A 72,089-nucleotide genomic window follows, 5' to 3' on the forward strand; every position below is an offset into this window, starting at 1 on the left:
CCTCCAAAGTTTTCTTCTTTCATTTAAAAAAAAAAAAAAAAAAAAAAATTATGTAGGCTACATTTATAACACTATCCACACTTTGTATTATATTACTTTTGCATCAAATTACAAAAAATAGTTAACGCAGCTGTGAGGGTGATGGTAAATATCCTTCTGACTGCCGCGTTTTAAAACTCTCTCTATATTTCCCCTCTTTTTGAAAGTTGTGAAAACACTATTGTGGAATTTTTCCTTTGCTGTATGAGCAAATGGGACCACAAAAATATATATTTAATGTATCCTCTCATGCTATAAAAGTAGCCTACCCAACTATGATGACTTCTGTTTCCGAGAAACCTGGAAATCTGAAAAGGATCGATACAATATTCTCGTATTATAACAGCAAATTTAAGTTGACCGTTTTTGATTAAATATAATTAAATGAAAATAGATTGTAACTGATAGATTTTTTTTTTTTTTTTTTATCTAGTAGCCGACATGCATCGCGTCACGGCAAGCGCTGATTGGTCTGCGCAGCGCATTAATTGGACCAGCCGACTCCCCGTAGGCCTACTGGTTGCGAGGCATTGTCGTTCACGCCAGAGGTTTGCAATTCCCCCCCAAAATTTGATCTGGGTATGACGTGTCGTTTGCATGCACGGCCTTGAAATTATGTTGAACATGAAAGTTCAGATGTTAATGATAGCATTATTGATAAATTGGGAATTTGTAATAACAGTAGCCCATCTTAACAGAGACGATGCGAAAATTGATACAAATCGAGTCAATGAGTCGCTCCAAAAAGCACAGCAGTCTCCCGCAGACGTGGAGAGGTTGTACTTGAGAACTGCTGATGCACGTGAAGATGACTGTGAACTTTATCTAAAAAATTCAACGCCTTCAAGCGAATCGGCAGAAGACTCAATGACCGAATTCACTTTCAAATGCCATGCATGTTTGGCGGATCACAGTTGGGGGAATGCGGACTCAAACCGAAATGGACCAATTCCCACACAAAATGACGTGTTTAAAGAACTTCTCACGGGACCAGTGACCTGGCGATCCTTAAAAAGTAAGATGTTGAGCTAGTACTTAGCACTTAAGTTCGTGTGTCATTTTTTTTTAAAGGTATATTTTAATACTAACTAACTACTACGTATAAAACCCGCTTATTCTTTCATCAAGGTCATCAGTGGGATTTGGACGGAGTCGCGGTGTCTGACGTCAATCAACCAGTGTTTCATTGTGGCAGTGAAGTCCTCATGATCAAGTTTTCCATGACTCTGCACTCAAATCCACGCTTGGTTATCAGTAACGGTAAGTAGGCTACCTGGGAATATTCACTCTGAGCTATAAAGAGGCGAAAGGAAATCGAATCATGAATAAATTGTCACCACAGACACAAAGTGAATGTGTTTGTATTTATATTATTAACAAATAATAATAAAATGTATTAACATAAGCCCATCTTAACAGAGACAATGCAGAATTTAATACAAATAGAGCCAATTAGTCGCAGGCTTTACTGTGTATTTTTGTATTTTACTTTCTATTTTTAATGTTTTTGAAAGAAGTCTCTTTTGCTTATCAAGCCTACATTTATTTGATAAAAAAATACAGAAAAAAACATTAATATTTTGAAATATTATTACAATTTAAAATGGTTTTCTATTACTTTTAATATAATTAATTTATTTCTGTGATGGAAACTAGAATTTTCAGCATCATTAACTACTCCAGTCTGTTGAATATACAATCCTGTGAAAACAGCACCCCTACTTCCTGCGCCCCTGATATTTTGCTTTTATTTTTTTATAATTGTTAAAGTTTATGCTTTTAAATGAGGTCAAAAAGTGCAAAAACCGGAAGAAACTCGGTAATTCACTAGGCTACAATTAGTACTATATGGCTTCCTTCATTGTGACGTTTTAATTTTTCACTCTATTACTGAAACACAAAGTTCATGAATATTTAAAGAGGCAAATTCTGTTTAGTTTGCTGTTTGCTGCTGAACAACTGGTCAGTACATAAAATGAGCAATTTACAAAAAACATTCTATAAAAATGGTTATTGCAGTCTATTTAGATATGTAATTTAGTTTTGCATTAATTTGCAGTAACTATTGTGTGTGAATGTGCTTTAGTGTATTATCAACATCAAACATTTTTTGTAACCCATTTTCAACGTATCTTTTCAGAAACAAAATGGACTGATTCACCCTCACAAAAGCAGTGTCAGTGCATCAAAAGGAATCATGGGCCATCAATGCTACTGGGAATCCCTTTCAAAGAGTGCTTTGCTCAAAACTGGGTAAGATATTCTCTTAACAGTAGCCTAGATGTCATGCTACATATTTATCATTTGTCACCTTGACAGACTGGTTTATTCCCTTTTTTTTTTTTTTTTTTTTTTTTTTTTTTTTTAAAGGTCATTTCCATACAGGACATTTTAGTTCATTAAATTGTATATATCTATCCCTTTAAAGGAACACTCCGACTTTTTGGGACTTTAGCTTATTCACAGTATCCCCCAGAGTTAGATAAGCCCATACATACCTTTTTCATTTCTGTGCGTTCTGTAAGTGTTATTTGATGCACCCACTCTGCCCAAGTAGCTGTGCTCCTACGCCTAGTGAGAATATAGTTCCCAGTATTTATACGATTAAAAATGGTCTCTGTCTCATATAGCCTTGTTATTTGTACACGCTGTGACTATACAGATCACCACATGTAAATAGGAAAATGTTTGCATTATTTTGTCACTTATTGGGATTAGTATGCTACCTTATCCATTTACATCCAGTCTTTGTGCTAAGCTAGGCTAGCGGTGGGTGCGTCAAATAACACTTACAGAACGCACAGAAATGAAAAAGGTGTGGATGGACTTATCTAACTCTGGGGGATACTGTGAATAAGCTAAAGTCCCAAAAAGTCGGAGTGTTCCTTTAAGTTTCTGCATGTAGATATGGGTCCCTATTTTAACGATCTGAAAAGCAATTATCAAATGCGAAACGCAAGTAACTTTGTGGGCGGCTCTTGGGCGTTGTTGCTATAATACGGGCAATATAAATGACTCTTGCGCCCCGATGAAAATCTAAAATGGGTTGGTCTGAAGTAGCTTCATTATTCATAGGTGTGGTTTGGGCGTAATGTGAAATAAACCAATCAGAGCGTCACCTCGCAGGTGCGCTTGTTCCATGACGGATCGCTATTATAACGACGGATTTGCCAGGCGCAAGGCAGGAGCTGTTCACAGCCTAGGAGACCGTTCTTGTCAGGGCCGTAAAACAAGTGACATTGTATGGGGATGGAGAAACCCTCCCAAATAAGCTTCAGTTAAACAGGCGTATAATAATTTGGGTAAATGTGTAAGCTAGATTTATGCCTATTTTTTTCACATCTTCATGGACGCCACAATGATTTCCCTCGTGTGGAATATTTTTCCTTGTAATTATGTATGGTTTGCGTATGATATGTCTAGATGAGAAGCAAAGTGTATGCACGCTCTGTACATGAGCATTTTAAGCATGAGCCCTTAAAATAGCATCTGAACGCGCCACTGACTTTAGACTAGGTTTTTCCTGGTCTGCAAAATGGCATGCGTCCATAGTGCTGGAATTGCTCAAATATAACACATTTTAAAAAATCATTTAGCTTTATAGTATTTATCCACTAAAAAAAACTTTATGAACTAAAAACATACTCTAAGTAAAAAAAATACTTTTTTTTTTTATATTAGTCACATTTCAACATTAGTTACCCACCCTTACAACAAAGATAATCGTTGCATTGAATTGATGGTTGAGGTACTCCAATGATGATGGTAGTTTTCCTTTAAACAACGAAAATATTACGATTATGATTAAGGCCAAGAGGCTTTTTCCTGTTTGTTGAAAAACAGAATCTCTCCATAGTCTTCCAAACAGGGTTGTGTTAAAATGTTGCTGCTGATTTTCAACCAGCTTTGAGCTCACTGACTCTTCTGCACGCACTAGGGGTGAAACGAGTGAGAAATCTCATCACGTTTTAGTCTGGCGAGATCTCGTAGCAAAATAAAACTGCAATTGTGTCTGTGCGCTATAGTACTTTGCTTATGGTTGCACTTGCACTTATTGTTTGCACTTAAGATTAAAAGAACTGTTATTTTTGTTATTTATACAGTTTTTATTTCTATGTCCAATTTGTGGAAAGGAGTTCAATCAGGAGGTCACACACAGCCTTGATTAGAAGTTCTGAAAGCTCACAATTCATGTACAGTAAGATCTGAAGAGACTCATGTGAAATCATATAGGAGAAAAGCCAGTCAGTTGAATTTGTGGCAAAACCTTTTACAGTGCTTGTATATTGTTTTCTTTCATGCATTTGATCATTCATACTCATGCTCATAAACTAGGGCTGGGCCATGCGAAATCCGATTAGAAAGCATCATCTGCTTTCAGATGGAGCGGCATTTACTACACAGAGCCGTAGTTCACTGACAAGCTGAGCCATATCGCATTAATTATCGCAGGCGATACGTCCGTGATAATGCGATATGGCTCAGCTTGTCAGTTAACTACGGCTCTGTGTAGTAGATGCCGCTCCATCTGAAAGCAGGTGATGGCGATTTACTACTAAAGGAACCGGCTTTACTGACAAGATGCGCATAACAGTGTCATGTGATATATCGCCCAGCCCTAGTTAAAACAGTTCAAAATGCATGAACTGTCATTGAGGATTTCTATAAAATATTGTGCAAAAAGCTTGTCTCGTTCTTGTGAACCCAATCTCTTGTCTTGATCTCGTGAGATAAGTGTCTCGTCACACCCCTAGGACACTAGCAAATGATTTTTTTTTTTTTTTTATAACCAACAAAGTGTAAACGCAGTGTCAATAAGGTTGCGTTCAGACTGTCAGACCAAATCAGATTTTTGTGCACATCCAATTGAGATCACATTTAGCACATGTGAACGGCAAAAAAAAAAAATCACATAAAATGTGAATACGTTTCGAGCTACATTCATATGTGGTTTGAAATCCTGTTCAAATAGTATTTCTGGAAAGCCGTTTCAGTCTGATCGCTCTAATCGGATTTCGCATGGTTTGTGACTTTCTCGCGCCACAACTTAACGTCAGATGTTGTTATACAGTAGAAACATGAAGTCACTGCAGAAGCAAGGTTGTCAGATCAGATTCCAATCACATACACAAATAATCGGATTTGGACTGACTGTGTGAACATAGCCAAAGAGATTCATTGTGCAGTGTAGCCAGCTTCATTGATTTATAACAGAATTTGCAGAAGTGCATAACTCAGTGAGCTTGTGCTGAAGTGATTGACAGCTTCAGTGATTAAGATTTCTCCACAAAAGAGTCCGTTTGCAAGCAGCAGAAAGCCATCTTATGCGACACAGTAAACCTGTTGTTTAGAAGTTAACCTTTTAAGCATGCGCAATGTTTCAGATAGTATGGCAAGTGTAAATGCATAAATCGGATACAGCTGAAAGAACGTGTAAACAGACGGTCCAAAAAAAATCGGATAAAGGTAACAAATCAGAATTGGGCATCAAGACCTGCAGTGTATTCAAGGCCTCATTTTTTAGAATAACAATTTAACTTTTTTTTAATTATTAGGCTATAATTTTTATAATTTTTTTTATAATTTACCACTCTCCGCGTCTCCCCTGGCATGCTCTGGTACCCCCCTGGGGAGGCTCGCCCCACACTTTGAAAACCCCTGCTCTATACCACTCCCCAGTAAATTCATCTGGTCCTGGGGATTTATTAGACTTTAATTTAGTAATAGCCCCTTTTACTTCATTTGCTGTTATTTCTGCCAGCAGTGTTTGATTTTGCTCATCAGTAAGGGTGGGTAACTCCAACGTATCTAAAAAACAATCTATCTCCTGGTTTCTATCTTCGTGCATTTTAGAATATATATATATATTTTTTTAAATAAAACCTTTCAAAAACATCTTGAATGTTCTTGTTTGTATTGTATTGGTAATAGATCCCTGGTTTTGTTTAATCTGCTTGTTTTCTTAATTTCCATGCCAACATTTTCATAAATTGATGCATTTTCATAATATTTTTGCCTAGAAAACCATTCCATTTCTCCATTTCATGAGTATACAGCGTATTAATTTCGTTTCTCTTTTTAAATTTGTTGTAGTATTTTGTGGTTTTGCTTGATCTTTTTCTTTTTCTAATAACTTTAATTGATGCTGTAATTTTTAACTCCTGTTGTTGAATGTTCTTTAAGTTGTCACATTTATATAGCGCTTTTTACAATACAGATTGTTTCGAAGCAGCTTTACAGAGATAACAGGAAAATAATGCAAAAAGTTTCTTTCCAGAAGAAAGTAGCTTCAGTGTCCAGCTTAAGTTGAGTTTCATTTTTGTTTTCAATATAATATAATATAATATATTATAATATAATATAATATAATATAATATAATATAATATAATATAATATAATATAATATACACACACTGGTCAAAAGTTTTATATCGGTAAGGTTTTATGTTTTTAAAAGTCTCTTATGCTCACCAAGGCTGCATTTATTTGATAAAAACAATATAAAAAAACAGTAATATTGTGAAATTATGACAATTTAAAATTACTTTTCTATTTTAATATATTTTAAAATGTAATTTATTCCTCAGATGAAAGCTGAATTTTCGACATTACTCCAGTCTTCAGTGTCACGCGATCCTTCAGAAATCATTCTAATATGATGATTTTATGCTCAAAAAACATTCATTATTATTTTCAATGTTGAAAACAGTTGTGTACAATTTTCTTTCAAAATTCTTTGAATAGAAAGTTCAAAAGAACAGCATTTATTTAAAATAGAATATTTTCTAACATTATAAATGTCTTTACTGTAACTTGATCAGTTTAACTTATCCTCGATGAATAAAAGCATTGATTTATTTTATTTCTTTCCCCAAAAAATTTAATTAAAGGGGTCATGACATGGTTTTTGTTTTTGTTTTATGTTTCCTTTAGTGCAATTATAGTATTATTATAGTTTTTTTGGACAAAAAAAACGTTAAAACTGTAGTGATTTATGACCTTTTCCCACCCTGTTTCTCATCCTCTGATTCAAACAGTCTGTTTTGGTGGTGTTTCCCTTTTAAGAGTTCAGTGTTAACGCCCACTATTATGATTGGCTAACGTCATTGGCTAAAAGTAGTTTTAAGATCAAATACATTACTTACAGTTTGCGGCGTCGTTGGGACCCTGAACAGTCGGCACGGCCTGATCTTTAAGCAAAGGTTTTCTGGCAAAGCCAGCATCATACTGCAATTTGTTCTCAAAACAGTCATCCTTGAAATGTAGAGAACACACGCTTAAATTAACACTGCCGTGACTGGGACGTCCGCCAAAAATAAACTGCATCCATTTTTCCCTGACATCTGGATCGTTCGGCAGCGTATTCAAACATTTTGTTTGTCCACAGCCAGGAACAGCACATCTGCGTCATCGCGATCTTCTGTACACAGACACTCACTGCACGTCAACTGAACACCTGTGAGGTGACAACGATGCGATGATGCGAAATGAGGCGTAGTTGTCTTGCGCTGGAGGCGGTCATATGTAAAGGACTGGTACGTCACTTCGTACTGTGACGTCACTTCTTACCATGGATCCCCAACGAGCTGTAATCAGAGCTTGATTAAATAAATGCTTCGTTTATAATGGGGAGGATGTCTTAAGCTATGAAACTTGCAGGAAGTTTTAACGGTACGAAGACCTCATATACCAAAAGATCAAGGCAAATTTGGTGTCATGTCATGACCCCTTTAAAATTCTTACTGACCCCAAACTTTTGAAGGATAGTGTTTAATTTTACAAAAGCTTTCTATTTCAGAAATGCTGTTTTGAACTTTCTATTCATAGCATCATGAAATAAAAATGTAAAAAACTGTTTTCAACATTGATAATAATCCTAAATGTTTCTTGAGCATCAAATCATCATATTAGAATGATTTCTGAAGGATCATGTGACACTGAAGACTGGAGTAATGATGCTGAAAATTCAGCTTTGATCACAGGAAAAAAATACCCTTAACTATATATTCACATAGAAAACAGCTGTTTTAAATTGTAATATTTCACAATGACTTTTTGTTTGTATTTTTAATCAAATAAATAGTAAATACAGCCTTGGTGAGCAGAAGATACTACTTTTAAAAACATTAAAAATCTTACTGATCTAAAACTTTTGACCAGTAGTGTATTCATATTTATATTTATTATATAGCCGCTCTGGAGTAAACCGTGATGTCATTGTCCAGTTCAGTTCTTGTATAATAGTGTCAATGCAGGCAGATTAATATTATTGTTGAATATTGAATTAAATGTTAAATTTAATGTCCCCAACTAAGCAAGCCAAAGCGAATGGGAACAAAGGTGGAAAAACGCGACAGTGGCAAAGAACCAAAATTCCATCAGGTGGCAGAATGGAGAAAAAAACCTTGGGAGAACCCAGGCTCAGTCGCTCAGTTCTCCTCTGGTCAACGAACGGTGTTTGATTATGATTCAGGCAGCATTATAGGTCAGTCAGATTGGTTTAGAACAATCAGATGATTATCCAGTTCCATCAGGTTGGAGTCACGCCGACGCCGGTATGGAGACGAGTTTGAGGATCAGTGCCGATGGCTGTCGTGCCAATGAGGCCTTCACATGGGAGAGTCTAGTTTAGACTACGGTAGATCTCTGCTGACACTTCAGGGATGCATTGTGGTCATGTCTAGGTTCAGGTCATCCATCTGATCTGGATACGGCACGGATCCAGCTGATTACAGTAAACCTCGGAATAAGCAGAAAAACCAACATTAGCGTTGATGCCATTCTTCTGATGTAACGAGTACATCAGGTGTTATAGGAAGTGTTCCCGGTTCCAGCTAACCTAATTTATGCAGCCTAGTAATCAAGTGAGGCTAGTGCTATAATTTGACCTCTTAATACTACTTTTGCAGCATCCCACAACGTTGGGCATGTGACAACTTCATTATCATTAGTTTCTAAATAAGAATGAATATAAATTTAGAAGTTTTTAATTTATATTTTAAAAGAGGGATCACTAAGATTCAAGTAAAATTTCCACAAAGTATCCTTAGTAAAACTATATAATAAATCAGAGTAGATTGGGGCATGATCACTGATTTTCGTCGTTCCAATATCGCATTGTCACCCTGGTCCTATCTCTATTAAACATGAGGTGGTAATCTATCCTATTATTTAGATTATTTATGTGGGGGAGAAAAATGTGTATAATCCTTAGTATTTGGATATAGGTCTGTCCATACATCAATTAAGCAAATATCATTCATCAACGTGTTAATTTTCTGATGGATGGGTTTAGAAAAAGGGTTTTTTTTTTTGTTTTTTTTTTTTTTGAGTAGTCAAGCTTAGGCTATAAACATACATTTAAATCACCTTCACAAATCAATGCACCTTGTGTTTCAGAGGACATAATCTGAAAACATAAAAAAAAAAAAGGTAACATTACTACCAGGTGGGGCATGAATGTTAAAGTAACGTGTTCCATTCATCATTCCATGAACAAAAATATATCGACCCTTTTAATCAGCATATTTTTCAAAAATAACCTTATGGGATATCAAAATAACTCCTCTCCTATGCCCTATATGATATGAGTAATAGATCTGAGTGAATCCCATTCTTTGTTTTTCATGCTCAATGTTACTCGCATGTGTCTCTTGTAGATGTACAATATGAGCTTTTTCTTTTTTCATTTTGCTTCAGATTTCTTTCCTTTTAAATGGGTTAAGCAAACCATTCACATTGAAATAATTTACTTTTTACTTCATTATTTGTCATGTCTGTTCAATATAACTTTGAAATCTAAAGGAGAGGCACAGCCCCTGGAAAAACAATACACAAGTAAAGAAAATATAAAAAAACCTGACAAACATATTGTGCTTCCAAGATAGGAGTCTCGAACAAATGACCCTGTAACAAGTTGGTGGCATCTAGTATGGAGGGGAAACCTTCTCTTCCACAGTGGTGATCGGGGCGCTCCAGTTCACCGTCTTTACGTGAGATAAGAAAATATAACTCTCGTGTCTGTAGTGTCCTGTCATTCAGTAATACGAAGAGAGAAATTAAATCAAAGTATCTAATGGTTTAAGGTCCAAACATGAATAACCTCCAGGTTTTTTTTTTTTTTTTTTGGTAGAGGGCATATGCAGTCTCGCATTATCTTCTATATGCCTGTAGATCAGTGGGGATTTCTTTAAGACTGCAAGGGAAGCTCAGCTTATTATAGTATTGTCAAAAAATGTATGGTCACTATTGTGTTAACATTTTGACTAAAAATGCGTCCGAACATGTTCATCTCAAAGACAAGTTCGTTCAAAATTGGCTACATATAGCAGGTTTGCTGACTCGATTTCCTTCTCATACATTCCCGTAGCGTCACAGTGCATTTGCCTGTTGAAGCCTAGCGTCCATTGACTTCAATGGGGCTGCTTTGAACTTTTTTTTTTTTTTTTCAGTGCTTTGAAACTAGACGGTGATTGGATAAATGCTGCGATTTATGTCCCGCCCACGGACGCTCAGCGTCTCTGGGGGTGAATGGAGGAGTGGGCTGGCCTGGACTCCGGGCTACTGCGTGATGATTGGAGGGTCTGTCGAAAGACTGCATCTCCTTTTGATTCACAGCGATTTTGTACTATAAAAAGTCGCCAACGCTGAAGCTATTAGAGCTCAGAACCATCGCAGATTTTGCAAGTGTAGTCGAAAGACAAACTGCTGCAACCTATTTCTTGGTATTTGCTTGGCGAAATTACTAGTCAATTTTCATCATACATTTCACACCATTGTTCCTTGTTTCAGTTGAACCTAATTCCTACATTTCCTCAGAGTTTTTTTTTTTATCGTTTATTCATTCATTGCCTTTTCTTAAAGGAACGTGGGTCAGAATTTACGTATAAATGTGACATGTTTTTCCTCTTATGACGCGTTTTTTTTACTCTGAAGAGACACGATCACTTTATATGACGAACCGATTGAATTTAGGCTTTTATCCACATATAAACATTGATCAGAGAACATAAACGGAAGCTGAACCGTATTGCTTGATGTGAGAGAACAAACCTTATTGTTTCTTGCGTAAGCTTCAATGTACTGCGTAAAACACAAGAATGAACCTCATTGGTTTTTGCACCTCACGCAAGCATGCTTGAGCATCCGTTCACCATAACTGATGTGTGCATTGAATGTTTTTTTTTTTTTTTTTTTTTTTTTAAGGCTATATTAAATCTGTTTGTCATATAAAGCAAACTTGTCTCAAAAGCTTGATTCATATAATTAGTTTAGGGCTGAACGATTTTGTAAAATAATCTAATTGCGATTTAGTTTTACCAATATTGCGATTTAATATGAGATTACTTAAGCTCTTTATCTTTTCTATTATTCAACAAAAGCGAGCAATAAATCATTGTAAAATAGGGAAGGAAATCTTTAGGCACCTCATGAGCCGATTAGAGCCCGACCGATATGGATTTTTGGGCGCCGATACCGATAAAAAAAGCCAGATACCGATATATCGGCCGATATTATTTATGTGTATATTATAATACAGTAGCAATATTATTTATGTGTATTATAGTACAGTAAGTTTGGACACACTTTACAATTGGTGTGTACAAACTTTTGATGGGTACTAGAGCCCGACTGATAAAGGATTTTGATAAAGGCTGATACCGGTACAAATATTTGTTGGTTTTAAAATCCGATATTCCGATATATCGGACGATATATATATATTTTTTTTTTTTTCAGAAACGCGCAACAAAACATTAACAAATTTCCCTAACATTAGTTATTTGTAGTTATTTATGAGTTTTAACTAAACTAATATGATAATGCATTTTAAAAAGAAACTTGTTTCTTGTATTGTCACAACAGAACAGAGGAACATCAAAATATATTAAAGTTCTGATAAATAAAATGTATAAAAATACAAACTTAAGATTTTTTTTTAAGACTAAACGTTTAGTCCTTTGAACAAAAACAACAATTTCACATTCAAATTGACAACAAATTCAAATTGTCATAATTTACTCTCTCAAGTTGTTTTTTTCTTCTGTTGAAAATAAGTTATTTGGATGAATGTGGGTAACCAAACAGTTGATGTACCCCAATGACTTCCATAGTATATTTTTCTCCTTTGGAAGTCAATGGGGACCAGCTACTGTTTGGTTACCCACATTCTTCAAACTATTAATATTAGAAAAATATTAGAAGGAAATTAATACAGTTGGAACAACATTAGAGTGCCTGTAAATAATGAGATCATTTTTATTATTGGGTGAACTATCCCTTTAAGGACAAGCGGCAATGTGTTTACATTTGCTACTGTCTCTTTAAGAGCTGAGCACGACACGTCTAATGTACACGCATTTGACAAGCGGACAACCGACATTGTTTATGTAAATCTTGTGTGTATTTAACAGTATTAGCACAATAATACTCGAAAGATAACTTAGTCCAGTATCCAGGCGCTGGTACTAGAAAGGCTTTTAGTGCATGTGAGCTTCACATGTACGCGCTGAGAAACGCACACGTTAGAACAGCGCATCAGCATTTAAAATTAAATGTTTAACCGACAAAGCATTAAAGCACATGCACATTATGAACTTTTGTGAACTGCAGTGTTAACATTTTATGTGAATATAGCCTACGTCGCGTTGTTCCGCTTCACTCTCGGCTTATTTAACCGCAGCAAAACTGGACATGAGTCACGAATTTTGTCATCCTTATTTGAGTTAAGAGAACTGATAGGGATGTTCTTTTAATTGTTATTCAAGCAATGTATGTCTCGTGAGTCGTTACCAACTCACCATGAACACAATTCACTGCTGATCTCACTCGCGGTTCTCTCTGCCCGACTCTGGCTGGATCAGCAGGTTGCAGAATGTGTGGCACGTGTGGCACGAGTGTTGCCAACAGGGACGGTGTAGAGTGCCCTCTGGTGGACAAACTATACAACGGCAACCCTCATAACATGGTTGAAGGGTGTTTCGTCCGTTTTTATTTTATTTTTGAAATATTAATTTATCGGCCGTTATAAATGCCGATACCGATAGTTTTGAAAATGCCTAATATCGGCCTGCCGATATATCGGTCGGGCTCTAGAGCCGATCTAATTTTTTTCTTATTAATTGATCTTAATAAAACTTAAAATAATTACGTATGTAATTATAAGTAAGCCTGCTTTTATAAATAATTACACATTAAAAAACTAAATTATTACAATTACATGTAAATAAGTTTAACTAATATAGCTTCAAAACAAATAACAAAGAGAGAAAAACAATATTACAAGCAATAAACAAAGTGCTTTCAGTATTTAAGAGTAGGCTGTCGTTTTCATCTCTTTTGAAATTATAAGATGTGGTTTGTCCTGTCTGTTTGATAACTTAAGATATAACTGACTGTCACATTAATTTTGCGTCATGAAAGCATTTTGAGATGCAAGTACTTAACCACGTAGACGGAGTCGCTCACAGCCGCATGCTCGAGCGCTCTTCGCAAAAGCGTGCGTGAGTATTTGAAATTTAAAAGCAGCTTCTGTCTGTGATTTTCATATTTGTAAAAGACAAATTCATTCCAAAAGACACATGATGCCTTCGTAGAGCATTTGTAAGTAAAATACCGACGGGCGAGACCGCGCACTACAAAAGTAACATCAAGCAAAGCGCGCGTATCTCATATCTTGTGCAATGAAGCACGCAAATGTTCTTGTAATTCGCTTCAACTTTTCCGAACTTTATAAATGATTTTTTTTTTTTTTTTGGAAGGTTCGAGTGGTGTCGTGTGTGGGACAAAGGAATTAGAAGCAAGCAGAATACGGTTGTTTATAAAGCACACGTAGCGTCATCACGTATCTCTGTTTAAAACTAAGCTCAGACATAAATCTGAAATGATCTTAATCGATACAGAATCGTTGGAGAGAATCTATAACAGAATATCACATAAATTAAACAAACTGTTATTTCCTGTAGCCTATGCCAGGCCTATATGTGTAGCGTGCCAAGTTGATGCTTCATCTGTAAGACTGGTTTACACTTGCGTGTCACGTGACCAGAGTGTAATCGCAGCTTTGCACTTCATCAAACCGCGATATCGCAAATGCAATTAATCGTTCAGCCCTAGATTAGTTTACAATCTCTTTATGAACTTTTTCAAACGTCAAAGTGGTAGTTGCTTAGACTGTCAATGGAGGGATAGAAATCTTACAGATTTCGTTATAAATATATTAATTTGTGTTCTGAAGATGGACAAAAGGTTTGGAACAACATGATGGTGAGTAAATGACAGTTGAAATTTTGGGGTGAACTATCCCTTTAAACCAGAGATCTTCAACCCTGCTTCTGGGGACCCACTGTCCTGCAATGTTTATTTCCAACCTGCTTCCGCTCACCTACATGTGTATTTTCAAGTGATCCTGAAGTGCTTTATAAGGCAAGGCAAGGCAAGGCAAGTCAAGTTTATTTATATAGCACATTTCATAAACAATGGTAATTCAAAGTGCTTTACATACTATTAAAAATAATCAGAAGAAATAAGAATATACAGTTTAAAATAAAGAAACGAGAAAGAACTAAAAATAATTAAAACAGTTTAGAATAAAGACTAAAATAAGACACAGTATAAACAGTCGGACAAACAGTGACACAGTGCTCATTCATTAAATGCAAAGTTAAACAGATGTGTTTTGAGTCTGTATTTGAATGTGACTAATGTAGGAGCACATCTGATTTCCTCTGGAAGCTGGTTCCAGCTGCGGCTGGCATAATAGCTAAAAGCAGACTCTCCTTGCTTAGAGTGAACTCTTGGAACTTCTAGCTGATGTGATCCTAATGATCTGAGTGATCTGTTGGGTTTGTATTCCGTGAGCATATCTGCAATGTATTGAGGTCCTAGGCCATTAAATGATTTATATACTAGTAATAATACTTTAAAATCAATCCTATAAGTAACTGGCAGCCAGTGTAATGACCTGAGTACTGGTGTGATATGATCATATTTTCTGGTTCTGCTAAGAATCCTGGCTGCAGCGTTCTGTATGAGCTGCAAATGTCTTATGGTCTTTTTGGGAAGGCCAGTTAGGAGTCCATTACAATAATCCACCCTGCTGGTGATGAAAGCATGCACTAGTTTTTTTAAGTCTTGACTGGAAACAAAGCATCTAATTCTTGCAATATTTTTCAGATGATAGTATGCTGATTTAGTTATTGCTTTGACATGACTTGAAACTAAGGTCTGACTCTAAAGACACACCAAGATTCTTGACCTGATTTTTAGTTGTTTGACCTTTAGAGTGAATGTATGCGTTCACCTTGAACTTCATCTTTGTTTCCAAACACAATGACTTCAGTTTTGTCTTTGTTTAACTGTAGAAAGTTTTGACACATCCAGCTGTTGACTCCATCAATGCATTGGCACAGGGAGTCAATGGGGCTGTAATCATTAGGCGATAGGGCTAAGTAGATCTGTGTGTCGTCTGCATAGCTGTGGTAAGAGATTTGGTTCTTTCTCATTATTTGGCTCATTGGGAGCATGTACAGGTTGAACAGGAGTGGCGCAAGAATTGAGCCTTGAGGGACTCCGCATGTCATGGGCGTCCACTCAGATTTATGGTCACCTATACTCGCATAATAACCTCTCCCATCTAAGTATGACCTGAACCATTTTAGAACTGTCCCAGAAAACCCCACCCAGTTTTCCAGCCTGTCTACAAGTATTTTGTGATCGACAGTGTCAACTGCAGCACTGAGGTCGAGTAGAACCAGCACTGATAATTTGCCTGAATCCGTATTTAAGCGAATATCGTTTATTATCTTAATGAGCGCCGTCTCTGTGCTGTGATGCGATCGGAAGCCAGATTGAAAATTATCAAAGTATCCATTTGAGTTTAAGAATTTGTTCAGCTGGTTGAAGACAACTTTTTCAATGATTTTGCCTGTGAAAGGAAGATTTGAGATCGGTCTATAGTTGCTTAATATAGTCTTATCCAGATTGCTCTTTTTCAGGAGGGGTTTGACAACAGCAGTTTTAAGGGAGTTTGGAAAACTTCCATAGAAAAGTGAGGCATTTACCACTTCTAGGAGATCTGCTTCTAAACAGTCTAACACACTTTTAAAAAAAGATGTGGGAAGTGTGTCAAGGGCGCAGGTTGATGTTTTAAGGTGCTGAACGGTTTCTTTCAGAATTTTGCCATCAATTTCTTCAAAATCAGACATAGTAACTACTTTCTCAGGTTGTAGTCTGATCTGACTGACCCCAGCGCAACTCAAGGATGTGCTGATCACCTTTCTAATATTATTGATTTTCTCAGAGAAAAAGGTAGCAAACTCACTACACTTGCTTTCGGAGAGCATTTCACTGGGAATCTGGCTTGGGGGATTTGTTAGTCTGTCGACAGTAGCGAAGAGATTTCGAGTATTTAGGTTTCTGTTTATGATATTGGAGAAGAAAGTCTGTCTAACTTTGCCTAGTTCCATATTGAAAGCAGGAACGGTGTCTCTATAGATGTTATAGTGGATTACAAGTTTTGTCTTTCGCCACATGCGCTCTGATTTTCTGCATTGTCTTTTCATAATTTGCACTGCTGTTGAGTTTCTCCAAGGTGGAGGGGGGAGAGGGCGAGCTGCGCTCATAGACTTTGGTGGTAGTGATGTTTTTCTGGTTGATATCTGGGGGCTTCCAGCGAATTGGTTTCCAGCATACACTAGTTTTTCCATTTTCTCTGAGAAACACATGGGGATGTAGGAGATAGTGATAGCGGTGAGAGTGGCTGTGGTGTTAAAGGTCCCATGACATGAAATTTTCACTTTCTGAGGTTTTTTAACATTAATATGAGTTCCCCTAGCCTGTATATGGTCCCCAAGTTTCTAGAAATTTCAATCGGTGTAAATCGAGCTTTTGCTATCTTTCTCTGCCTTTGAGAAAATGGAAGCTCAATCGCGCTGATCTTGAATCTCCTCCTTGTGACGTTATAAGGAGGAATGTTACCTCCCCTGTCTCTGCTTTGCCCGCCCAGAGAATATTTCTCGCCCATGAGAAAATGAGCTAGGAAGGAAGTAGGAACGCGCGCGCGCGATTTTAGTTTGTCCACGAGAGATATCATGGCTTTTGAGCGAGCGAAGCATAACAATTGCTCAATAATTGGATGTACAAATGAACACGAAAGGGTCAATACAGAGCTGGGCTTGCTGAACGTCTGAAACTAAAGTCTGGATCACTCTCTTTGGCTCAGCTACACACCTCGGAACAGTAAGTCAACTAATGATATATAAGTGTGTTGCTTTACTGTTTATGTTTGCCTAGACTGTTACAAGTAGAATGTGGCTGTCACATTAGCTATGCAGCTATGCAGTTTATGTGTGAATACACACACTGTAACGCGAGTGTTGTACACTTCTTTGTTATTTGGATAACCGTTTTCCTGTTGGTTATACGGCGCGCGCGATATCCGCATTTCAAGATCGCAGAGCTTGATGATGTAATTGTAATAAGATAAATTACAGATGTTACAGATCTCTCATGAAAAGGCAACAGTAGGTTAGCGTTAGCTACATGATAATAACTGTAAACCATCCGAATAAAGTACCGTATCCCGACATAATATTTTAAACTAACCATTCGGAAATGTCCTGCTGGAGCCGCTGAGTTGCAACTTCTTCATCCGTTGCTTCTCCATCCGGATCAGATTCTGGGTCAAACTGAAATGCTTGAACGACTGCGTGTCTCCGTGCCATTGCAATATATCCAATGTAAACATGCATGGTCTACCGTTGCCGCAGATGGTCAAGGCCACACCCACCCTCCACCTTGCGCCGCCTTTCTCCTCCTCATTAACATTTAAAGCTACAGACACCGAAACGGCCTGTCTGAAGGAAGCTCATTCTGGGACTGGCTTATAGTGGCTATAATGCACTGAGACTGAATTTTTGAAAAGAGATTTCAGATACAGTACTAGGGACCACTAAGGCCTATATTAAAGCCTACAAAAAATAGCATGTCATGGGACCTTTAATGGAGGCTGTAATATGCTGTCTTGGCTTTCCTGGTCGTGTTTGGGTGCTGAATCTGTTGTTACTGGTGGCTGTAATGTACTGTCCTGGCTTCCCTGGTCATTCTTGGGTGCTGAATCTGTTGTTATTGGAGGCTGTAATATGCTGTCCTGGCTTCCCTGGTCATTCTTGGGTGCTGAATCTGTTGTTATTCGAGGCTGTAATATGCTGTCCTTGGGAGCTGAATCTTGTGACATTTCTAATATGTCACAGTCTGACTCTGGTGAGCTCAGTGGGCAGGGCTTAGCTGAAGTTGTGTCCGTGAGCAGAAGTTGTTTTGGCTGCATGGTGTTATCATTGTCTTTGTGAGATGTGTCAGCCGCATGTCCATTCAAGTCCTGAAGTGAAGTCCTGTGGTCATTCAAACTGTGTCCAGGTGAGTGTGTGCCATTCTGGTTGATTGGATTGACAGAAGGATGATGAAGGGAGAAAAGGATATTGTCCTTTAGCACTCTTGAACCCAGTTTGTTTGGAAGATGGCCATTTTGTTGAAACAGTGGCCTCTGATTCCAGAAAAGATTAAAGTTGTCTATGAAGTTCACTCCTTTTATATTACATGTTTTTTGCAGCCATGAATTAAGCCCAAGCAACCGTGAGAACCTGTTACTTCCTCTAGCTGGAAGTGGTCCACTGATGAATGTTTGTACTTTCAGTCTTTTGAGTGTTTCAAAAAGTTCATTGAAATCCTTCTTAAGCTGTTCTGACTGCTCTTTATGGATATCATTCTTCCCCACATGAATGATGAGTCGATTTGCTGTCTTATGTTTCATCAAAATGTTTTGAATTTCTCTGTTTACGTCAGAGGTTGTTGCTTGTGGAAGGCAGCATGTAGTTGTATCTTATAAGCTGGTTCAGGTGTGGTTGGTTAGGGTTGGAGCTAAACTCTGCAGGACAGTGGATCCCAGGAGCAGGGTTGAAGACCTCTGTATTAAACTATACACTTTTCTTTCTTTTTTTCTTTTTTCTCTTTTTTTTAACATGCTTTAACCCCCTGGGGTCAGCAATCATGCCAGAGACTCAAAATACTCGATTTTGATCTTACATGTGTTATACATCATTCGATCCTGTTAAGTGTCTATTTTTTGTGTATACTCACAATAAAAACAAAGTGTTGTGCTTTTTGCCAAATAAAGAAAAATAAACTATGCGAGTTCTGCCTTCTCTCTGTCAGTGAAGTCCATTCTGAAACGCGTCTGAAAATGAACTAACTCAGCAAATACTCAGTCACACAGGCACGAGAGATGTCTTTTATAAAGCTTGAATTCTCTTTTAAATGAAGTAATTTATATAAAAAAACAAATAATCTGTTTATGTAATCTGTATGAAAGGAGAGATGTGAGTCATTCTCAGTTCAGCTCATCTGCTAATGTGATTACGCCCACGGCGAGTGCATGCTATTCAAACGCAAATGATCTGAGGCAAACCTGTGAAAAGAGAAACGAAGAGACACATCAACTCGATAAAACTCATCAAGATTAATCAGATTAATGTACTCTACGTCGTCTTGCTACGCTGTGAGGAATAATACTATCGTAATAATTATCCTGGGAAATTTACCTCAGAGGTGCCGGTTTAGTTTCACTTCAAGGATCAATAGATCCAGCTGAGGATTGTGAATAGTAAGTTCATTATTAAGTGCTTTTGTTCTAATCGCGATATGAAGAAGTGTCTGTAAACCGCAAAAAGACTGTTTAAATATGAATCGCATGTCTGTGTGTGAATGAATGAAAGGCACATGCACGTAAACAGCACGCATCTGTGCCATTCACTTGCACTTACATTAGTAAACATTATTTTTACATGAACATCTTCTAGTTTAGCTTTTACCAAACTATATTGCTATACTGAAATGAGTATAAATCGACTGAAATGTTGAAATAAAATGTCTTTGTATAAGCAATGTATTAAACTGCAAATGAACATGTTAAAATAATAAAAACATATAATATATCATAAAATGTTACAGACGAAATATGAATGTTTAGACAAGAGTTTGTTGATTAGTTTTGGACAGATTATAAAGATTTTACTGTTAAAAAAAAAGTCCCGCCACATCAAAAGCTTTTGTTTGCCAATCTCTGCTTGCATGTTAAACATAGTATGGGATGTTTTGTCAAATAAAGTAGGTATATTGAATTATCAACTGTTATTATAGTGTTTGTTCCAATATTCAAACTAATGAATCCTTACCTTTTGAATTACGTATGATAAAATGTATACTTTTTACAAAGATAGACACTTGACCTATTGTTAAAATTGTATTTGTTGTTGTAAGTGTAACCTTTTTAATAAAATGGCAAAAAATATATTTACAAGGTAAATCTAAACTAAACAAAATCTAAATCGGTCAATATAAGCCTTCCCATTAAATCATTTTTGTGTTTTATTAGTGACAAATTTGGGGAGAGGATACATATTCCAAAACTTTCTGAAAATACAGTATGAGAATTAACTGTACAATTACTAGAAATGTTTACCTTGGATATTATACAATTTGCATGTATACAAAAATTCCTTTGTTAATAATTCGTTACACAGAACTTTATTAAATTAAATATGAATCTAAAATGATTCGCACCTTCACAAAATCCAAACATTCAGTGTAAGAGTAAAAAAGTGACACAACATATTTATGATAAGCTTTATTTAGCTTTATTTCGAGTTTTGTCCTTGACAACCCAACTGCATTTGCCGCAAACAGTCTAAACTAAAAGATTGTTTTGGTAATTGTTCTACACATTGTCATATAGATAACCTAAAAATACAGTAGCTTATTAAGGTTAAATCTTGCTGACCACTCATACTAAAAAAATGGGGTAAGCACACTTACATTCTCATTTTCAGAGGTGTTAAATGTGGTTTGATTTGTTAACATTAAAGGGGTGGTATAATGCCTTTTTCACAAGATGTAAAATATATCTATGATGTCCCCAGAGTGTGTGTGAAGTTTTAGCGCAAAATACCCCACAGATATTTTTATATAGCAAGTTAAAGTTGTCACTTTTTGAGGGTGAGCAAAAACGCACCGTTTTGTGCCTGGCCCTTTAAATGCAAATGAGCTGCTGCAGAGGGCGGGGTTTCAAGAGCTCGCGTCTGTTAGCAGCTGCTATTACCTCACGCAGACACACTAAAATGACAGAAACTGTTCTGCCTTTAATGTTAAACGGAGTCAGATAAGGATGGAGAGACTCAAGAAGAAGTGACAACATGTAGAATGCAACAGGACATCTCTGAATGGTTAGTGGATGAATTTATGTTGCTGATGTGGAGTTAACTATCTTCAATTAGGATATTCTGTCATGATAAATCTATAAATTGCTCATATATGCACTGTTGTGAGATGCACACAGAGTGACTTTGTATTGCATGTGAAAAGATGGATGCTAAAGTTTGAGCTGACTCACAAATATACTCTTATACAACAACTTTTCCTCTTCTCAACATGGACTGCGTGTTCCCGGGGGCGGGGTTTATGTAAATTCTAGGGTTAGTGATGTCACTAACTCGAGAGGAATGTCATGTAGTCCCAACCAGCCGTTTGTTGTAGTCCTTTTCTTTAAAAGCAAATATCTTCCTTTGCTTTGAACTTTGAGCGTTGTAACTTTGCAGATGTTGTTTATGCTCAAACAGCAACATTACACACTAACTAAAGTTAGAAAAGTGAAATCACACTCAACCACCCCTTTAATGTATTAGGCTAACTAACATGAACCATGAGCAATACATTTGTTACTGTATTTATTCATCTTTGTTAATCTTAGTTGAAAAAACAATGAACAGCTGTATTTTTGTTACTTCACACGGTGCATTAGGCTAACTAATGTTAAAAAATACAACTTTTGATTTAAATAATGTAGGCTAGCCTAATAGTAAATGGTGAAATTAAAATTAATAAAGATTAATAAATGCTGTAGAAGTGCAGTTTATTAATAGTTCATGTTAACTGATGTAGTTAACTAGTTTAATAAAGGGATCCTTATTGTAAAGTGTTACCGATTTGTTATATAAATGGAATCGGTTCAAAGGAGTCATTAGTTAGCGAATCGGACGTGTCATTAGTGGACTTATACGCTTTGTGTGATTATCCCGGCAGTTAGGACATCGCACAAGATTTGTCAACACCGAAAACGTTTCATCATTGGATAGGTTTTGTTTAATGAAAGTGTTTTTTGTCATCTGAATGGGCAGAACGCTTTTCAGAGACGATAACGTAAAGGTGTTTTTTTTTTGTTTTGTTTTTTTTAGCACAGTTCACACCCAGCGGTAATTCAGGAAAAAAAATATCCGAATGCTCCGTGAAACTTTGGTCTTCCGATCTTTTACCATTGTGTCAATTCTCAATTGATTTAGATTAATATGCGTGAGGGAGCGAGAGAGAGCAAGACAGTTTGAAGACGCGTGACCGGGCCTCTCTCTCTGCTCGTTCTTTCAATAGCCTAATATTCGCCCTATAGAGAGCCTAAGTCCCGCCCCTCCGCTTCCGGCTCATGGGACCTTACTTTGGAAAAAATATGTATGGAAGTCAATGGCGAGAGAACTTATCTTTTTATTCCGTCTGAACTGTGCCCTGAACTACACATATGATGTTTGTCAATTTAAAAGGTAATTATGAAAGTCAAGAAAGTTGCAGTTTGTCATAAAACAGAAGAGTAACGTTTAGTTTTATGTGAAAATCGCTCCATGAACTACATCTCTCGTCTCCCATTATGTACGTCACAAGATCCGTTGCTCGTATGTGTGTATTCTGGCTCAAAACACTCAGGCATGACGGCGTAACGTTACGATTATAATGTAAGACTATAGAAAAAATGACAGACGTTAGCTTCAGTAAAGTTAGCTTCATTCATTGAGAGAAAAGGTATGACGTCGCATGTGAGCCTTCTGGGTTTGTAGTCTTTCTAATTACGTATTTTCACAGTCTTATACCTCAGCAGTTTTACATCAAGCTGCGACTTTCTTGACTTTAAAATGTATCTTTTAAATTGACAAACATCATATGTGTAAATCAGGGCACAATTCAAACGAGATCAAAATATTTGTTGTCTCTCGCCATTGACTACCATACAATATTTTTCCGAAATAAGGTCCCATGGTGGTCGACCGGAAGGGGAGGGACTTAGGCTCTCTATAGCAAGCGCAGCAGTCATCTACATCGCTCACCGATCAAATAAGGCTTTGGCAGCTGCCAAAAATGAGAGATTGACGCGTGAGTGACAGAGATGGAGGGAGAGCAGGGAAAGGAAATGCAGCTAAAAGAATACGCTGAGTTTTTTAAATAGTGTAAAAAACATTTTTTTTTTATATAACAAAATGCAATATGTGGCGGCCGGTGTTGATTCTGTTGCGCACAGCCACAAATAAGTCTATGTGTGGGAAACACTGCTTAAAGACTTAAAAACGTATTCAATTTATTTATAGTTTAACAAATTATGTTTTAGGGCCCTATGAAAAAAAAAAAAACCTGAACTTTTATTTTGATGGTTGCGGTGGAGATCTTTGTGTTTCTGTGTTTATGATATGACGATAGCTTTCCTCAGTTGAAGCGTTAAAAAGCTCATGAAGTTACTCAAAGCGGCTCTGGAGATGTTTATGCAATCATGTCCTCATATAATGATGCGGCTGAGGCTGAAAACAGCGCAAGCGTCACGTGTGCTCCTGTGTTTAAATTAAATCACTTAAATTCATTTAGAGACGCACAGGATTCATTTAATTTTAAATAGTCTTTTTGCGGTTTGAAATTCGATTTGTACTGGCCTGCTTTTTAATTCATCAAAGTTGACAAATTCCGTGACATTGCGCTTTATACAGTAAATTCCATTTTTATGACTGGATTCCGCGATTCCGTCCGTGTTTTCTGCATCGCGGAAATCGCAGGGCCCTATTATATTGAGGTGTTTTGCAACTTCAGTCTAGTGATTTATTGCAACTTCAGCAAAGTCTGCTGCTGCCTTAACTTTGAGAGATAACTGATGTGTGATCAGTGAAGCAGCTCCAGTCAGCAAGGGCTTTCGGTGTGAGTGCAAAACTTTCAGTGCCTTCAGCTTTCCGCGTTGATTGACCGGACTCGTGACTCCCAACAAATCAGATGGGCGGGGACATTGGTCTAATCCACAGAGTGGTGAGTTCAAAAGAGGTGGCTGCATCAGAGCCAAATATAGCGCATTTCAAAAATTAAATTTACTTTATCGGCAGATCGATTTTGAAAATGGCCTATCGGCCAGGCCGATAATCGGTCGACCCCTAATATGTATATGTGTGTTTATATGGCAATTGCCATTAATAGGCCATTTTAATGGCAATTTAAATGGCATTTTAAAATTATGCAATTTAAATGGCAATAAATTCTTGTGGTACCCTCTCAGTGACACACCTGAATGAAAAGCTCATTATGTCGGTCATTGTCTTCTCAGGTGTGAATCGGAGCATTATTCATGATCATTCACACCCCCACGCATATTGTCTTACAAAATTTAAATCAATGTAGGCTAGGGGTGTAACGGTTCACAAAATTCACGGTTCGATACGATACACTTGTGTAACAGTTCGGTACGTTTTCGATACAGCAAAGAAATACCAGAGAAATTTCCTTGATTTAATTTTTTTTTATTATATTTTTATTAAAACTAACGTCATAAAGTATGTTTTTTTTTTACTTTGAGCAATGATGGAGCTATACTTGACTTTTCTTAGGAGCAGCTTTTCTAACAGCTCCTTGGACAAAATGAAATGTAATATTGTAGTAGTTATAAACGGGTTTATTTTAATTCAGATTAACATTTGAGGGCAGCAATTGTATTCATAATGTCAAAATAAAACCGACGTAATGTTACTTGAAAGCATTATAGCCTACTATTCCTGCCAAACTTCCATGGTTACAGTTAGTAGTGTTACTACAGTAAATCCATGGTGAAAGTTGCTGATCTGTGGATACGGAATAGTTCATTCATGGCACAATGTTTCTTCCTGGTTTCCACGTCAGTGCTGTTTGATCCATTAATAACAGAGAAATGTGAATTTCTCACTAGCTCTCGCAGCGATGTTATTACTTCAGTGGCGAATTCAAATGCTTTCTTTACTGGATCTCGCTGTGTAGTAACAGTGCTGCTTGATCAAGATCGGCTTGCGCTGCATTGGTCCAAACTGATAAACGGTCCGTCAACCACGCAATAATGAGTAGCTCAGTTTCGTTCCGCTTGCATTACATTTGCCATTTGATGTTGGTCAATGTTGTGGTCGCGCCAGCATCTCTTACATTGAGCGCGCTTGCCACACGCAACGCGCCTACATTTGAAATAACGAAAAAATGGTCCAACGAACCGTTCGGTTTGAAAATGCGTACCGAAAACCGAAGTCTCGTACCGAACGGTTCAATATGAATGCGTGTATCGTTACACCCCCTAATGTAGGCTATTGTTTTGTGAATGATTAGGCAGGATGATTTTCAGATCATTTTGAAGCAAATACTCTAGGCGACAACATCCATTAGTCAAAAATCTTGTGGACACATTTAGTATGTTTTGTGGCCTTATTTCAGGAACTTACATTTTTTGTTTTTTTCAATAACCATGCATAAACATTCTCTCAAATACAAGCATGTACATGTTGCTCACATATTTTGGTAGCCCTGTTTGTGCTAAATAGTGTAATGACACCTTTGTCATTTAAAGTTTATAAGCAACTGAAAAAAGCACAAATGTCAGGGCATGTCAAAACATCTCAAGGTCCCCAAAAACAGAGGGTTTTTTGCTTTGACCCCAGAGGGTTAAAGCAGTTCATGTGTTGACACATCTATTAAGACGCGATTTATTTTTTTTTTTATTTTTATTTTTTTTTATTTTTTTATAGTTAAACTTTTTATTATATACAGAAATGGACCATGGTGAACTTATTTAGACTGTCTGAAAGCAAAATAGGATTTACAAACTGTTTAATCTAACTTAACCCTCTGATGGTCTTCGGTCACTTCTGACCGAATAATTTTCTGTTTTGAATTTTTAAAAATCACAGCTTCATCGGAAGGTTATGATACTTGGTGACTTTTCTGGGATTAGGTATGTGAATACAAAAAAAAATTGAGGTCATGATCCGAGCATGCTAAGTGGTCGTAAAAAAATTAGTTATGATTTTGGTCTTCGGTCAAAATTACCCCCATAGGAAATGAATGGGAAATTGACAAAAACACAAAAATTCTCTACAAATCAGCCACGATGCAGAAAAAAAATGCTCAGCAATGAAGGGGTGAAGCTCTAAAACATCAAGAGTGAAAAACATAACATAACTAATAATTATAATTAATATATGTATATATAATTAATATAATAATTATTAACATTAGTGAAATAATAATTAATAAAATATTATAAACCTTGGCAAAAAGTATTTGAGAATTTCTAAAAAAATACATTCAATCCACATCTTAAAAGTAATTTGGTCCAAAAACAACTAGAATTCACAAACATCTCCATTTAGAGCTATTAGTCAGGTCCCAAAATAGATAAATAGCCCTGGATAAGATGCAGTAGGCATTTTTGAGGAAAAGTACTTCAAGTGTTGTTTCTATATGATTTTTAGGTGCTGAATCCATTTCTGCCGTATAACAAGTTGTAAACATCACTGTTTTGTCATAAACAATAAAAACAAAATGGCTGCCAAAAAAAAAAGTTTTAATGCATTTATTACAGTTTAAACATTAAACATTAGAACTAAAACTATGCATTCTCAGAATATTTAAACATGTAAACAATGAAAAAACAACATTAACATGAAAGGGATAGTTTTTAATGGCTGCTGGAATTATGCCAAGGAACACTAGGAAGCATATATCAGTGGAAATATGCAATTATGCCCAGCCCGAAGGGGGGGGACTTGGAATACACATGACCCCAGGGGGCTGCATATTGAGAATCACTGGGGTGTCCAGCTGCAGGTGGAATATTTCAAACCCAGGGGTGGCAAGGTAGCTTGCCGAGGGAAAGACACATGCTCAGAGAGGCTTACAGTGGACTACACACGTGGGGGTCGCCCAGAGGCCGTGTTAGGTGTCGCCCAGCCTGCAGATCTACATGTGTCTGTTAGCGAGGCGCCATGCGCTAGAGCCCAAGAGGATGCCACACTCCGGGTGGAGCAGGCTGTCACATCAAGGGGGCATGGTCGACCTTGCTGCTGATAAGCCAAAGCAATGGCGTCCACTATCCAGTGAGACAACCTTTGCTTGGAGAGAGCCTTTCCCTTCAGCTTCCCACCATGACAGACAAAGAGCTGGTCTGAAGTCCTGAAACAATGCATCCTGTCTACGTAAGCATGGAGGGTGCGTACTGGACAGAGCTGTGCCAAGGCTGGGTCTGCATCCTCCAAGGGCAGCGCTTGCAGGTTCACCACCTGGTCTCGAAAGGGTGTGGTGGGAACCTTGGGCACATATCCAGGCCGGGGTCTCAGGATCACGTAAGAGTTAGCCGGTCCAAATTCCAGGCACGCTTCGTCACCCGAAAATGCCTGCAGGTCCCCTACCCTCTTGATGGAGGCCAATGCAACCAGGAGCACTGTCTTCATTGACAGGAACTTAAGCTCCACTGATTGCAAAGGCTCAAAGGGAGCACTCTGCAGAGCAGTTAAAACCACAGAGAGGTCCCAAGAGGGAACGAGAGGAGGGCGAGGAGGATTCAGTCTCCTCGCTCCTCTCAGGAAACTGATGATCAGGTCGTGCTTTCCAATGCACTTACCATCAACTGCATCATGATGTGTGGCAATAGCGGCACCATACACTTTCAGGGTGGAGGGAGACAACCTTCGCTCCAACCCTTCTTGCAAGAAGGAAAGCACGACACTGATCGGGCCTTTCGTGGGTTCTTTAAGTTTAGAAGAACACCAGTTGACAAAGAGGTTCCACTTCAACGCATAGGCATGTCTCGTGGACGATGCTCTAGTCTAGCGGAAGTGATGGTAGCCACCACCGCTGGTGGTAGGGTACTCAAACCTGCCTCGTCCCGTCCAGGAACCACACATGGAGGTTTCAAAGATCGGGACGAGGGTGCCATAGGGTGCCCCGTCCCTGAGAAAGCAGGTTCTTTCTCAGAGGAATTGGCCAGGGAGGTGCTGTCGCGAAGAGTACTAGTTCTTGGAACCAGGTGCGGTTGAGCCAATACGGGGCAACCAAAATTACCTGCTCCTCGTCCTCCCTGATCTTGCGCAAAGTCTACGTAAGAAGGCTCACTGGGGGAAAACGCATACTTGCGGAGGCCCCGCGGCCAGCTGTGCGCCAGTGCATCCGTGCCGAGCGTGCCCTCGGTCAGAGAATAAAACAGGTCACAGTGGCAAGAGTCGTGGGAGGCAAACAGATCTACCTGTGCGTCCCCGAACTGATCCCAAATCAGATGAACCGACTGGGGATGGAGTCCCCATTCTCCAGCGAGAGGCCGAAACCGAGACATATCAGCTGCACGGTTCAGGTCTCCCGGGATATAAATGGCTGGAAGCGACCTCAGATGCTTCTGACTCAATATGAGGAGGTGGCAGGCGAGTTGCGACATACGGCGGGAGCGCAGACCACCTTGTCGGTTGATGTACGCTACTGTGGCGGTATTGTCTGATTGGACTAATACGTGCTGACCCCTGAGCAACGCACAGAAGCGGTGCAGGGTGAGACGTACAGCCAGCAACTCGAGGCAATTGACATGCCAAAGGCGCTGGGGTCTTGTCCAGGAGCCTGCGGCAGCATGTCCATTGCACATGGCGCCCTAGCCCATTATGGAGGCATCTGTTGATACAACAACATGCCAGGAAACTCGTTCTATGGGCACTCCAGCCCATAGAAAACTGAGGTTCGTCCACGGGGTGAAGGTCTGACGGCAGTCACTGGGACTCGGAGCGTGCCGTGTTGCCATGCCCACCTCGGGACTTGATCGCGAAGCCAAAGCTGAAGCGGTCTCATATGAAGCAAGCCGAGCGACGTTACTGCGGCTGCGGATGCCATATGCCCCAGGAGCCTCTGAAATAGTTTCAGTGGAACCGCACTCTTGCCCTCGAACTGACGAAGGCAAATTAGCAGTGACTGCGCGCGCACGCTCATAAGCTGCACGCACATGGCGACCGAGTCGATTTCCATACCGAGAAAAGAGATCCTCTGCACGGAGCAGAGTTTGCTCTTCTCCCAGTTGACCCGAAGGCCCAGACAAGCTAGGTGCCGCAGCACTAGGTCCCTGTGTTCGCAAACCTTGTCTCGAGAGTGAGCTAGGATCAGCCAGTCGTCGAGAGGAACAAGGGCTGCCTCGACAACCTTTGTGAAGACGCGAAGAGACAGGGCTAGCCCGAAAGGGAGAACCGCGCACTGGTATGCCTGCCCCTCGAATTATATATATATATATATATATATATATATATATATATATATATATATATATATATATATATATATATATATATATATATATATATATATATATATATATATATATATATATATATATATATATATATATATATATATATATATATATATATATATATATATATACTGGTATGCCTCATTTGCATATGTAAACATGACATTTCAGAAAACTTGTAATACAAAAAATGTCTGTCTCTATGTAAGTGAAAAACTGGAAAGGTTTTATGGTGATATCTATAACTTAAATTTTTTACCCTATCCACCTGTAGTGTTTTGGCTGTGAATAATGCACCTATTGTTTCAATGACAATTACAAGAAAATGGGACCCTTATTTCAATGTTATACGGTGGATCCTTATTCAGGAGACATTGAACTTTCTAAAAATGTGGTATAACAACTTTTCCTCAAAAATGCCTACAGGGTTACACAATCTTGAAGATTCGGACCTGACTAATACAGGCATCTAGTGGTAAACCCATGCAATATCATTTTTTATTTAATTTTATGATTAACAAATTGATTTTTTTTTTTTTTTCTGAAAGCCTAGTCTCCATTTTACCCGAAAATACTGCATAGAATTTTTTTTTTAAATCATTATTTTCAATGGCAAAAAATGGACTATAAATATTGCATAAATATTAAGTTCAATCAAATTGTCTCAAAATTCTAAATTAAAAAGAATAAATATTATAGAACAAAAATAAATTGCATTGGTTTTTACTGGGATGGAGGAAGTTTCATTTTTAGGTGTCCGGTCACTTCTGACCGGGAAGGCCCCCAATGGGGCTGCTAAACGAAGACCATCAGAGGGTTAAAGTAAAAACGTTACTGTCACTCATCTGTCACAGTTGCTAGGTGACAAGGACAGTCACATGGGCCAGACCATCCCATTTAAAAAAATAAAATGCTCAGTCCGACCTTTGCGGCCTTCTAAAGCATAACCTTTTAAGTCTTTCGAAGGGTGCAGCTTTTGAATTGGGTCACAGCCTTGTGCTTTAAACATCACCACATTTTTCAATGATTCTCAAACGACTCGTCCGATTATTCAGTCTCTCTAAATCCCTCCTCTCCGTGAGCCTTCTCTGCTCTGATTGGCCAGATGGCCCAGTTTGTTGTGGTTGATCTACCGCTTGCAGCGTGTGTCGGAAATTAAACGCCCATTACTATAACTGAACTTCAGCTCCGGAGGTTTCTTCAGCGATTGTGCACACTTAAGACAGTAACGATAGTGTTGATTGTACAATTTTCAATCTGAGCGCGAGTCCAATGATGAAACATGGAAGAACTTACACGAACCTCCATCGGAAGGTTGACTTTGAGTAGCGTATCACTGAGAAACGTCCTGCTAGTTTGACGTACATTGAGATGTTGCAATTGTAATTCCTCCCCATCAGAATTAACAAGTGTATGTCCATGAACAAACTGTATTTCTAATTTATTGCAGTTCACATCAGAGAACTGTATCAATATCAGCTCATACGGTACATTAGCCGAGCACTAACGTGAATGAGTAATGATTGTTTTACAAACTTTAATGTAACATCAAAGTTGTAAGAATGACTCGCAATCTGCATTAATGGACAGAATTGGAATATTAGGTAATAGCGGGCCCACAGCTGCTTGGCAGAACTATTTGAGTAAGACAATAATAGCACAAGTTAGCTGAGACCTACACAATATAAAACCCAAAATTACATATTTTACATGTTACAACTACAACACCCGGTAGAAAATATATACATCAATGTTTAATCATACTTACAGGTTGTGATTCTGAGGAGCAAGCTGGTCCAAATAAACTGGGTACTGACTAGGGGTGTGATGAGATGCTTGGCTCACAATAGGAGACGAAAAAAAAAACTTCACTGTATTAAGTTTAACTCCCTGAGATTTGAGAAGCAAAAAAATGATGTAGCAAATTAGCTCTATGAAATATTAATCAATAATAACCGGTTATAATTGATTATGAATATTTGGATCAGTTAATATAATTAACTTAATGTTGTAAATTAATATTACAATCAATTAACCCGTTTGTCTCGTGAAAAGTGTTAATTGTTTATTAATTCTAAGAAATGTACATTTCCGGGGCATGGGAAATTTTTCTTTCTTTACAGTACAACTAAGAGCAAGTAGTCAAGATCTATGATTAGAGACTCCAGATATGAGCTTGAGACACGGACAACTTTACGTATGACATGACCAAGATTGTATAAACTAGACTAAACCCTTAAACTACTCTAACATACATATACATACATACATACATGCATACAGTCTACCAAGGGAAAGAGAGCTAAAGCAGAATACAGGAAAGCAAGAAGTTATAGCATTGTTTAAAATTCAGCAGATCAACAGCCTTGAGCAAACCATCAGTTTAGTGCTAACACACCCTTTTTTAAAAGGGGTAAGGATACTTAATGTATCAAATGAGACTAAGTTTGATACTTGCATGTCTCACCTATTTTTAATTAAAACTGTCCTAATGCAATTTGTTGAGGCTCCAGTTGATCTTTGCTGATGTTGTCTTGATGAGAGAACCAGTGGTAGTCAGAGGATCTTTGGTGAATGGAAAGACAAGGCCGCAGCCTGGCACAAGCTTGGGGGTCCTTAAACTTCTAGTTCAATCTTCACATCAGGATTCCAGAAAAGGACTAAGAGTAAGAAGGTTGATCTTGTGATCAGTGATTTTTAAAGCGTGAAGATGTCGCACCCTCAGGAGGTGTGTGAGCCAATAAGTTTTCCCTTTGGAGGGACATTTTTACGACCCATTGTGTTCTAGCAGGGCATTTGAATATGTAATTTCATTGGGTGTTTAACCCCCTGAGGTCGGCTATCGCGCCGGCGCGATAGGCTCGTTTTTTTCCTTATCAGTGCAAAAAAGAATCAATTCTAATATTAGTTTTTATCTTATATGCTTGTGTTATACATCAATCGATCCTGTTAAGTGTGTATTATTTTTGTGTATACTCACAATAAAAGCAAAGTGTTGTGCTTTTTGCCAAATAAAGAAAAATAAACATGATGCGAGTTCTGCTTTCTCTCTGTTAGTGTAGTCCATTCTGAAATGCGTCCGAAAATGAACCATAACTCAGTGAATACTCAGTCAAACAGGCATACAGACACACAGGCATGAAGCTTGAGTTCTCTTCTTTTAAATGAAGTAATTTTTATAAAAAATATTGTTTATGTAATCTGTATGAAAAGAGAGAGATGTCAGTCATTCTCATCTCAGCTCATTATGTTTTAATCTGCCCGGCCCACGGAGAGCGCGCGCTTTTCAAATGCAAATGAATGAGGCAATCCATGCAAACTGTGAACGCTCCCATATCAGCTCGAGAAAACACATCAAGTTTATTCAGATCATTGTACTTGTTTATACTGTCTCGCAGCGCTTTGAGGAATAATAATGGAAAATGTACCTCAGAAGTGCTGGTATTTCGAGGAGCAACGGATGGAATACTGTAGTAAGTTTTTTTTCATTCTCAAGTGAATCGCGTTTCGTGTGTGTGAATGAATGAACGGCAGAAATGCGCGCTGTTTACCACAGCTCGCAAAAAGACAGTTTAAATTTGAATCGTGTGTGAATGAATGATCTGCTTTTAGCAAACTGTATTGCTATACTGAGATGAGTAAAAAATCTACTGAAATATGTTGAAATAAAATGTATTTGTATAAGCAACGTATTAAACTGCAAATTAACATTTATATTCCTTATAATAAAAACGAAAGACCTATGTTACAGACATGAAAGACAACATTTCGTTGACTAGTTTTGGATGGATTATATTTTTTTACTGTAAAATATTTGCCACCTCAAAGCTTTTGTTTGCCAATTTTTGCTAATTTGTTAAATATAGTATGTTTTGTCAATGTAGGCTATGTTCAAAGTAATGAATCCTTAACTTTGAAATATGTATGATAAAATGTATACTTTAGTTTTTACAAAGAAAGATTACACTTGAATTGTTGTTGTAATTGTAACCTTTTTAATAAAAAAATATATATTTACAAGGTAGATGTAAACAAATTTTAAAAGGTAAATATAAGCCTTTTCTTTAAATAATTTTTATTGTGTTTTATTATTGACAAATTTGGGATGCTTCCAACTGTGAACCAATGCTCTTGCATTCTTTCTTGTGGCTCAGTCACACACCTGAATGAATTGCTCATTAAGTATGTGGGCCCCATTGTCTCCTCAGGTGTGAACCACTAAATATGTATGATGGTGTTGGATCGTTGACGCCCTTTGCGCATATTACCTTTCCAAACAAAGTGTTTTACAAGATTTAAATCAATGTATTGATTTATGTGAATGATTAGGCAGGATGATTTTCACATCATTTTGAAGAAAAAACTCTAGGCAATGACATCCATTAGTCAAAAGTCTTATTGACACATATTTAGTATGTGTTTTGTGGGCTTATTTCAGAAACTTTAGTTTTTAGTTTTTTCAATAACCATGCATAAACATTATTCTCTCAAATACAAACATGTACATGCATGTTGCTCACATATTATGGTAGCCCTGTTTGTGCTAAATAGTGTAATTACACCTTTGCCATTAATGTTTATAAGCAACTGAAAAAAGCACAAATGTCAGGGCATGTCAGAACATCTCAAGGACCCCAAAAACCCCTTAGACCCCAGAGGGTTAAGAAAAGAATCTTCAAGATTCTTATACTACTAATGCGTCACAAAGTTAGCGTAATGTAAATGAACAAAATGGGGGACGAAGATTGGGGTTTCAGGGCTCCAGACTAACTTTTTTTATTAGGAGCGCTGTAGCCCCTGACTTAATTTTAGGAGCGCAAGCAGAAAATTTAGGGGCACACCTTCACATTTTCCCCCTAAATAACTATTACAGACAAATGCTTTGATAATAAATAGATTAAGCGTACAGAAATTATGGTGCAGTTTTATTTTAAGATCACAGGGCTCCAGACTAACATCTGAGGGCCGCGGCTCTAAGTTCTACAGAAAGTATTTGGTAGCACTGTGGGATGACAAAGCACTGAGCTTAATTTGAGGTGTATAGATAAAGTTAAATTTAATTATTATCCTTCATAATGTCTTAATATTATTTCAAAAGCAAAATGAGTGACAAAATAGATATTAGGGAGTGAAAATAGCCAATAAGCACCCTCAGCAGCTGTGTACAATGGTAATTTAGTCTTTTAAAAAAAAAAGTGTGAGTTTTCCTACTTCTTGAAACTTTCAGTTTTATAAATAGACAATCTTTAAAGGATGAACAAAAATGTTTTGGTCGTCACATTAAAAAAAAAAAATCATTTTAATAGGATATAGTTTTGAAGTGCTGTAAAAAGATGTGTAGGCTACTTTCATAACCACAGTATACCATAGTTATAGTTATGCCTGGTTCAGAATACGCAATTTTTTTTGTCTGTTACTATAGTCAATGTATCAGATTACACGATTTCGACTCCTAGAAATCTTGTCATGTCCTGGACAAGAAACATTGTCAGACTACACATTGCTTTACGACCAGTCATTTCGAGCCGTCTCACACACATATTCACTCGCACATGTACACACGCACTCACTCACATACAGGCACATAGACTAACGCACGCACGCACGCACGCACGCACGCACACACTCACTCACTCACTCGCGCACACACTCTCTCACTCTCTCTCGCTCGCTCGCTCGCTCACTCACTCACTTGTGCGCGGGCGCACTCACACACACACACACTCATTCACTCGCGCGCACACACACACACACACTCACACACACTCATTCACTCGGAACCCTTCATGGAGGACCGTTAAAAAATTAAACATGCTAGTCTTCTTGTCGTGATGTCGTAAACAAAGCATCGCACACGCGACGTCGGTTGTCGCCCACTATGAACGAGATGAAATTTACTGGTCGCACATGTGCAACTGGATGTAAAATTTAGTCGCACACTCTGAAATTTTGGTCGCAAAATGCGACCATTTGGTCGCAGTCTGGAGCCCTGGGTTTATAGAGACCAAACATGCCACATGATTTTGGTAAACCATTGTATGCCAAGTCTGAAACATTAACCCAATAGAGTTTACAAGAATACATAGGCCAAACCACATAAAAGGAAATTCATGAGATGGGGAAAATTAGATACATGTTTACACATTTTCCTTGAGCTTGGGAAAGGCGCTATATAAATTAAACTTATTATTATTATTATTATTATTATTATTATTATTATTATTATTATTATTATTATTATTATTGTTTTGTGGTGCAAACGAGCCCCATTCAGTCTCAGTCCCTCCATGCACACATTCACACCTCTCCAGCCTGGTTATGGCTCTAAATATGCATTTCTTTTGTCTGCATTATAGCTACTAACGACTGGCTATTCACAGGCTATTCATAGAGTTTCAATCCCTAATTTCTTTTATCAAAGTTCTCACTGTATCTAGCTGTATCAAATGCCCTTCTGGAATAAAGAAACATTTCAGGAAGCATTCCTAATTAGAAAAAAATCATAAGAATAACGGCTATGTGGCAGGTGCACCCAGAGCTAGCTAGCATGTTAGCTTAGCACACCATCAATACACGACAATTTATGAGATTATAACCATGTTTGTGCTCCAAACTTACTTTATAACGCAAGTCGAGTGTTTTAAATAATCTTCTTTGATCTAATTTGGCTTCAGATAAAAAAATCAGACAGAAAATATATTTTATAGTATTCTGCACAATGATAGTCTATATAGATTAGCATTACATTATAAATATAATCTGTTATTATGAAAATACCTGGCATGGCTTGACAAACACAGGTAACTCAAATATTTTTGCAATCATGTTTGTCTTCAAAACATCTTTATCTGCATATTACTGCGATCTCTGATAGCTTTGTGTGTGTTCCTGGCTTCCTGGAATGTCACAGGATCATGGCTCTTCTTCATTTTCCATATATGGACTATTATTGTGCATAGGGTGCCCTCAGGCTGTTGGTATGAATTGAAAACACAGTAAATCAGCGTATACAGCGCTCATAATGATTACATCGATGCATTTGGGTATAAATTCAATAAATATTATTCCTGTCTATAGAAATATGATGTAAACCTATGAGAATCTATCAATATTTCTCCAAATCTGCACATTTTTGAGCTAAAAGCCCTGAGGGACGTTATTTTGTCAAGCGCTGTCATGACGACAGCACAGTTTTTTTTATGAATGGGAGCTGCTGACGCGCATAATTCATATTATAGGTGTCGCCTTAGTTTTTCATTTCATAACTCCTGACACAAATTAAGAAATAACTGTCGCTATAAGTTTCTTAGAATACAATAGTGCTCAAATACTGAAACTTGAGTCTTATATCTTTTTAATGATGTATAGTTTGTCAAGGTATAACATTAAATCTGATAGTAACTTTGAACTAAATAATAAAAAAAACGCTTCAGTGTGCGGGCGCACTGGCAACGGTTAACAGGTTAACCCCGGATTCTTTGCAGCTTCATTTGGAAGTGAAAATAGAACAATTTTTATATTTTACGGACAACGTAGAACAGGCAGGCATTATGCAAATGTTACCCAGTGACGTGTAGCCTTAAAGGAGCATAAAGCATAATGTAAAGCATAAAAATACTAATGTTTGCAGATATTTAGGAAAAGAGTAAGTTCACATACTCGTTTCTCTGAAAAACACTTCTACAGACAGTTATTTTACTTATTGTTTTACACGTTCCATGTTGTCAGTCAGGTTTTGTTTTGGTCTGTGTTCTCACCCACTGCCTGTTCACCCAATAGTATTTCGACACCCCGGGATGCCAGTTGGCAGAGAACACAGCGTGTCGCAGCGTTGGAAACGAGCAAACAAACTGGTCAGATATTGCAGATTCCACACAACTTAAAAAGCCTCTGTATCCATCTAAAAATATTTATGAACGAGAGCATATTAACACGCGGATAAATCAATTCATTAACTTACAATCTGTAAGTCTCCTCGGTTTTCATGGTCAATTGCGCTCACTCCTGTTGCGTGTCCTCAAACTGGCAACCCGTGTGAGCGTCGAGACTGAGGAAGGGGCGGGGGAAACAATGGTCTGATATTTTGAATTTGCCCTGCAGTACCTATTTGTCATTCTTACATACAGCACCTTTTTACGCAGTGGGATTAGAATTCCTGGTGACTCGTTTAAGTGGTTCAGGGCCAATTCTTTCTTTTGGGAGACAATAACTTTATCTTGCACTTCTGATTTTACAAATTTTCAGACCGTTTACATTCACAGCCAGCTAAATTACACGCTGCAAGAAAGGTAATATTAGAAAAAGCATAATAGAGGCACTTTAAATTTAGGCTTCACACTTACAAATGATGCTGTTACTAACACTGGTCTGCATTTGTGTGTATATACTAGAGATCCTCCGATCAGGATTTTTTCAGCTGATTACAGATTTTTATTTTTTGTCATCGACCGTCTGATAACTATCTTGATCAATCAAGCTTTATGTAAGTTATGATTTTATCTCTGAGTCTCAAGAGTTTTTTTTTTTTAGATAATACCACAGTACTGCTATAGATTGTTTTAATTGAGAATCAAATAAGCACAACAAATGTACATTTTACAATGAACATTTTAATTGCCCTTTTAAAAATAGGGCTTCTGCAACACACTATCCATATTAGGATATTCTGGTTTATTAAAGAGCCTACAAGATTTAATGTCAAACTGAACATAATTACAACCCATAAGATATAACTAAACATTGTTCAATATGTGACTGAGGACAAAAACATAGAAACACTGCAACTCCTAAGGCCAATTCACACCGCACCGACAAATGCCAACAAACAACAAACTAATTGGCTGTTGGATTTAGAATTTCATGAAAAATAACGGTCACATTCACACTCACTGCCCCAACAGACAGAAAAAACGCTGATTGAGTTTGTTGGGTGTAAACAAACCTTGGCTAACGCCAACGGGAAACACACTGATCCGACAATACCCAACAAACGTGTTTATTGGCGTTGGTCTGTGCGGTGTGAATTTGCCTCTAATTGAACTAAATGAGTAGTCTGTTGCAAAAATCAGGAATATTATTCATCAAGTGCTGAGTGTCCTTCCTATGTTCTACTTAAGTTGGAAAGGCAGGATTCTTATAAATTCGAGCTGTCATGCATTTTGGCGTGATGGTCTATTCTTTTCATCCAAAACACATGCGGCTCTACTGAATAGTAACTCGCCATCAGCACTCGAGCACTAAACATCAATCACTATAAATAAAAATACAATAAATTGCATGAAGTAATTAAATGTGCAAAAATTGTTTTGTAGTTAAGAGCAATGAAAGACAGTTTGATTAACATGAATGGCAAGGACGGCATCAGCTTTATTAGCATATTTGATTAACATGAATGGCAAGGACGACATCAGCTTTATTAGCATGTTTTCATGTTAACACCGAATGCGCTGTTTACGTTCACTTAAGACACAAATGACTGTTTACGAAGATACTCCCGAAAACGGGCATTTTGACACGTGTATTTGACCTTTCAAGCCCAGAAAGATAAGCACTCATGTGCTGTGTGAGCAGTAGCTTTTTTTTTGTGTGTTCAAGGTGTGCTCAGAACCCATTTCCTAGACCAGGGGTCTCCAACCTTTTTTCATTTGAGAGCTAATTTTTAAAAATGAAAGTGGACGAGAGCTACTCATGTAATACAATACTTAAATCTCTTAAATAATGTCTCATAACTCTCATATTAACAACTATCCAAACTGTTTTAGACCTAAAATAGTTTTTGTAGGCCTATATAAGTCACCCTTAAATGTCAGAGAAAAGAACAGAATCAGAGATTAAAAAAAATTATAGAAAATTGTACTTTGCATATTATACAGTAAAAACTCATAATTATAGTTGATTTTATAGTGCATGATAACTAGAGATGAAATGGCATGAAAATTTCATTTCTTGATAATAGTGACCAAAATGAGCAAGGTTATCACAGAATCCTGTTCAAAAAGTACTAATACTAAACAATAAAATCAGTTCACCAAGTTTTATGTCGAAAACCAGCAAATAACAAATAAACTTAGCATCAATATGCACTTTTTGTTTACATAAACATTAAAATAATAACATTAAAAATGATGGCCAGATTTTAAAGGAGTGTCTTGCAACATGTTATCTACTAACATGTACAAGTTCAAATAAAGTTTTGACAGTTTTTATAAAAAGATAAACCTCGCATATTTCAGAATTTAAATAATTTTTATAAAAAGAATGTCAAAAAAGATAAATTACTGACATTTAAAATGCACATTAGCTTATAAGCTAATGTGCATTTTAAATGTCAGTAATTTATCTTTTTTGACTCATATTATCAATAGTAAAATTCAGTCTGATTTTCCTGTGGCGTCTGTCGTTGCTATGCAACCATGCCCTGTGCTCTCCACAACGACAAAGAAGTTTTAAGAGCTAATGGATTTCCACCACCGAAAAATGCTTGCTGTAGCTCTGCTATATTTATTGACGGAGAAGAAAAAAACACCCGTAGTTTAGGTGCACCTCCATCCGTCATGTTGACTCACTGCGCCTGGAGAAAATGAGCGTGCCGCTTCAATTATTTGAAATAACGAACTTGAACGCACAAAAGACGCGATATGTGAACGGCCCTTGCCGAGCTACCTCCAATCAGGCCACGAGCTACTGGTATCGTGTTGGAGACCCCTGTCTTAGACTGTGCGCACACACATCGAACAAGCACTGTTTCGCTGCTTACTGCACGTGAGCCTTGCGATTTGTTAAATCACAAGGCTTAAAAAGGCATTGTATCTTGTAGGGCTGTAACGATATGCAATATGAAACCAAAATCGCGACACTCAGATCCACGAACCTGTCACGGTGTGAGAAGGCAGAATTGTGACATCCCTTCCAACTCCAAGAGATATCCTTCCCGTCCAGATCCAATGCTACCACATCTTTAAATTACTATTAGTATTATTTGAAGTTAACATTATAAAATACGTAGACCTAAACCACAACTAGTTATGGATAAATTCTTTAAAATTGGGCAATTCCAGCATTATGGATGTGACATTTGCAGTCAAAACTTGTAATATAAATTATCAGAAAATGCATTTAATACCAATATATTGAAACGTCTGTTTATATATCCAAACTCCCTTAATAAAGGATTCCAGACATTAGAATAATATCAGTCTACACATGCGTTTTGTATTTAATGAGGGAAATACACATGCGTTTCGGAAGTGACAACTTTTAGGTGGCAAAATATTTAGTAATTGTGATTACTGCGCAAACCAAAAGTAATACTACCCACCGGATGAAGAAGGGTTGGCTCTCCACAGAACAGAATTCATTTTATAAAAATTAGTGTTCGCATTTGAGGAAAAAACAATGTTACGGGCGTGACCGCTCTAAAGCGGAACTAAAAGACTGCTTTAAAGCTTTAAAACTTTAACAGAGACCTCAAACAGAAAACACAAAGCCTTTCTTAAAAGTGAATTTCATTTTGTATTAATTGTATCTTAATTTTAATCAATGTTGCATCAACCAATTTCTTGGATTTAATTAGTAAATAACACTGAGGCGCCGGCGCGTGAACTGGAGCTAGTCCCATAAATTAACCGAAACTCAGCGTATAAGGTAGCCTACTTGCCTCACAGACCTCAGAAATTATTTCTATAGAAAACCGAAAACTGCTCTTTGCTTATGTAATCCGTCTGAAATGTGCATTTCTCTCTGGCGCATTCACTACTGCGAAGATCGCGAGTCAGCATCGTCAACTTCATCTTTGTAGCAAGATGCACTCAAATCATGATACAAACCGAATCGTGGGTTTGGTGTATCATTATAGCCCTAGTATCTTGAGACCGCATAGCAGCTCCATTGCTGATGACACGACTGTGGCTCTAAAGTCTGACGTCATCAATTTGCGATTGGATTATGAAATCGGCCAATTTTAGTGACTCCTGAATAGTCAAAGATTGTGATTATCAGCCAATGCAGATTTACTGAAGCATCCCTAGTATATACACGGTGTATATTCAGTTTCTCAATGCACCTGCTGTTGATAAAGTTCCTTGCCCCATGAACAAAAGTTAAACTGCCTGTTTAATTCCTCAGATTCAAGGCAAAAGGATGTTCTACTCTGTAAGAGTACTTTACTTTGATCGCCTTTTAATGAGGACATTTTCCGGCACTGCTACCTGTCATTCTGCCATCCTGCCACACGATGTACCTTCTACAGGAGAATCACCCGAAGTTATCTGTGGAAAGTCATATGTGATTGTAAAACTACTAGCCAAGACGATTAAAAATGTTAAAGTTTTGGGTGAGTACTTGTTACTGATGAGTTACACCAATAATTGTGGACTGTCGCAGTTTAATGTAACATTCCAACTATAATAATGATGCAAAGAACAAATGTAAAATAGCAACTGTTTTGAAAGAAATATTTATGAGCAGTAAAAGACAATTCCTGTCAACTTTTTTTCTCAAGATGTGTCCAGGCAATTGCCTCGTCCAGTCCTTTGGAAAAGTCACCATATTGTATACGTCAAAGTGAAACGCTCAGCGATTGAGGTATGAACCGGTTTCACTGAACAATTGCGTTTTGCTACAGTAAGTTTTGTTGTCTCTACTTATTTTGCAATCTATTTGATTTTGCCAACTCTCTAAAGGGCGGTTTTCTCCAGTTGGATTATCTTGATGTGACTGGAAAGTCACAGACAATCACAGTGTCCTGTGTTCACCATACGTTCCCTTTTAAAAAGGCCATCAGAAAACGAAGACAATACCCATTTGATTTTATTTCGGAATATGGTCCAATACCGACAGTTCCAGATTGGGCAGACATTAACCCAGATTGGGCAGCAATCGCTCCCCCTTTACAGACTATCATGCCAACTGGAATATCTGCTCATTCAGAATCTAGTTCTCCTAGTATTGTCACTACTGGGCCATTTGACATTACACCTGATGCAAGAGTAGCTGAAGGTCTAGATTTTGATTTGTTGGAAGACTGTGTCAACCCCACAGTTTCCTTCGAGCTACTTGAGCAAACTCTTGGTACAGCTCCCAAAACACCACCATGCACAGGTAGACAGCCAAGCAGAATCACTGAAACTGGAACTGCTGTTGATGCTAATGTAGAGAGTGCAACAGATTTTGGTCTTTTGTACTTTGGTTTACCCAGTCTTCCATTTTGGGAAAATGAAGAATCTCCTGAAATGACCCAGAGGAAACTTCCATCAAGCACACCTACACATCCAGACCCCACTACAAGGACCAACACTGTTCCCTTCAGGGCACCTGAGATTACTCTTGGTACAAACCAGAAAGAAGAACCTTTACCTGCTGCTACACAGCCAAGAAGAATCACTGAAACTGTAACTACTGCTGTTAATGTTGATGTAGAGTGTGCTACTGATTTTGGTCTTTTGGAGTCGGTCATTCCCAATATTCCATTTGGAGAATTTGAAGAAATCCCTAAAATGATCCCCTACACCCCTACACATCCTACACATCCAGACCTTACTACAAGGACCAACATAATGCCTGAAATTACTCTTGGTACAACCCAGAAAGAAGGAACCTCACGTGGTGCTTCACAGCCAAGCAAAATCATCAAAACTCCAACTACTGCTGTTGATGCTGATGTAGAGTGTGCAACGTTTCCTGGTATTTTGGACTCTGTCTTACCCACTGTTCCATTTGGAGAATTTGAAGAATCTTCTAAAATGACCCAGTGGACACTGCCATCAAAGCCTCTTGCACATCCAGACCATGTAACATTTAAAACCACAACCAAGATAGCAGAAGTAACTGCAATTTCTTGTAATGCTAGTGATGAATTTAACTTTCATAGGGGTTTCTCGGATATACCATTGGGACCTTACAGACCCATTACAACCACAGCAGCAACACATGCCAACCTCGAATCAACTCCGGTCTCTAGAGCGACCACACTTCCGACTACAGAGGGAGCTTGGGAAATTGGCACTGCTGGTGAAACAATGTCTCCAATCACCACTCCGCCTGAATCATTGTTTAAAATGACAACCTCAGTTAGTTCAACGGCAGTTATATTAGAAAAATTCACAACTGTAATAACAGCCTCAGCTGTAAATGTTCATGGCTTAACATCTGCTGTTGAAACCACAATGGCTCAAACTACAACTTATACAGAGAGTACTACCCTAGGCAGCACTTCTCCAGAAACTACTTCACTAGGCACAACTTCTTCAATAACTTCAACCCAAGGTACTACTGATGAAATGACGCCTTCAGTTAGTTCAACAGGAATAATATTGGAAACATCCACACCTGTAATGACAACTGCTATGAATACAACCTCAGGTGTGACTACACCTGGCTTAACATCTGCTATTGAAACGACATTGGCTATAACTACAACTTCTGCAGAAAGTACTACTCTAGGCAGTGCCTCTACAGAAACTACTTCTCTAAGGACTACTTTCACTGAAATGACACCCTCACCTAGTTCAACAGGAATTGTATTGGAAACATCTACGCCTGTAATGACAACTGCTATGAAAACGACCTCAGTAACTACAAGTAGCTTAACATCTGCAGTTGAAACTACATTGGTTCAAACTACATCATCTGCAGAAAGTACTACCCTAGGCAGCACTTCTCCAGAAACAACTTCCTTAGGCACAACTTCTTCAATAACTTCAACCCGAGGTACTACTGCTGAAATGACGCCCTCAGTTAGTTCAACAGGGGTTGTATTGGAAATATCCACACCTGTAATGACAACACCTGGTTTAACATCTGTTGAAACTACATTGGCTAAAACTACAACTTCTGCAGAAAGTACTACTCTAGGCAGCACTTCTCCAGAAACAACTTCTCTGAGGACTACTTCCACTGAAATGACACCCTCAGTTAGTTCAACAGGGATTGTGTTGGAAACATCCACACCTGTAATGACAACTGCTATAAAAACAACCTTAGGTGGGACAACACCTGGCTTAACATCTGCAGTTGAAACTACATCATCTGCAGAAAGTACTACCCTAGGCAGCACTTCTCCAGAAACAACTTCTCTGAGGACTACTTCCACTGAAACGACACCCTCAGTTAGTTCAACAGGGATTGTATTGGAAACATCTACGCCTGTAGGGACAACTGCTATGGAAACGACCTCTGTAACAAGCGGCTTAACATCTGCTTTTAAAACTACATTTGCTCAAACTACATCTGCAGAAAGTAGTACCTTAGGCAGTACTTTGGCAGAAACTACTTCCTTGGGCACAATTTCTCCAATAACTTCAACCCCAGGTACCACTACTGCTGAAATGACACCCTCAGTTAGTTCAACAGGGGTTGTACTGGAAACATCCACACCTGTAATGACAACTGCTATGAAAACAACCTCCGTTGTAACTACACCTGGCTTAACATCTGCAGTTGAAACTACATTGGCTCCAACTACAACTTCTGCAGAAAGTACTACCCTAGGCAGCACTTCTCCAGAAACAACTTCTCTGAGCACTACTTCCACCGAAACGACACCCTCAGTTAGTTCAACAGGGATTGTGTTGGAAACATCTACGCCTCTAGTGACAACTGCTATAAAAACAACCTTAGCTGGGACAACACCTGGCTTAACATATGTTGAAACTACGTTGGCTAAAACTACAACTTCAGAAAGTACCACTTTACGCAGCACTTCTGCAGAAACTTCTCCCGTAGGAACTACTGCTGAAACAACACCCTCAGTTAGTTCTACAGGAATTGTATTTGAAACGTCCACACCTGTAATGACAGCTGCTATGAAAACAACTTCAGTTGTAACTACACCTGGCTTAACATCTGCAGTTGAAACTACATTGGTTCAAACTACATCTTCTGCAGAAAGTACTACCCTAGGCAGCACCTCTACAGAAACTACTTCTCTGAGGACTACTTCCACTGAAATGACACCCTCAGTTAGTTCAACAGGGGTTGTATTGGAAACATCCACACCTGTAATAACAACTGCTATGAAAACAACCTTAGCTGGGACAACACCTGGCTTAACATCTGTTGAAACTACGTTGGCTAAAACTACAACTTCTGCAGAAAGTAGTACCTTAGGCAGTACTTTGGCAGAAACTACTTCCTTAGGCACAACTTCTACAATAACTTCAACCCGAGGTACTACTATTGCTACTGAAATGATGCCCTCAGTTAGTTCAACAGGAATTGTATTGAAAACATCCACACCTGTAATGACAGCTGCTATGAAAACAACTTCAGTTGTAACTACACCTGGCTTAACATCTGCTGTTGAAACTACGTTGCCTAAAACTACAACTTCTGCAGAAAGTACTACTCTAGGCAGTACTTCTACAGAAACTTCTTCCTTGGGCACAATTTCTCCAATAACTTCAACCCCAGGTACCACTACTGCTGAAATGACACCCTCAGTTAGTTCAACAGGGGTTGTATTGGAAACATCCACACCTGTAATGACAACTGCTATGAAAACAACCTCCGTTGTAACTACACCTGGCTTAACATCTGCAGTTGAAACTACGTTGGCTAAAACTACAACTTCAGAAAGTACCACTTTACGCATCTCTTCTGCAGAAACTTCTCCCGTAGGAACTACTGCTGAAACAACACCCTCAGTTAGTTCTACAGGAATTGTATTGAAAACATCCACACCTGTAATGACAACTGCTATAAAAACAACCTTAGGTGGTACAACACCTGGCTTAACATCTGCAGTTGAAACTACATTGGCTAAAACTACAACTCATGCAGAAAGTACTACTCTAGGCAGTGCCTCTACAGAAACTACAACTTCTGCAGAAAGTACTACTCTAGGCAGTGCCTCTACAGAAACTAAAACTTCTGCAGAAAGTACTACCCTAGGCAGCACTTCTCCAGAAACAACTTCTCTGAGGACTACTTCCACTGAAACGACACCCTCAGTTAGTTCAACAGGGATTGTGTTGGAAACATCCACACCTGTAATGACAACTGCTATAAAAACAACCTTAAGTGGGTCAACACCTGGCTTAACATCTGCAGTTGAAACTACATTGGCTCAAACTACGGATTCAAAAAGTACCAGTCTACGCAGCACTTCTGCAGAAACGTCTCCCATAGGAACTACTGCTGAAACAACACCCTCAGTTAGTTCAACAGGAATTGTATTGGAAACATCCACACCTGTAATGACAACTGCTATGAAAACAACCTCCGTTGTAACTACACCTGGCTTAACATCTGCAGTTGAAACTACATTGGCTCAAACTACATCTTCTGCAGAAAGTACTACTCTAGGCAGTGCCTCTACAGAAACTACAACTTCTGCAGAAAGTACTACCCTAGGCAGCACTTCTCCAGAAACAACTTCTCTGAGGACTACTTCCACTGAAACGACACCCTCAGTTAGTTCAACAGGGATTGTGTTGGAAACATCCACACCTGTAATGACAACTGCTATAAAAACAACCTTAAGTGGGACAACACCTGGCTTAACATCTGCAGTTGAAACTACATTGGCTCAAACTACGGATTCAGAAAGTACCAGTCTACGCAGCACTTCTGCAGAAACTTCTCCCATAGGAACTACTGCTGAAACAACACCCTCAGTTAGTTCAACAGGAATTGTATTGGAAACATTTACGCCTGTAATGACAACTGCAATGGAAACGACCTCTGTAACAAGTGGCTTAACATCTGCTTTTAAAACTACATTTGCTCAAACTACATCTGCAGAAAGTAGTACCTTAGGCAGTACTTTGGCCGAAACTACTTCCTTGGGCACAATTTCTCCAATAACTTCAACCCGAGGTACTACTACTGCTGCTGAAATGACGCCCTCAATTAGTTCAACAGGAATTGTATTGAAAACAGCCACACCTGTAATGACAACTGCTATGAAAACAACCTTAGGTGGTACAACACCTGGCTTAACATCTGCAGTTGAAACTACATTGGCTAAAACTACAACTCATGCAGAAAGTACTACTCTAGGCAGTGCCTCTACAGAAACTACAACTTCTGCAGAAAGTACTACTCTAGGCAGTGCCTCTACAGAAACAACTTCTCTGAGGACTACTTTCACAGAAACGACACCCTCAGTTAGTTCAACAGGGATTGTGTTGGAAACATCCACACCTGTAATGACAACTGCTATAAAAACAACCTTAAGTGGGTCAACACCTGGCTTAACATCTGCAGTTGAAACTACATTGGCTCAAACTACGGATTCAGAAAGTACCAGTCTACGCAGCACTTCTGCAGAAACTTCTCCCATAGGAACTACTGCTGAAACAACACCCTCAGTTAGTTCAACAGGAATTGTATTGGAAACATCCACACCTGTAATGATAACTGCTATGAAAACAACCTCCGTTGTAACTACACCTGGCTTAACATCTGCAGTTGAAACTACATTGGTTCAAACTACATCTTCTGCAGAAAGTACTACTCTAGGCAGTGCCTCTACAGAAACTAAAACTTCTGCAGAAAGTACTACCCTAGGCAGCACTTCTCCAGAAACAACTTCTCTGAGGACTACTTCCACTGAAACGACACCCTCAGTTAGTTCAACAGGGATTGTGTTGGAAACATCCACACCTGTAATGGCAACTGCTATAAAAACAACCTTAAGTGGGACAACACCTGGCTTAACATCTGCAGTTGAAACTACATTGGCTCAAACTACGGATTCAGAAAGTACCAGTCTACGCAGCACTTCTGCAGAAACTTCTCCCATAGGAACTACTGCTGAAACAACACCCTCAGTTAGTTCAACAGGAATTGTATTGGAAACATCCACACCTGTAATGACAACTGCTATGAAAACAACCTCCGTTGTAACTACACCTGGCTTAACATCTGCAGTTGAAACTACATTGGCTCAAACTACATCTTCTGCAGAAAGTACTACCCTAGGCAGCACTCCTCCAGAAACAACTTCTCTGAGGACTACTTCCACTGAAACGACACCCTCAATTAGTTCAACAGGAATTGTATTTGAAACGTCCACACCTGTAATGACAACTGCTATGAAAACAACCTCCGTTGTAACTACACCTGGCTTAACATCTGCAGTTGAAACTACATTGGCTCCAACTACAACTTCTGCAGAAAGTACTACCCTAGGCAGCACTTCTCGAGATACAACTTCTCGAAGGACTACTTCCACTGAAACGACAACCTCAGTTAGTTCTACAGGAATTGTATTGAAAACATCCACACCTGTAATGACAACTGCTTTGAAAACAACTTTAGTTGTAACTACACCTGGCTTAACATCTGTTGTTGAAACTACGTTGCCTAAAACTACAACTTCTGCAGAAAGTAGTACCTTAGGCAGTACTTTGGCAGAAACTACTTCCTTGGGCACAATTTCTCCAATAACTTCAACCCCAGGTACTACTACTGCTGAAATGACACCCTCAGTTAGTTCAACCGGGATTATATTGGAAACATCCACACCTGTAATGACAGCTGCAAAGAAAACCACCTCAGTTGTAACTACACCTGGGTTAACATCTGCAGTTGAAACTACATTGGTTCAAACAACATCTTCTGCAGAAAGTACTACCCTAGGCAGCACTTCTACAGAAACAACTTCTCTGAGGACTACTTCCACTGAAACGACACCCTCAGTTAGTTCAACAGGGATTATATTGGAAACATCCACACCTGTAATAACAACTGCTATGAAAACAACCTTAGCTGGGACAACTCCTGGCTTAACATCTGTTGAAACTACGTTGGCTAAAACTACAACTTCTGCAGAAAGTAGTACCTTAGGCAGTACTTTGGCAGAAACTACTTCCTTAGGCACAACTTGTCCAATAACTTCAACCCGAGGTACTACTACTGCTGCTGCTGAAATGACGCCCTCAGTTAGTTCAACAGGAATTGTATTGAAAACATCCACACCTGTAATGACAACTGCTATGAAAACAACTTCAGTTGTAACTATACCTGGCTTAACATCTGCTGTTGAAACTACATTGGCTCCAACTACAACTTCTGCAGAAAGTACTACTCTAGGCAGCACTTCTACAGAAACAACTTCCTTAGGCACAACTTCTCCAATAACTTCAACCCCAGGTACTACTACTCCTGAAATGACACCCACAGTTAGTTCAACAGGGGTTGTATTGGAAACATCCGCACATGTAATGACAACTGCTATGAAAACAACCTCCGTTGCAACTACACCTGGCTTAACATCTGCAGTTGAAACTACATTGGCTCCATCTACAACTTCTGCAGAAAGTACTACCCTAGGCAGCACTTCTCCAGAAACCTCTCCCATAGGAACTGCTGCTGAAACAACACACTCAGTTAGTTCAACAGGAATTGTATTGGAAACATCTATGCCTGTAGTGACAACTGCTATGGAAACTACTTCTGTAACAAGTGGCTTAACATCTGCTTTTAAAACTACATTGGCTCAAACTACAACTTCTGCAGAAAGTACTACCCTAAGCAGCACTTCTCCAGAAACAACTTCTCTGAGGACTACTTCCACTGAAATGACACCCTCAGTTAGTTCAACAGGGATTATATTGGAAACATCCACACCTGTAATGACAACTACTATAAAAACAACCTTAGCTGGGACAACACCTGGCTTAACATCTGTTGAAACTACGTTGGCTAAAACTACAACTTCAGAAAGTACCACTTTACGCAGCACTTCTACAGAAACTTCTCCCGTAGGAACTACTGCTGAAACAACACCCTCAGTTAGTTCTACAGGAATTGTATTGAAAACATCCACACCTGTAATGACAACTGCTATGAAAACAACTTTAGCTGTAACTACACCTGGCTTAACATCTGTTGTTGAAACTACGTTGCCTAAAACTACAACTTCTGCAGAAAGTAGTACCTTAGGCAGTACTTTGGCAGAAACTACTTCCTTGGGCACAATTTCTGCAATAATTTCAACCCCAGGTACTACTACTGCTGAAATGACACCTTCAGTTAGTTCAACAGGGGTTGTATTGGAAACATCCACACCTGTAATAACAGCTGCTATGAAAACAACCTTAGCTGGGACAACACCTGGCTTAACATCTGTTGAAACTACGTTGGCTAAAACTACAACTTCTGCAGAAAGTAGTACCTTAGGCAGTACTTTGGCAGAAACTACTTCCTTAGGCACAACTTCTCCAATAACTTCAACCCCAGGTACTACTACTCCTGAAATGACACCCACAGTTAGTTCAACAGGGGTTGTATTGGAAACATCCACACCTGTAATGACAACTGCTATGAAAACAACCTCCGTTGTAACTACACCTGGCTTAACATCTGCAGTTGAAACTACATTGGCTCCAACTACAACTTCTGCAGAAAGTACTACCCTAGGCAGCACTTCTCCAGAAACAACTTCTCTGAGGACTACTTCCACTGAAACGACACCCTCAATTAGTTCGACAGGGATTGTGCTGGAAACATCCACACCTGTAAAGACAACTGCTATAAAAACAACCTTAGCTGGGACAACACCTGGCTTAACATCTGTTGAAACTACGTTGCCTAAAACTACAACTTCTGCAGAAAGTACTACTCTAGTCAGCACTTCTACAGAAACTACTTCCTTAGGCACAACTTCTCCAATAACTTCAACCCCAGGTACTACTACCGCTGAAATGACACCCACAGTTATTTCAACAGGGGTTGTTTTGGAAACATCCACACCTGTAATAACTGCTATAAAAACAACCTTAGCTGGGACAACACCTGGCTTAACATCTGTTGAAACTACATTGGCTAAAACCACAACTTCAGAAAGTACCACTTTACGCAGCACTTCTGCAGAAACTTCTCCCATAGGAACTACTGCTGAAACAACACCCTCAGTTAGTTCAACAGGAATTGTATTGGAAACATCTACGCCTCTAGTGACAACTGCTATGGAAACGACCTCTGTAACAAGTGGCTTAACATCTGCTTTTAAAACTACATTGGCTCAAACTACAACTTCTGCAGAAAGTACTACCCTAGGCAGCACTTCTCCAGAAACAACTTCTCTGAGGACTACTTCCACTGAAATGACACCCTCAGTTAGTTCAACAGGGATTATATTGGAAACATCCACACCTGTATTAACAACTGCTATGAAAACAACCTTAGCTGGGACAACACCTGGCTTAACATCTGTTGAAACTACGTTGCCTAAAACTACAACTTCTGCAGAAAGTACTACTCTAGTCAGCACTTCTACAGAAACTACTTCCTTAGGCACAACTTCTCCAATAACTTCAACCCCAGGTACTACTACCGCTGAAATGACACCCACAGTTATTTCAACAGGGGTTGTTTTGGAAACATCCACACCTGTAATAACAACTGCTATAAAAACAACCTTAGCTGGGACAACACCTGGCTTAACATCTGTTGAAACTACATTGGCTAAAACCACAACTTCAGAAAGTACCACTTTACGCAGCACTTCTGCAGAAACTTCTCCCATAGGAACTACTGCTGAAACAACACCCTCAGTTAGTTCAACAGGAATTGTATTGGAAACATCTACGCCTCTAGTGACAACTGCTATGGAAACGACCTCTGTAACAAGTGGCTTAACATCTGCTTTTAAAACTACATTGGCTCAAACTACAACTTCTGCAGAAAGTACTACCCTAGGCAGCACTTCTCCAGAAACAACTTCTCTGAGGACTACTTCCACTGAAATGACACCCTCAGTTAGTTCAACAGGGATTATATTGGAAACATCCACACCTGTATTAACAACTGCTATGAAAACAACCTTAGCTGGGACAACACCTGGCTTAACATCTGTTGAAACTACGTTGGCTAAAACTACAACTTCTGCAGAAAGTAGTACCTTAGGCAGTACTTTGGCAGAAATTACTTCCTTAGGCACAACTTCTCCAATAACTTCAACCCGAGGTACTACTACTGCTGCTGCTGAAATGACACCCTCAGTTAGTTCAATAGGAATTGTATTGAAAACATCCACACCTGTAATGACAACTGCTATGAATACAACTTCAGTTGTAACTATACCTGGCTTAACATCTGCTGTTGAAACTACGTTGCCTAAAACTACAACTTCTGCAGAAAGTACTACTCTAGGCAGCACTTCTACAGAAACTACTTCCTTAGGCACAACTTCTCCAATAACTTCAACCCCAGGTACTACTACTCCTGAAATGACACCCACAGTTAGTTCAACAGGGGTTGTATTGGAAACATCCACACCTGTAATGACAACTGCTATGAAAACAACCTCCGTTGTAACTACACCTGGCTTAACATCTGCAGTTGAAACTACATTGACTCCATCTACAACTTCTGCAGAAAGTACTATCCTAGGCAGCACTTCTCCAGAAACAACTTCTCTGAGGACTACTTCCACTGAAATGACACCCTCAGTTAGTTCAACAGGGATTATATTGGAAACATCCACACCTGTAATGACAGCTGCAAAGAAAACAACCTCAGTTGTAACTACACCTGGTTTAACATCTGCAGTTGAAACTACATTGGCTCAAACTACGGATTCAGAAAGTACCAGTCTACGCAGCACTTCTGCAGAAACTTCTCCCATAGGAACTACTGCTGAAACAACACCCTCAGTTAGTTCAACAGGAATTGTATTGGAAACATCCACACCTGTAATGACAACTGTTATGAAAACAACCTCCGTTTTAACTACATCTGGATTAACATCTGCAGTTGAAATTACATTGGCTCAAATTACATCTTCTGCAGAAAGTACTACCCTAGGCAGCACTTCTCCAGAAACAACTTCTCTGAGGACTACTTCCACTGAAACGACACCCTCAATTAGTTCAACAGGAATTGTATTCGAAACGTCCACACCTGTAATGACAACTGCTATGAAAACAACCTTAGTTGTAACTACACCTGGCTTAACATCTGTTGTTGAAACTACGTTGCCTAAAACTACAACTTCTGCAGAAAGTAGTACCTTAGGCAGTACTTTGGCAGAAACTACTTCCTTGGGCACAATTTCTGCAATAACTTCAACCCCAGGTACTACTACTGCTGAAATGACACCTTCAGTTAGTTCAACAAGGGTTGTATTGGAAACATCCACACCTGTAATAACAACTGCTATGAAAACAACCTTAGCTGGGACAACACCTTGCTTAACATCTGTTGAAACTACGTTGGCTAAAACTACAACTTCAGAAAGTACCACTTTACGCAGCACTTCTGCAGAAACTTCTCCCGTAGGAACTACTGCTGAAACACCCTCAGTTAGTTCTACAGGAATTGTATTGAAAACATCCACACCTGTAATGACAACTGCTATGAGAACAACCTTAGTTGTAACTACACCTGGCTTAACATCTGTTGTTGAAACTACGTTGCCTAAAACTACAACTTCTGCAGAAAGTAGTACCTTAGGCAGTACTTTGGCAGAAACTACTTACTTGGGCACAATTTCTCCAATAACTTCAACCCCAGGTACTTCTACTGCTGAAATGACACCCTCAGTTAGTTCAACTGGGATTATATTGGAAACATCCACACCTGTAATGACAGCTGCAAAGAAAACCACCTCAGTTGTAACTACACCTGGCTTAACATCTGCAGTTGAAACTACATTGGTTCAAACTACATCTTCTGCAGAAAGTACTACCCTAGGCAGCACTTCTCCAGAAACAACTTCTCTGAGGACTACTTCCACTGAAACGACACCCTCAGTTAGTTCAACAGGAATTGTATTTGAAACGTCCACACCTGTAATGACAACTGCTATGAAAACCTCCGTTGTAACTACACCTGGCTTAACATCTGTTGAAACTACGTTGCCTAAAACTACAACTTCTGCAGAAAGTACTACTCTAGGCAGCACTTCTACAGAAACTACTTCCTTAGGCACAATAACTTCAACCCCAGGTACTACTACTCCTGAAATGACACCCACAGTTAGTTCAACAGGGGTTGTATTGGAAACATCCACACCTGTAATGACAACTGCTATGAAAACAACCTCCGTTGTAACTACACCTGGCTTAACATCTGCAGTTGAAACTACATTGGCTCCATCTACAACTTCTGCAGAAAGTACTACCCTAGGCAGCACTTCTCCAGAAACTACTTCCTTAGGCACAACTTCTCCAATAACTTCAACCCCAGGTACTACTACCGCTGAAATGACACCCACAGTTATTTCAACAGGGGTTGTTTTGGAAACATCCACACCTGTAATAACAACTGCTATGAAAACAACCTTAGCTGGGACAACACCTGGCTTAACATCTGTTGAAACTACATTGGCTAAAACCACAACTTCAGAAAGTACCACTTTACGCAGCACTTCTGCAGAAACTTCTCCCATAGGAACTACTGCTGAAACAACACCCTCAGTTAGTTCAACAGGAATTGTATTGGAAACATCTACGCCTGTAGTGACAACTGTTATGGAAACGACCTCTGTAACAAGTGGCTTAACATCTGCTTTTAAAACTACATTGGCTCAAACTACAACTTCTGCAGAAAGTACTACCCTAGGCAGCACTTCTCCAGAAACAACTTCTCTGAGGACTACTTCCACTAAAATGACACCCTCAGTTAGTTCAACAGAGATTATATTGGAAACATCCACACCTGTATTAACAACTGCTATGAAAACAACCTTAGCTGGGACAACACCTGGCTTAACATCTGTTGAAACTACGTTGGCTAAAACTACAACTTCTGCAGAAAGTAGTACCTTAGGCAGTACTTTGGCAGAAACTACTTCCTTAGGCACAACTTCTCCAATAACTTCAACCCGAGGTACTACTACTGCTGCTGCTGAAATGACGCCCTCAGTTAGTTCAACAGGAATTGTATTGAAAACATCCACACCTGTAATGACAACTGCTATGAAAACAACTTCAGTTGTAACTATACCTGGCTTAACATCTGCTGTTGAAACTACGTTGCCTAAAACTACAACTTCTGCAGAAAGTACTACCCTAGGCAGCACTTCTCCAGAAACAACTTCTCTGAGGACTACTTCCATTGAAATGACACCCTCAGTTAGTTCAACAGGGATTATATTGGAAACATCCACACCTGTAATGACAACTGCTATGAGAACAATTTCAGTTGTAACTACACCTGGATTAACATCTGTTGTTGAAACTACGTTGCCTAAAACTACAACTTCTGCAGAAAGTAGTACCTTAGGCAGTACTTTGGCAGAAACTACTTCCTTGGGCACAATTTCTCCAATAACTTCAACCCCAGGTACTTCTACTGCTGAAATGACACCCTCAGTTAGTTCAACCGGGATTATATTGGAAACATCCACACCTGTAATGACAGCTGCAAAGAAAACCACCTCAGTTGTAACTACACCTGGCTTAACATCTGCAGTTGAAACTACATTGATTCAAACTACATCTTCTGCAGAAAGTACTACCCTAGGCCGCACTTCTCCAGAAACAACTTCTCTGAGGACTACTTCCACTGAAACGACACCCTCAGTTAGTTCAACAGGAATTGTATTTGAAACGTCCACACCTGTAATGACAACTGCTATGAAAACCTCCGTTGTAACTACACCTGGCTTAACATCTGTTGAAACTACGTTGCCTAAAACTACAACTTCTGCAGAAAGTACTACTCTAGTCAGCACTTCTACAGAAACTACTTCCTTAGGCACAACTTCTCCAATAACTTCAACCCCAGGTACTACTACCGCTGAAATGACACCCACAGTTATTTCAACAGGGGTTGTTTTGGAAACATCCACACCTGTAATAACAACTGCTATAAAAACAACCTTAGCTGGGACAACACCTGGCTTAACATCTGTTGAAACTACATTGGCTAAAACCACAACTTCAGAAAGTACCACTTTACGCAGCACTTCTGCAGAAACTTCTCCCATAGGAACTACTGCTGAAACAACACCCTCAGTTAGTTCAACAGGAATTGTATTGGAAACATCTACGCCTCTAGTGACAACTGCTATGGAAACGACCTCTGTAACAAGTGGCTTAACATCTGCTTTTAAAACTACATTGGCTCAAACTACAACTTCTGCAGAAAGTACTACCCTAGGCAGCACTTCTCCAGAAACAACTTCTCTGAGGACTACTTCCACTGAAATGACACCCTCAGTTAGTTCAACAGGGATTATATTGGAAACATCCACACCTGTATTAACAACTGCTATGAAAACAACCTTAGCTGGGACAACACCTGGCTTAACATCTGTTGAAACTACGTTGGCTAAAACTACAACTTCTGCAGAAAGTAGTACCTTAGGCAGTACTTTGGCAGAAACTACTTCCTTAGGCACAACTTCTCCAATAACTTCAACCCGAGGTACTACTACTGCTGCTGCTGAAATGACGCTCTCAGTTAGTTCAACAGGAATTGTATTGAAAACATCCACACCTGTAATGACAACTGCTATGAAAACAACTTCAGTTGTAACTATACCTGGCTTAACATCTGCTGTTGAAACTACGTTGCCTAAAACTACAACTTCTGCAGAAAGTACTACTCTAGGCAGCACTTCTACAGAAACTACTTCCTTAGGCACAATAACTTCAACCCCAGGTACTACTACTCCTGAAATGACACCCACAGTTAGTTCAACAGGGGTTGTATTGGAAACATCCACACCTGTAATGACAACTGCTATGAAAACAACCTCAGTTGTAACTACACCTGGCTTAACATCTGCAGTTGAAACTGCATTGGCTCCATCTACAACTTCTGCAGAAAGTACTACCCTAGGCAGCACTTCTCCAGAAACGACTTCTCTGAGGACTACTTCCACTGAAACGACACCCTCAGTTAGTTCAACAGGGGTTGTTTTGGAAACATCCACACCTGTAATAACAACTGCTATAAAAACAACCTTAGCTGGGACAACACCTGGCTTAACATCTGTTGAAACTACATTGGCTAAAACCACAACTTCAGAAAGTACCACTTTACGCAGCACTTCTGCAGAAACTTCTCCCATAGGAACTACTGCTGAAACAACACCCTCAGTTAGTTCAACAGGAATTGTATTGGAAACATCTACGCCTGTAGTGACAACTGCTATGGAAACGACCTCTGTAACAAGTGGCTTAACATCTGCTTTTAAAACTACATTGGCTCAAACTACAACTTCTGCAGAAAGTACTACCCTAGGCAGCACTTCTCCAGAAACAACTTCTCTGAGGACTACTTCCACTGAAATGACACCCTCAGTTAGTTCAACAGGGATTATATTGGAAACATCCACACCTGTATTAACAACTGCTATGAAAACAACCTTAGCTGGGACAACACCTGGCTTAACATCTGTTGAAACTACGTTGGCTAAAACTACAACTTCTGCAGAAAGTAGTACCTTAGGCAGTACTTTGGCACAAACTACTTCCTTAGGCACAACTTCTCCAATAACTTCAACCCGAGGTACTACTACTGCTGCTGCTGAAATGACGCCCTCAGTTAGTTCAACAGGAATTGTATTGAGAACATCTACGCCTGTAGTGACAACTGCTATGGAAACAACTTCAGTTGTAACTATACCTGGCTTAACATCTGCTGTTGAAACTACGTTGCCTAAAACTACAACTTCTGCAGAAAGTACTACTCTTGGCAGCACTTCTACAGAAACTACTTCCTTAGGCACAATAACTTCAACCCCAGGTACTACTACTCCTGAAATGACACCCACAGTTAGTTCAACAGGAATTGTATTGAGAACATCTACGCCTGTAGTGACAACTGCTATGGAAACTACCTCTGTAACAAGTGGCTTAACATCTGCTTTTAAAACTACATTGGCTCAAACTACAACTTCTGCAGAAAGTACTACCCTAGGCAGCACTTCTCCAGAAACAACTTCTCTGAGGACTACTTCCACTGAAATGACACCCTCAGTTAGTTCAACAGGGATTATATTGGAAACATCCACACCTGTAATGACAGCTGCAAAGCAAACAACCTCAGCTGTAACTACACCTGGCTTAACATCTGCAGTTGAAACTACATTGGCTCCAACTACAGCTTCTGCAGAAAGTACTACCCTAGGCAGCACTTCTCCAAAAACAACTTCTCTGAGGACTACTTCCACTGAAATGACACCCTCAGTTAGTTCAACAGGGGTTGTATTGGAAACATCCACACCTGTAATGACAACTGCTATGAAAACAACCTCCGTTGTAACTACACCTGGCTTAACATCTGCAGTTGAATCTACATTGGCTCCATCTACAACTTCTGCAGAAAGTACTACCCTAGGCAGCACTTCTCCAGAAACGACTTCTCTGAGGACTACTTCCACTGAAACGACACCCTCAGTTAGTTCAACAGGGGTTGTTTTGGAAACATCCACACCTGTAATAACAACTGCTATGAAAACAACCTTAGCTGGGACAACACCTGGCTTAACATCTGTTGAAACTACGTTGGCTAAAACTACAACTTCAGAAAGTACCACTTTACGCAGCACTTCTGCAGAAACTTCTCCCGTAGGAACTACTGCTGAAACACCCTCAGTTAGTTCTACAGGAATTGTATTGAAAACATCCACACCTGTAATGACAACTGCTATGAGAACAATTTCAGTTGTAACTACACCTGGATTAACATCTGTTGTTGAAACTACGTTGCCTAAAACTACAACTTCTGCAGAAAGTAGTACCTTAGGCAGTACTTTGGCAGAAACTACTTCCTTGGGCACAATTTCTCCAATAACTTCAACCCCAGGTACTTCTACTGCTGAAATGACACCCTCAGTTAGTTCAACCGGGATTATATTGGAAACATCCACACCTGTAATGACAGCTGCAAAGAAAACCACCTCAGTTGTAACTACACCTGGCTTAACATCTGCAGTTGAAACTACATTGGTTCAAACTACATCTTCTGCAGAAAGTACCACTTTACTTAGCACTTCTACAGAAACTTCTCCCGTAGGAACTACTGCTGAAACGACACCCTCAGTTAGTTCAACAGGAATTGTATTTGAAACGTCCACACCTGTAATGACAACTGCTATGAAAATCTCCGTTGTAACTACACCTGGCTTAACATCTGTTGAAACTACGTTGCCTAAAACTACAACTTCTGCAGAAAGTACTACTCTAGTCAGCACTTCTACAGAAACTACTTCCTTAGGCACAACTTCTCCAATAACTTCAACCCCAGGTACTACTACCGCTGAAATGACACCCACAGTTATTTCAACAGGGGTTGTTTTGGAAACATTCACACCTGTAATAACAACTGCTATGAAAACAACCTTAGCTGGGACAACACCTGGCTTAACATCTGTTGAAACTACATTGGCTAAAACCACAACTTCAGAAAGTACCACTTTACGCAGCACTTCTGCAGAAACTTCTCCCATAGGAACTACTGCTGAAACAACACCCTCAGTTAGTTCAACAGGAATTGTATTGGAAACATCTATGCCTGTAGTGACAACTGCTATGGAAACGACCTCTGTAACAAGTGGCTTAACATCTGCTTTTAAAACTACATTGGCTCAAACTACAACTTCTGCAGAAAGTACTACCCTAGGCAGCACTTCTCCAGAAACAACTTCTCTGAGGACTACTTCCACTGAAATGACACCCTCAGTTAGTTCAACAGGGATTATATTGGAAACATCCACACCTGTATTAACAACTGCTATGAAAACAACCTTAGCTGGGACAACACCTGGCTTAACATCTGTTGAAACTACGTTGGCTAAAACTACAACTTCTGCAGAAAGTAGTACCTTAGGCAGTACTTTGGCAGAAACTACTTCCTTAGGCACAACTTCTCCAATAACTTCAACCCGAGGTACTACTACTACTACTGCTGCTGCTGAAATGACGCCCTCAGTTAGTTCAACAGGAATTGTATTGAAAACATCCACACCTGTAATGACAACTGCTATGAAAACAACTTCAGTTGTAACTATACCTGGCTTAACATCTGCTGCTGAAACTACGTTGCCTAAAACTACAACTTCTGCAGAAAGTACTACTCTAGGCAGCACTTCTACAGAAACTACTTCCTTAGGCACAATAACTTCAACCCCAGGTACTAATACTCCTGAAATGACACCCACAGTTAGTTCAACAGGGGTTGTATTGGAAACATTCACACCAGTAATGACAACTGCTATGAAAACAACCTCCGTTGTAACTACACCTGGCTTAACATCTGCAGTTGAATCTACATTGGCTCCATCTACAACTTCTGCAGAAAGTACTACCCTAGGCAGCACTTCTCCAGAAACGACTTCTCTGAGGACTACTTCCACTGAAACGACACCCTCAGTTAGTTCAACAGGGGTTGTTTTGGAAACATCCACACCTGTAATAACAACTGCTATGAAAACAACCTTAGCTGGGACAACACCTGGCTTAACATCTGTTGAAACTACATTGGCTAAAACCACAACTTCAGAAAGTACCACTTTACGCAGCACTTCTGCAGAAACTTCTCCCATAGGAACTACAGCTGAAACAACACCCTCAGTTAGTTCAACAGGAATTGTATTGGGAACATCTACACCTGTAGTGACAACTGCTATGGAAACTACCTCTGTAACAAGTGGCCTAACATCTGCTTTTAAAACTACATTGGCTCAAACTACAACTTCTGCAGAAAGTACTACCCTAGGCAGCACTTCTCCAGAAACAACTTCTCTGAGGACTACCTCCACTGAAATGACACCCTCAGTTAGTTCAACAGGGATTATATTGGAAACATCCACACCTGTAATGACAGCTGCAAAGCAAACAACCTCAGCTGTAACTACACCTGGCTTAACATCTGCAGTTGAAACTACATTGGCTCCAACTACAGCTTCTGCAGAAAGTACTACCCTAGGCAGCACTTCTCCAAAAACAACTTCTCTGAGGACTACTTCCACTGAAATGACACCCTCAGTTAGTTCAACAGGGATTATATTGGAAACATCCACACCTGTAATGACAGCTGCAAAGCAAACAACCTCAGCTGTAACTACACCTGGCTTAACATCTGCAGTTGAAACTACATTGGCTCCAACTACAGCTTCTGCAGAAAGTACTACCCTAGGCAGCACTTCTCCAAAAACAACTTCTCTGAGGACTACTTCCACTGAAACGACACCCTCAGTTAGTTCAACAGGGATTATATTGGAAACATCCACACCTGTAATGACAGCTGCAAAGCAAACAACCTCAGCTGTAACTACACCTGGCTTAACATCTGCAGTTGAAACTACGTTGCCTAAAACTACAACTTCAGAAAGTACCACTTTACGCAGCACTTCTACAGAAACTTCCCCCGTAGGAACTACTGCTGAAACAACACCCTCAGTTAGTTCTACAGGAATTGTATTGAAAACATCCACACCTGTAATGACAACTGCTATGAAAACAACTTCAGTTGTAACTATACCTGGCTTAACATCTGCTGTTGAAACTACGTTGCCTAAAACTACAACTTCTGCAGAAAGTAGTACCTTAGGCAGTACTTTGGCAGAAACTACTTCCTTGGGCACAATTTCTGCAATAATTTCAACCCCAGGTACTACTACTGCTGAAATGACACCTTCAGTTAGTTCAACAGGGGTTGTATTGGAAACATCCACACCTGTAATAACAACTGCTATGAAAACAACCTTAGCTGGGACAACACCTGGCTTAACATCTGTTGAAACTACGTTGGCTAAAACTACAACTTCTGCAGAAAGTAGTACCTTAGGCAGTACTTTGGCAGAAACTACTTCCTTAGGCACAACTTCTCCAATAACTTCAACCCCAGGTACTACTACTCCTGAAATGACACCCACAGCTAGTTCAACAGGGGTTGTATTGGAAACATCCACACCTGTAATGACAACTGCTATGAAAACAACCTCTGTTGTAACTACACCTGGCTTAACATCTGCAGTTGAAACTACATTGGCTCCAACTACAACTTCTGCAGAAAGTACTATCCTAGGCAGCACTTCTCCAGAAACTTCTCCCATAGGAACTACTGCTGAAACAACACCCTCAGTTAGTTCAACAGGAATTGTATTGGAAACATCTACGCCTGTAATGACAACTGCTATGGAAACGACCTCTGTAACAAGTGGCTTAACATCTGCTTTTAAAACTACATTGGCTCAAACTACAACTTCTGCAGAAAGTACTACCCTAGGCAGCACTTCTCCAGAAACAACTTCTCTGAGGACTACTTCCACTGAAATGACACCCTCAGTTAGTTCAACAGGGATTATATTGGAAACATCCACACCTGTAATGACAGCTGCAAAGCAAACAACCTCAGCTGTAACTACACCTGGCTTAACATCTGCAGTTGAAACTACGTTGCCTAAAACTACAACTTCTGCAGAAAGTAGTACCTTTGGCAGTACTTTGGCAGAAACTACTTCCTTGGGCACAATTTCTGCAATAATTTCAACCCCAGGTACTACTGCTGAAATGACACCTTCAGTTAGTTCAACAGGGGTTGTATTGGAAACATCCACACCTGTAACAACTGCTATGAAAACAACCTTAGCTGGGACAACACCTGGCTTAACATCTGTTGAAACTACATTGGCTAAAACCACAACTTCAGAAAGTACCACTTTACGCAGCACTTTTGCAGAAACTTCTCCCATAGGAACTACTGCTGAAACAACACCCTCAGTTAGTTCAACAGGAATTGTATTGGAAACATCTACACCTGTAATGACAACTGCTATGGAAACTACCTCTGTAACAAGTGGCTTAACATCTGCTTTTAAAACTACATTGGCTCAAACTACAACTTCTGCAGAAAGTACTACCCTTGGCAGCACTTCTCCAGAAACAACTTCTCTGAGGACTACTTCCACTGAAATGACACCCTCAGTTAGTTCAACAGGGATTATATTAGAAACATCCACACCTGTAATGACAGCTGCAAAGCAAACAACCTCAGCTGTAACTACACCTGGCTTAACATCTGCAGTTGAAACTACATTGGCTCCAACTACAGCTTCTGCAGAAAGTACTACCCTAGGCAGCACTTCTCCAGAAACAACTTCTCTGAGGACTACTTCCACTGAAACGACACCCTCAATTAGTTCGACAGGGATTGTGCTGGAAACATCCACACCTGTAAAGACAACTACTATAAAAACAACCTTAGCTGGGACAACACCTGGCTTAACATCTGTTGAAACTACGTTGGCTAAAACTACAACTTCAGAAAGTACCACTTTACGCAGCACTTCTACAGAAACTTCTCCCGTAGGAACTACTGCTGAAACAACACCCTCAGTTAGTTCTACAGGAATTGTATTGAAAACATCCACACCTGTAATGACAACTGCTATGAAAACAACTTCAGTTGTAACTATACCTGGCTTAACATCTGCTGTTGAAACTACGTTGCCTAAAACTACAACTTCTGCAGAAAGTAGTACCTTAGGCAGTACTTTGGCAGAAACTACTTCCTTGGGCACAATTTCTGCAATAATTTCAACCCCAGGTACTACTACTGCTGAAATGACACCTTCAGTTAGTTCAACAGGGGTTGTATTGGAAACATCCACACCTGTAATAACAACTGCTATGAAAACAACCTTAGCTGGGACAACACCTGGCTTAACATCTGTTGAAACTACGTTGGCTAAAACTACAACTTCTGCAGAAAGTAGTACCTTAGGCAGTACTTTGGCAGAAACTACTTCCTTAGGCACAACTTCTCCAATAACTTCAACCCCAGGTACTACTACTCCTGAAATTACACCCACAGCTAGTTCAACAGGGGTTGTATTGGAAACATCCACACCTGTAATGACAACTGCTATGAAAACAACCTCCGTTGTAACTACACCTGGCTTAACATCTGCAGTTGAAACTACATTGGCTCCAACTACAACTTCTGCAGAAAGTACTACCCTAGGCAGCACTTCTTCAGAAACAACTTCTCTGAGGACTACTTCCACTGAAACAACACCCTCAGTTAGTTCAACAGGAATTGTATTGAAAACATCCACACCTGTAATGACAACTGCTATGAAAACAACCTCCGTTGTAACTACACCTGGCTTAACATTTGCAGTTGAAACTACATTGGCTCCATCTACAACTTCTGCAGAAAGTACTATCCTAGGCAGCACTTCTCCAGAAACTTCTCCCATAGGAACTACTGCTGAAACAACACCCTCAGTTAGTTCAACAGGAATTGTATTGGAAACATCTACGCCTGTAGTGACAACTGCTATGGAAACGACCTCTGTAACAAGTGGCTTAACATCTGCTTTTAAAACTACATTGGCTCAAACTACAACTTCTGCAGAAAGTACTACCCTAGGCAGCACTTCTCCAGAAACAACTTCTCTGAGGACTACTTCCACTGAAATGACACCCTCAGTTAGTTCAACAGGGATTATATTGGAAACATCCACACCTGTAATGACAGCTGCAAAGCAAACAACCTCAGTTGTAACTACACCTGGTTTAACATCTGCAGTTGAAACTACATTGGCTCAAACTACGGATTCAGAAAGTACCAGTCTACGCAGCACTTCTGCAGAAACTTCTCCCATAGGAACTACTGCTGAAACAACACCCTCAGATAGTTCAACAGGAATTGTATTGGAAACATCCACACCTGTAATGACAACTGCTATGAAAACAACCTCCGTTGTAACTACACCTGGCTTAACATCTGCAGTTGAAACTACATTGACTCAAAATACATCTTCTGCAGAAAGTACTACCCTAAGCAGCACTCCTCCAGAAACAACTTCTCTGAGGACTACTTCCACTGAAACGATACCCTCAATTAGTTCAACAGGAATTGTATTGGAAACGTCCACACCTGTAATGACAACTGCTATGAAAACAACCTCCGTTGTAACTACACCTGGCTTAACATCTGTTGTTGAAACTACGTTGCCTAAAACTACAACTTCTGCAGAAAGTAGTACCTTAGGCAGTACTTTGGCAGAAACTACTTCCTTGGGCACAATTTCTCCAATAACTTCAACCCCAGGTACTACTACTGCTGAAATGACACCTTCAGTTAGTTCAACAAGGATTGTATTGGAAACATCCACATCTGTAATAACAACTGCTATGAAAACAACCTTAGCTGGGACAGCACCTGGCTTAACATCTGTTGAAACTACATTGGCTAAAACCACAACTTCAGAAAGTACCACTTTACGCAGCACTTCTGCAGAAACTTCTCCCGTAGGAACTACTGCTGAAACAACACCCTCAGTTAGTTCTACAGGAATTGTATTGAAAACATCCACACCTGTAATGACAACTGCTATGAGAACAATTTCAGTTGTAACTACACCTGGCTTAACATCTGTTGTTGAAACTACGTTGCCTAAAACTACAACTTCTGCAGAAAGTACTACTCTAGTCAGCACTTCTACAGAAACTACTTCCTTAGGCACAACTTCTCCAATAACTTCAACCCCAGGTACTACTACCGCTAAAATGACACCCACAGTTATTTCAACAGGGGTTGTTTTGGAAACATCCACACCTGTAATGACAACTGCTATGAAAACAACCTTAGCTGGGACAACACCTGGCTTAACATCTGTTGAAACTACATTGGCTAAAACCACAACTTCAGAAAGTACCACTTTACGTAGCACTTCTGCAGAAACTTCTCCCATAGGAACTACTGCTGAAACAACACCCTCAGTTAGTTCAACAGGAATTGTATTGGAAACATCTACGCCTGTAGTGACAACTGCTATGGAAACGACCTCTGTAACAAGTGGCTTAACATCTGCTTTTAAAACTACATTGGCTCAAACTACAACTTCTGCAGAAAGTACTACCCTAGGCAGCACTTCTCCAGAAACAACTTCTCTGAGGATTACTTCCACTGAAATGACACCCTCAGTTAGTTCAACAGGGATTATATTGGAAACATCCACACCTGTAATAACAACTGCTATAAAAACAACCTTAGCTGGGACAACACCTGGCTTAACATCTGTTGAAACTACGTTGGCTAAAACTACAACTTCTGCAGAAAGTAGTACCTTAGGCAGTGCTTTGGCAGAAACTACTTCCTTGGGCACAACTTCTCCAATAACGTCAACCCGAGGTACTACTACTGCTGCTGCTGAATTGACGCCCTCAGTTAGTTCAACAGGAATTGTATTGAAAACATCCACACCTGTAATGACAACTGCTATGAAAACAACTTCAGTTGTAACTATACCTGGCTTAACATCTGCTGTTGAAACTACGTTGCCTAAAACTACAACTTCTGCAGAAAGTACTACTCTAGGCAGCACTTCTACAGAAACTACTTCCTTAGGCACAACTTCTCCAATAACTTCAACCCCAGGTACTACTACTCCTGAAATGACACCCACAGTTAGTTCAACAGGGGCTGTATTGGAAACATCCACACCTGTAATGACAACTGCTATGAAAACAACCTCCGTTGTAACTACACCTGGCTTAACATCTGCAGTTGAAACTACCTTGGCTCCAACTACAACTTCTGCAGAAAGTACTACCCTAGGCAGCACTTCTCCAGAAACAACTTCTCTGAGGACTACTTCCACTGAAACGACACCCTCAGTTAGTTCAACAGGGATTATATTGGAAACATCCACACCTGGAATGACAGCTGCAAAGCAAACAACCTCAGCTGTAACTACACCTGGCTTAACATCTGCAGTTGAAACTACATTGGCTCCAACTACAACTTCTGCAGAAAGTACTACCCTAGGCAGCACTTCTCCAGAAACAACTTCTCTGAGGACTACTTCCACTGAAACGACACCCCCAGTTAGTTCAACAGGGATTGTGCTGGAAACACCCACACCTGTAATGACAGCTGCTATGAAAACAACCTTAGCTGGGACAACACCTGGCTTAACATCTGTTGAAACTACGTTGGCTAAAACCACAACTTCAGAAAGTACCACTTTACGCAGCACTTATGCAGAAACTTCTGCCATAGGAACTACTGCTGAAACGACACCCTCAGTTATTTCAACAGGAATTGTATTTGAAACGTCCACACCTGTAATGACAACTGCTGTGAAAACAACCTCCGTTGTAACTACACCTGGCTTAAGATCTGCAGTTGAAACTACATTGGCTCAAACTACAACTTCTGCAGAAAGTAGTACCCTAGGCAGCACTTCTCCAGAAACAACTTCTCTGAGGACTACTTCCACTGAAACGACACCCTCAATTAGTTCGACAGGGATTGTGCTGGAAACATCCACACCTGTAAAGACAACTGCTATAAAAACAACCTTAGCTGGGACAACACCTGGCTTAACATCTGTTGAAACTACGTTGGCTAAAACTACAACTTCAGAAAGTACCACTTTACGCAGCACTTCTACAGAAACTTCTCCCGTAGGAACTACTGCTGAAACAACACCCTCAGTTAGTTCTACAGGAATTGTATTGAAAACATCCACACCTGTAATGACAACTGCTATGAAAACAACTTTAGTTGTAACTACACCTGGCTTAACATCTGTTGTTGAAACTACGTTGCCTAAAACTACAACTTCTGCAGAAAGTAGTACCTTAGGCAGTACTTTGGCAGAAACTACTTCCTTAGGCACAACTTCTCCAATAACTTCAACCCGAGGTACTACTACTGCTGAAATGACACCCTCAGTTAGTTCAACAGGAATTGTATTGAAAACATCCACACCTGTAATGACAACTGCTATGAAAACAACTTCAGTTGTAACTATACCTGGCTTAACATCTGCTGTTGAAACTACGTTGCCTAAAACTACAACTTCTGCAGAAAGTACTACTCTAGGCAGCACTTCTACAGAAACAACTTCTCTGAGGACTACTTCCACTGAAACCACACCCTCAGTTAGTTCAACAGGGGTTGTTTTGGAAACATCCACACCTGTAATAACAACTGCTATGAAAGCAACCTTAGCTGGGACAACACCTGGCTTAACATCTGTTGAAACTACATTGGCTAAAACCACAACTTCAGAAAGTACCACTTTACGCAGCACTTCTGCAGAAACTTCTCCCATAGGAACTACTGCTGAAACTTCTCCAATAGGAACTACTGCTGAAACAACACCCTCAGTTAGTTCAACAGGAATTGTATTGGAAACATCTACGCCTGTAGTGACAACTGCTATGGAAACGACCTCTGTAACAACTGGCTTAACATCTGCTTTTAAAACTACATTGGCTCAAACTACAACTTCTGCAGAAAGTGGTACCTTAGGCAGTACTTTGGCAGAAACTACTTCCTTGGGCACAATTTCTCCAATAACTTCAACCCCAGGTACTACTACTGCTGAAATGACACCTTCAGTTAGTTCAACAGGGGTTGTATTGGAAACATCCACACCTGTAATGACAACTGCTATGAAATCAACCTCCGTTGTAACTACACTTGGCTTAACATCTGCAGTTGAAACTACATTGGCTCAAACTACAACTTCTGCAGAAAGTACTACCCTAGGCAGCACTTCTCCAGAAATTACTTCTCTGAGGACTACTTCCACTGAAACGACACCCTCAATTAGTTCGACAGGGATTGTGCTGGAAACATCCACACCTGTAAAGACAACTGCTATAAAAACAACCTTAGCTGGGACAACACCTGGCTTAACATCTGTTGAAACTACATTGGCTAAAAGTACAACTTCAGAAAGTACTACTTTACGCAGCACTTCTGCAGAAATTTCTCCCATAGGAACTACTGCTGAAACAACACCCTCAGTTAGTTCAACAGGAAATGTATTGGAAACATCCACACCTGTAATGACAGCTGCTATGAAAACAACTTCAGTTGTAACTACAACTGGCTTAACATCTGCAGTTGAATCTACATTGGCTCAAACTACAACTTCTGCAGAAAGTACTACTCTAGGCAGCACTTCTACAGAAACAACTTCTCTGAGGACTACTTCCACTGAAACGACACCCTCAGTTAGTTCAACAGGGGTTGTATTGGAAACATCCACGCCTGTAAAGACAACTGCTATGAAAACAACCTTAGCTGGGACAACACCTGGCTTAACATCTGTTGAAACTACATTGGCTAAAACTACAACTACTGCAGAAAGTAGTACCTTAGGCAGTACTTTGGCAGAAACTACTTCCTTGGGCACAATTTCTCCAATAACTTCAACCCCAGGTACTACTACTGCTGAAATGACACCCTCAGTTAGTTCAACAGGGATTATATTGGAAACATCCACACCTGTAATGACAACTGCTATGAAAACAACCTTAGCTGGGACAACACCTGGCTTAACATCTGTTGAAACTACATTGGCTAAAACTACAACTTCAGAAAGTACCACTTTACGCAGCACTTCTGCAGAAACTTCTCCCATAGGAACTACTGCTGAAACAACACCCTCAGTTAGTTCTACAGGAATTGTATTGGAAACATCTACGCCTGTAGGGACAACTGCTATGGAAATGACCTCTGTAACAAGTGGCTTAACATCTGCTTTTAAAACTACATTTGCTCAAACTACATCTGCAGAAAGTAGTACCTTAGGCAGTACTTTGGCAGAAACTACTTCCTTGGGCACAATTTCTCCAATAACCTCTACCCCAGGTACTACTACTGCTGAAATGACACTCTCAGTTAGTTCAACAGGGGTTGTATTGGAAACATCCACACCTGTAATGACAACTGCTATGAAAACAACTTCAGTTGTAACTACACCTGACTTAACATCTGCAGTTGAAACTACATTGGCTCAAACTACAACTTCTGCAGAAAGTACTACTCTAGGCAGCACTTCTACAGAAACAACTTCTCTGAGGACTACTTCCACTGAAACGACACCCTCAGTTAGTTCAACAGGGGTTGTATTGGAAACATCCACGCCTGTAAAGACAACTGCTATGAAAACAACCTTAGCTGGGACAACACCTGGCTTAACATCTGTTGAAACTACTTTGGCTAAAACTACAACTACTGCAGAAAGTAGTACCTTAGGCAGTACTTTGGCAGAAACTACTTCCTTGGGCACTATTTCTCCAATAACTTCAACCCCAGGTACTACTACTGCTGAAATGACACCCAGAGTTAGTTCAACAGGGGTTGTTTTGGAAACATCCACACCTGTAATAACTGCTATGAAAACAACCTTAGCTGGGACAACACCTGGCTTAACATCTGTTGAAACTACATTGGCTAAAACTGCAACTTTAGAAAGTAACACTTTACGCAGCACTTCTGCAGAAACTTCTCCCATAGGAACTACTGCTGAAACACCCTCAGTTAGTTCTACAGGAATTGCATTGGAAACAGCTACGCCTGTAGGGACAACTGCTATGGAAACGACCTCTGTAACAAGTGACTTAACATCTGCTTTTAAAACTACATTTGCTCAAACTACATCTGCAGAAACTACTTCCTTGGGCACAATTTCTCCAATAACTTCAACCCCAGGTACTACTACTGCTGAAATGACACCCTCAGTTAGTTCAACCGGGATTATATTGGAAACATCCACACCTGTAATGACAGCTGCAAAGAAAACCACCTCAGTTGTAACTACACCTGGCTTAACATCTGCAGTTGAAACTACATTGGTTCAAACTACATCTTCTGCAGAAAGTACTACCCTAGGCAGCACTTCTCCAGAAACAACTTCTCTGAGGACTACTTCCACTGAAACGACACCCTCAGTTAGTTCAACAGGAATTGTATTTGAAACTTCCACACCTGTAATGACAACTGCTATGAAAACAACCTCCGTTGTAACTACACCTGGCTTAACATCTGCTGTTGAAACTATGTTGCCTATAACTACAACTTCTGCAGAAAGTACTACCCTAGGCAGCACTTCTCCAGAAACAACTTCTCTGAGGACTACTTCCACTGAAACGACACCCTCATTTAGTTCAACATGGACTGAATTGGAAACATCCACACCTGTAATGACAACTGCTAGGAAAACAACCTTAGGTGGGACAACACCTGGCTTAACATCTGCAGTTGAAACTACATTGGCTCAAACTACTACTTCTCCAGAAACTACTTCTCCAGAAACTACTTCTCCAGAAACTACTTCTCCAGAAACTACTTCTCCAGAAACTACTTCTCCAGAAACTACTTCTCCAGAAACTACTTCTCCAGAAACTACTTCCACTGAAACTACTTCCACTGAAACTACTTCCACTGAAACTACTTCCACTGAAACGACACCCTCATTTAGTTCAACATGGACTGAATTGGAAACATCCACACCTGTAATAATGACTTCTCAAAAAAACACGTCAGTTGTAACTTCACCTGGCTTAACATCTGTAGTTGAAACTACATTGGTTCAAACTACATCATCTGTAGAAACTACTACCTTAGGCAGCACCTCTACAGAAACTATTTCTCTGAGGACTACTTCCACTGAAACGACACCCTCAGTTAGTTCAACATGGACTGAATTGGAAACATCCACACCTGTAATGACAACTGCTATACTAACAACCTTAGGTGGGACAACACCTGGCTTAACATCTGCAGTTGAAACTACATTGGCTAAAACTACAACTTCTGCAGAAAGTACTACCATAGGCAGCACTTCTCCAGAAACTACTTCTCTGAGGACTACTTCCACTGAAACAACACCCTCATTTAGTTCAACATGGACTGAATTGGAAACATCCACACCTGTAATGACAACTGCTATGAAAACAACCTCAGTTGTAACTACAC

At 39.4% G+C, this 72,089-nt stretch overlaps 1 protein-coding gene across 1 annotated transcript; it reads left to right on the forward strand.

Annotated features, from left to right (window-relative positions):
* Nucleotides 1-492: 492 nt before the first annotated feature.
* LOC308706374 (uncharacterized protein) lies at nucleotides 493-44,037 on the forward strand (the record flags this gene model as incomplete). Its single annotated transcript, XM_081391968.1, has 7 exons — nucleotides 493-1,054; nucleotides 1,168-1,299; nucleotides 2,180-2,292; nucleotides 41,580-41,787; nucleotides 41,956-42,038; nucleotides 42,137-43,243; nucleotides 43,960-44,037. Exons 1-7 carry the CDS (start codon nucleotides 637-639, stop codon nucleotides 44,035-44,037), a joined length of 2,139 nt encoding a protein of 712 aa, XP_081248094.1. The 5' UTR covers nucleotides 493-636.
* Between the last annotated feature and the right edge of the window lie 28,052 nt (nucleotides 44,038-72,089).

This window comes from Scardinius erythrophthalmus (assembly GCF_964197995.2).
Source record: "Scardinius erythrophthalmus genome assembly, chromosome: 18".
NCBI classification, from domain to species: domain Eukaryota; kingdom Metazoa; phylum Chordata; class Actinopteri; order Cypriniformes; family Leuciscidae; genus Scardinius; species Scardinius erythrophthalmus.